Genomic DNA, 72,089 nt, shown 5'->3' with positions numbered 1-72,089 from the left:
GTGCGCTTTTTCTTCCATAGTCTATGGAATTTATTATATTTAGAAAGATGTTTAGTATGTAAAATAAATTTCAGAGAAAAGGTTCTCGCCTTTTCCTTGTACCTGGCCTGTGACCCTGGATTTCCGCTGCTGCTGGTGGGGGATGGTCAGAGCGCCTGTTGTGCAACCAAAAGCTGCTGGGAACAGAGGGCCTGATGCTGGGTTCCTGGGTCCCTGGATCAAGCCAGGCAGGGGCGCACTTTCCCTGTGCTCCGCAGAGATCTCTCTGCCCCCTGGCTAGTCAGAACCTGTTCTCACCAGGCCTGTTGCTCTGTGACAACTCCTAAGATCTTAATGCACCATGTCAAACCTTTAAAAAACAACCAAGCACTGAAAAAATGTATTCGCATTCTTTTATGCAAAAATGCTTAAAATTTTTATATTTATTTTTGGTTTTTAGAATAAAGTTGTTTAATTAAATAATAAATAAATAAATAAAATAAAAAAAGAAAATATATCTCATGCAGTATCATACTGGAATAAATAATAATAATAATAATAATAATAATAATAATAATAATAGATTTAAAGAAATAAATGTTTGGAGTAATTATACATTTCACATCTATACTTGTTAGTTATTTGCGATTTTATTGTAGTCCTTCATTTTTGGCATTAGCTACAGAATTTAAAAGAACACTGGTTTCAATATGTACCCAATCAAAACTATTACACTTACCATTTTCTCTGATGTCCTTTTAATATTCTGTGACATCACATCAATGTCAAGATATTTCCTGGAAGTCTTTTCCATGTGTTTGAAGCTGTAGTAGGAAGTAGGAAGTACTGCTAGGGTCAGAAGAACAAAGTTCACTTGGTTTACTTTGGCAATATAAGTGTATTAGCCTTCAACTGTAATAAAAATGTGACAAATAATTGACAAGAAAAAAGGATATACTGTTTTGCTTCCTATGTCCTTTCAATTAATAAAATGTAAAAAAATTAATAAATTTTTTTCCTGTTTTGTATGCAATTGCTGCTTTTAAAAAATTTATGTCATCACAAGCTTCTATTTTAACATAATAAACATCAGATTTTCATTAAAGTTTATTAGAAAAGTCAAGTTCAGTGATACATTGAGAACTCAATTTGGGCATATGATCCCAACTAAATCAAGAAGCTATTTGCAATTGATACCTGCAGGAAAAGAGGAAATTTGTTTTCTTCAAGGGCATACCACTGTGCATATCACCATGATCCTGAGGGGGCTCCTCAGAGAGTAGTTAGCCAACACAAAACAGACTCCATGATTTTTGCTCTTTAGTTTTTGGTTTATTTCAGCATTTTTAATTTATTTTTATTTCCTTTTAGTTTGTCTTTTTGAGCATTTTGTGTTTGTGTTTTGCTTTGTGTGAGAAAATATTGCATAAAGTTGGGTTGGTAAGAAGATTTAGAAGCTGTAGGAGAAGTTGGGGGTTGTTATAATATATTCAAATTATATTCTGAGAAAAAAAAAATGGTCGAGAAGTAAAAATTATAAAACTCTGATGCTTATCCAATATTCACATTTTTGTCATGCTTACGGGTTATAAGTGTAAATATTATTAGAGAACAATCACATTATTTAATAATGTAGAAATAGAATTTGAATACTTCACAAATGGAAGGTCTTAACAAAAAAAAAAAAAAAGAAAAAAAAGAAAAACAAACAAACAAAAAAAACAGACAGACAAGTTCAGGCCAATCCTTAACACAAGGAATAACTCACAGCACTTCTTCAGCAATCAGGAGAGAAACATGACACCAACTCTCATCTGCCTATTAAAATTTTAACCAAAGCAGCAAGACAAAATAAGAAAAGAGAAAGAGGTTTAAAAGAAAGTCTTTTCTCTCTCTTTTTTAATTAGAAACTTTGTATTTACATTTGAGATGTTATCTTATACCCTGCCCCTCCCCCATGCTACCTTCCCCTCCAGTTGCCTTCACAAAGGTGCACTTCCTTCTGATCCTCCTCTCCACCCCATTGTCTTGACATTCCCCTACCTGGAAAAATGTGCCCTCTCTGGAACCAAAGCCTCTTTTCACATTGATGCCAGACACTGCTATCTTCAACTACATATACAAGTGAATCAGTAAGTCCCTCAAAGTGTGCCCAAAGGTTGGTGTTTTTTACTTTATGGGAGTTTTGAATGCTTTGGTTGGTTGATAATGTTGTTGTCGCCCCATGAGGCCACAACTCATTTCAGCTCCTTAGGTTCGTTCTTTAGCAATCTCACTGGGATCTCCGAGTTCAGATTGATGGTTAGCTGCAAGCATGCTCAGCTAAATTAAATTATATGATTTTAGCATAGTCTCTGAAGGGGCACCTCTCTCTCTTGTTAATGCCAGTGAAAGAAAAAAATTCAAATATCATGTTTGCTAGTCTTCTCCTACATGAAAAAGACTCTAAATACCTTGTCAGTAGATTCTCAAATGTGATAAGAAAATTGCAGTAGCAATGCAAAACAGCTTAAAATAAAAATCTAGTTTTCCATAAGCAAAATCACCATCACCTAGAGCATCAGCAGTACCAGACATCCATAATGGTCTCAGAACATGAACACTTATTAATAAAATAATTCAATGAGAGAAAAGAATTCACAGTGAAAATCATAAAAATATACTGACAAAAGAAATTAAAGAAAACCACGGAGGATTAAACAGACCTTTACCATGGGTGAACAGAATTAGCATCAGGGGAATGGTCATCTTAACAAGAGCTCTCTGCAGATAATTGTAATTAAAATTCCAATGACATTTTTTTCTAGGAATTAGAATACAAATTTTAAAACTTATATCAAATCATAAAATATCTTGAATAGCTAAGGATATCCGAGGAAATGTTACTATTCTGGAGAAAGAGTAAGAAAAAAGAGGGGCAAGAGGAGGACAAACAGAAGGAGAAGGAGGAAGAAAAAGACAAAGAAGAAGCTGAAGAAGAAAAAAGAGGAGGAGGCAGAAGAGAAAGAAGACAAAGATGAGGAATATAACGACATTGGCAGATCTGTGGAGGAGAATGGAGAATAGAAGAGTATCATTCTATTATTCTCCTGGGCATATAGCCAAAAGATGCTCCAACATATGACAAAGAAAGCATGCTCCACTATGTTCATAGAACCTTATTGATAATAGCCAGAATCTGGAAACCCATATGTCCCTTGACAAAGGAACAGGTACAGAAAATGTGGTACATTTTCAGAATGGAGTAATACTCAGCTATTAAAAATAGTGACTTCGTGAAATTCTTAGGCAAATGGATTGAACTAGAAATTATTATCCTGAATGAGGTAACCCAGACATAAAAGAACACACATGCTATATACTCAATTATAGGTGGATATTAGGAAAAAATTTCAGAATATCCACAATACAATTTATAGACCATATGAAGGTCACACAAACACACAAAAAGTAAAGTGTGTGTACCTCAGTCATACTTGTAAGGAGAATAAAATACACACTAGAGTTAGAGAGTGTTAGGAACATAAGAGAAAGAGAGGACAGGGAGAGAAATAAAGGGGGGTCAGGATAAGGTGTGGGAAGGAACAGGGAAGTGGTCAAGAAATTGAAGAGAGGTTTGCAGCCTGAAACATCCAACAAAGGGGAGAGAGAACCCATAGAGACCATATCAAGAGGTTATGCATGGTCTCCAGTTGAGTGATGGGACACACATTATTCTCAAAATCTTTAAACTAGAATTGTTCTTGTCTAATGAAAATACAGGGACTAAGACTAGAGCACAGACTGAAGGAAAGGCCATCCAGAGACTGCCCCACCTGGGGATCTATCCCATATGCAGTCAACAAACCCAGTCACTATTGCTGATGCTAAAAAGTACTTGCTGACAGAAGCCTGATATAGCTGTCTCCCAGGAGAGGCTCTGCCGGAGCCTAACAAGTACAGATGCAGATTCTTGGAGCCAACCATAGGACTGATCATGGAGAACCCAATGGTGGAGTTAGGGGGAAAAACTGAATGAGTTGAAGGGGTTTTGCACACCCATATGAAGAACAACAATATCAAAGAAATAGATGCCTCAGAGATCCCAGGGTCTAATCCAACAGCCAAAGAATACACATGAAACATCTACATGGCTCCAGCTGCATTTGTAGCATAGGATGGCCTTTTCTATCATCAATAGGAGGGGAGACCCTTCATCCTGTAGTAGGCTTGAGGCCCCAGTATAGGGGAATGCTAGGTCAGTGAGACAGGAGTGGGTGTTTGGGTGGGTGTTGGAGCACCCTCATAAGAACAGGCAGGAGGGTGGGATACCAGATATGTGGAAAAGAAAAAGAAACTGGAAAGTTGCATTATATATGAAATGTACATAAATAAAATATTGGAAATTTTAAAAAAAATGTCAAGGATTTGTGCTGGTAGAAGTGATGTTTATTTCTCTGAAAATGTGCATAATTTATGTGTTTTTCACTAGAATAAAACACTTTCAGAAGTTTCCTCTGTGTGGTGATTATAATGTGACATGTCTCAAAACTCTACAACAGTGATTCCACCTGCCAAGTGTGGGGCATTCCATTATACACTGAGAAATAGTAAATGAGTGGAAACCCATTAAATCCAAGTCCAAGTTAATAGTATTGTCATCTGTAAGGAACGCCCGTGATTCAGAAACTCTGATCTGCACTGATCCATTCAGAAGGCCTCTACGCCCAAAGATAAATATTACCTAAGTTACACTTCTGAAAGTCCTAGACAGAATCACTACAGGCTCTCATTTCTGAATCATGTTTTGGGGCCATATTTGTGGATCTTTTGAAAATATCCCAAAAATCCTCATGGTTTCTTACCAAGACATAAATTTACAAGCCTATCCTGAGTGTTATATCCCTGAATTGGTTTATCAAAATGTGGATGAAGTTTTTTTTTTTTTTTTTTTTTGTAGAAGCTTTCTCTTTAGTGATCACATTTAGAGATAGAAGCATCCCCTACTTTCACTGCATCATTAGCTAATTACATCTGAGACCACTCCATGAGTCTTTAGTCTCAACACTTCCCTGTGCCTGACTATGGCAGCAGCATCTGAGTTCTTGCTAGGCATGCTCAGTCTCACCCATCTATGAGCAGCATTGGGGCAAACTCAAGGGGTTATGTGATACAACCCTCTCTGTGTTTTATTCTTGTTTCTAATTGCAACTTGGTCGTAATTAATATTCTCAAGAAACACACATTATTAGTCAAAACTAAGAGCCCTTTATATAGTCTGTAATCAGTCTGGCATTGTTAATTACTTTTTTGTTTCCTTACCGCTTTATTTGAAAAAAAGAGGGATACATTTACAGATTTTTAAAGGGATATTGGTATAACATTATGTGAATAATTTTGTCAGTACCTAATTATTTTAGAGTTTTGATAGCATGCATAGAAATCCTACTAGTTACCTTAACGATGAAGTACATGTAGGACAGAAGGTAACATGGAAACAGATTTCTAGCTGGGTATAAATTAAGCATAGTGATCTGTGAATAACAAAAATTGCCACAAAGCTAATATCTTAGCTCTTGGATTATTAATGATTTGAAGTCCAGATGTATCACTCTCTGAGAGGGTGCTATACAATTTTTTTCCCTAAGAAGGACTGAGGCTTTCTTTTATTTTTTATTTTTTGGCCGTTGTTCTTCTTGAGCTTCATATAGTCTGTGAGTTGCTTCTGGGGCATTCAGAGCTTTCTGGCCTTAGTATCCAACTATCACTGACCTCATATTATGTCTGTACTTTTGTGACTGGGTTACCTCACTCAGGATTATATTCTCTAGATGCATCCATTTTCTTAGGAATTTTATAGTCATTGTTTCTGATACCTGAGTAGTACTCCATTGTGTAGATATACCACAATTTTGGTATCCATTAATCTACTGAAGGACAACTGGCTATTATAAATACAGCTGCTATGAAAATTGTGGTACATGTGTCTTTGTTGTATGTTGGAGGATTTCTGGGGTATATGCTCAGAAGTGGAATAACTGGGTCTTCAGGTAGTATAATGTCCAATTTTCTGAGAAACTGCCAGACTGATTTCCAGAGTGGTTGTACCAGTGTACAACCCCAGCAACAGTGCAAAAGTGTTTCACTTTCTCTGCATCCTCTCCAGCATCTCTTGTCATCTGAAATTTTGATCTTAAACATTCTGACTGGTGTGAGGTGGGATCTCAGGGTTGTTTTGATTTGCATTTCCCTGATGACTAAGGATGTCCAGCACTTCCAGCCATTTGATATTTCTCAATTGAGAACTTTTTATTTAGCTGTGTACCCCATTTTTAAAATAGGATTCTTTGATTCTCTGGTGCCTAACTTTTGAGTTCTTTGTATACCTTGGAAATTAGGCTTCTATCAGATGTTGCTTTGATAAAAATCTTTTCCCAATATGTGGGCTGCTGTTTTGTTTTCTTGACAGTGTTCTTAGCCTTAAAAAAAATTGCAATCTCACTAAGTCCCATTTGTCAATCTTTTATCTGAGAGCATAGGCTATTGCTGTCCTATTCAGGAAATTTTCCCCATGCCAATGTCTTCTAAGGTTTTCCCTACTTTCTCTTCTAATAGTTTCAGTGCACCTGGTTTAATGTGGAGATCTTTGATCCACTTGCATTTGAGCTTTTTACAAGGAGATAAGATAGGGTCTATTTTCATTCTTCTGCATGCTGAGGGCCAGGTGAAATAACACCATTTGTTAAAGAGGCTTTCTTTTTCCCATTGAATGTTTACAGTTCCTTTTTCAACATCAAGTGACCATTTATGTGAGGGTTGATTTCTGGATCTTCTATTCTAGTCCATTGATTCACGTGCCTGTATCTGTACCAGTACCGTACAATTTTAAACACAATTGCCTTGTAATATAGTTTGAGGTCAGGGATGGGGATTCCTGCAGATGTTTTCTTGTTTTGGGGGATGGATTTCGATATTCTTGATTTTTTTGTTATTCCAGGTGAAATTGCACATTGTTCTTACCAACTCTACAAAGAATTGGGATGGGATTTTGATGGATTGCATTGAATCTGTAGATTGCTTTTGGTAAGATGGCTATTTTTACAATTTTGAACTTTCCAATTCATGAGCATGGAAATCTTTCCATTTTCTGAGATCTTCCTCAATTTTCTTTCTCAGAGTTTTGAAGTTATTTTCATATAGGTACTTCACTTGCTTTGTTGGATTCACATCAAGGTATTTCATATTGTTTGTGACTATTGTGAAGGGTATCTTTCCCCTACTTTCTTTCTCTGCATGTTTGTCCTTTGAATAGAGGAAGGCTACAGATTTGTTTGAGTTGATTTTATATCCAGCTACTTTGCTGAACTTGTTTATCAGATGTAGAAGTTCTCTGGTGGAATTTTTGGGGTCACTTTCACACACTATCATGTTATCTGAAAATAGTATAATTTTACTTCTTTTTTTTCAATTTTTATCCCTTTGATTTTCTTTTGCTGTCTAATAACTTTGTCCAGGGTTCCCAGTACTATGTTGAAGAGGTAGGGGGAGAGTGGGCAGCATTGTCTAGTTCCTGATTTTAGTGGGATTGCTTCAAGTTTCTCACTGTTAGGTTTGATGTTGGCTATTGGTTTGCTGTATATTTCCTTTATTATGTTTATGTATGGGCTTTGGATTCCTTTCTTTCCAAGACTTTTAGCATGAAGGGATGTTGAATTTTGTCAAATGCTTTGTCAGCATCTAGTGAGATGACCATGTTTTTTTTGGTTTTTTGGTTTTTTTTTTTTTTTTTTTTTTTGTTATTTTTTTTAGGATTTTTAGGACTCCCTAAAGTTATTTTAGGGAAACTGTGGAGGTTAACACAGTTTGAATATCATTAGGGCACTGGCAGTCTTCTGATCTTCAAGAACAATTATTCAGAAAAGCAATATCTTGTGTCATAGCCCATTGCTCTTCAAAGTGTCTTAAAAAGGAATCTGATCATATTTAAAACAATTGAAATTTATATTTACTTAAAGAGTTAAGAAATTTCATGCTATAGGAACCGCCCAAATCTAGTACAAACCTGAAGTGAAATCCCGATAAATAGTTTATTTCTCTTTATTAGAAGTGAATTAAGACAAGCTCAAACTCAAGGGCATGACATGGCATGGTTTACACAAATAAATGGAACCCAAAAAGCATTCTCATTGCAGATCTTCTACTATACTTACTGAGACAGAAAAAAATAATACCACTCAGATGTTGATTCTCAGGTCTTTGGGCATTATATATAAAAATATCCCCCTCGTTTGTGTCAAAAGGAAGCTAAGAAAAAAGAAACAGTGCATGTGTTTTCTTCTTTGAAAAATGCTGCCTGACCTATTCATGCAATTGGGACACAGTTTCTAACATGCAATTTTATCTTCATTTGGATTCAAGTCATGTGTTACTGTTCTTTTCTTAATGATTGACTAACATCGAACAGAAAAGTATATCAACTTGACATACAACGTTTTCAATGCTGGCTTATGATTCCTAAAGCGAACAAATTTTACCCTATTCATCAATTTAATGGTTTGCTTTCTTCAGTTGTAAAGGTTAAAGAGTCAGTGGAAGATAAAATCTCATTACTAGCATGTAAAATTTTACTAAATTTTACTAAATTTTTGCAAACTTATGCATAACTTCTGTGTTCTTCATGTGAGTTACTAAAGTTTTGAAACCCAGTCCCTAGGTCAGGATAGGAAAATTTAAATTACAGGAGGATCCTTGGAGCTTTGCATAACTAACCTACTCCGCAGTTGTTCAAAGGTTTTAAAATGATATGATTATTTTTAAGAATTTCAAAAACTATAATTTGAATCTATGTTTCCCTATTCCTCAGGTTATTACAGATCCACCAACCTTTTAACATATTTAATATTGTGTGAATCTTTTTTCCTTAAACTTATCAAGATGATAGTGTGTTTTCTATTAGCTCTTTGGAGGAACCAGTCACTTTCAGATTACATGACAGTACTCCTGAAGCATGTGACACAAGCAAACATTTACTAATCCAAAAATGTAAGTTCCAAATTTCAATATGGCACCCCAATAACTATTATTTTAGTTACTAATGGGGATATGTATGAAGGGTTACTGGTAAGAACATAAGTGACTCAAATACAGCTACATCACTAAAAGCTCATCCTAGCATTGGTGAGAGCAAATGAGAGCTTCAAATTTGGATGCATGGCATAACCTTCAGTTCAGGGATCTGGGTTTAATTTACAGGTGACTCAGTTTGAAGTTTCTTGGAACCCACTCAGATGTCTGCTACCCTTTTAATATTGAGTAGTAAAAATTGATAGAATTATATACCGCAAATTAACGCTATGTGTATAGTAGTTTTGATATAAAATAAAAAGCATTTTAGATGATTAAACCTCTTAACGGATATTTAAATTTGTTGGAATCACTGTACTAAATGTAGTAATTAAAATAATATAAAATATAACTATAAAAATATATAAATAACACTGACTTTATAATGGGTGAAGACAGTTTGTTCTGAAGCACTTATTTTTAATGCAGTTCTTGTTTGTTGACATATGATTGATACCTGGTAAAGTGAATTGTTTCCAATGCATGATAATTTACATTTTGAAAAATTCAGGGAGACTTTTAGTTTTCATTTGTAGATGAAGTGTTGCTGTGTACAACTCTTGGCTTATATAGAGACTCTATCTCAAGGATCTTTTCTTGGACAAGTGGAAACTATGATGATTCAAGGTAAGAAAAAAAAGTTATCAGGAGGACTTTGTGGAGGTGAGTTTAATTCTTGGTGGAAATACAAGTCCTGAGGCTTTCCCTAAAGCCCATGGAGTCACACTATTAGTACCCATTCCACTTAGCTCCACCCCTTGTCCTGTTCCTATTTGTTTCTCTTCATACTTGAGCTCATTTTGCTACCTGGATGGAGGCAAACCATAGTGAACAACCTTCCTCTACACTGAAGGTATGTGTGTTTCTCCAATATCAGTTAATTCCTTGAATGTGCCACACCAGTTTGTTATCAACATGCTGTCTACATGGATGACTTTTACCATGAAAATAATGGATAATTCTGACTCATCAAATTGTTTACCTCTTTACTTAATATTCCATCAGGGACTGAATACACTATTTTAAAAGATTCAAAAACAACTTCATGTTGTTTGCTGTCATCCACACTTTATTTGGCAACCATTACTAGATTTATTTTATTAAATCCTGTATTACTCTTTCAAAATTGAATCAGTGTATCAAACTGCCCATTGTTCATCTTTCCCAGCTTGTATGCCATCCTTCATCAGCTTTGGTGACTGTATGTTCCATGGAGGAAGTTGATTGGAATTGGATACATTCTGATGGCGTTTCTTGCTAATGGAAGAAGTTGTACCAGTCAAAGAAAAGGCCAGGAATAAGGAGGTGTGTTACATTGTGGATTATCTAATGATCATTCATGACTATACAGAGCACAAAAAGAGTTTTCTATCTTAAATGTAATAATAGGGAAGACCTATTTCATCAGGTGACAAGTAAAGTATATCAAAAGCATGACCTGACAAAGATGTAAAATATTAAGCATTAACTCTTTGTACAATAAATGCTCACCTATATGGATACATTATGGAGAAATATTTGGATATTAATATATATGAACTTTTATGGAAGCATTCTAAGTGCATATTTATGCATGTAAGATGATAAGACAATATGACATGTACCACTTAATATTGCAAGAGTAAAGATCCTTTTGATACTGTCAAAAACATGTGGATGTAAGAGATAACGATATCATATGAGAAGGTCTCTGAAATTGCCAGTACTAATCAAGCCATATATCTAAGAAAGTTTCATATCTGTCAACATTTGATTTTTATTTTTGTGAGACTTTCTAAAAGACTGAGCTTCTAACATTTCCTTTATCATTGTCCAGAAAACATTACAGGAGCTGAATGTGAATGAACCTTTCTGGTCAAGCACTTGTGAACTGTGTTAGGAGACACATTGTCAAGGAAGGAGATTCAGAAGCTGCCACTGTCGAACCTGTATGTTTACTCCTCTGATAGTGTGTAGTCGGAGAGTTAAGAAGAAAAAAAAGCATATTATGAGATTAAACTCAGAAACAGTAAAAATTATCTACATAGCATTTTCAGAATTATATTTCAAATAGATATGTGAGCAAATCTTTATAGCCAGTATATAAAATGCAGCATCTTTTGAAGACAATATTTCTTATCTCTCACAGCATACTTATAATCATTTTCTTCATTGAATTAATAATTGGATTTATAGGAAATGGGTTTATGGCCCTGGTTCATTCTATGTACTGGCTTAAGAGAAAGAAAATGTCATTGGTTAATCAAATTCTCACTGCTTTGGCAATATCCAGAATATTACATCTCTGTTTATTTTTTTTAACTTCAGTCTTCTCCTTTTCAAATCCAAATTTAATTAAGATGTCAAAGATAATGCAAGGCATTATTAATGTCTGGATTATATCTAACCATTTCAACATCTGGCTTGCTACATGCCTCAGTGTCCTTTATTTTCTCAAGATAGCCACTTTTTCTAACTCTATCTTTCTTTACCTAAAGTGGAGAGTTGAAAAAGTTGTTACAGGTACCCTGGTGGTGTCACTGGTCCTCCTAATTTCAAATACTTTAGTAATTAACTTGTATATTAACATATGCATTAAAGAACACCACAGAAACACATCGTGCAGCTTCAGTTCCTATTACTATGCAAACTGTCATACACATTCGTTAATACTCCACATGATTTTTCTGTCCATCCCCTTTGTTTTGTCCCTGTTAGCTTTTTTCCTGCTCATCTTCTCTTTGTGGACACATCAGAAGAAGATGCAACAGCATGTTCTAGGAAGCAGAGATGCCAGAACCAAGGCCCACTTCAAAGCCTTGAAAATTATCATTGCTTTTCTGCTACTATATTCTATTTTTATTCTGTCTGTCATAGTTCAAATTTGGAGACAGGAAATACTGAAGAAAAACATTTTCATTTTACTCTGTAAGGTTGCAAATACAGCTTTTCCTTCTTTCCATTCATATATTCTGATTCTAGGAGACATGAAGCTGAGACGGGCCTGTCTCTCTGTAATGTGGTGGCAGAAACTCCGGTCAAATTATGTAGAAAGTTTAGATACCTAAAATATTATAGATTGTGTTGTATATCCTAGAAAAATATCCATTTTAAATATTCTTTCATTTTGACTGCACAAATTTGGTTTTGTTTGCAATTATAACTGACTAAATCTAATAGTTATTAGGTGGTTATTTACAAGGTTATTTTTCAATATTGTAACCCTTCTAAAATATAATTATATCAAATTTTACAACATTTTTACCAACCATTAATCACTGATATTTTGATTTTTACACACTATATTATATGTGTTTTTATGTATAACAAACTCTGAAAGAGCAAATAAATGTAACCCTATAAAACACATGAATAAACTTTAAAAATATATAGTTTAATATAGAATTATAGTCCACCAGAAATAAAGGTATGTCATGTCATTTAATTCAGGGCTTAATTTGCAAATATTCTTACCAATTCTTTGGAGCTATTAGTCTACTTTGTTGGAGTTCTGTATATTTCTTAGTGGTTTCATAATCAACCCTTCTAAAATACCTTTATGATTATTAAGATAATATAATTTACATTTCTATATGCAACACCTTTAAATCATTTTTGTAACAAACAAGGTTTTATTAAATTATAATATTTTGTATGCTATTCACATGCAATGTGGTTTTCAGACAGTAGGAGAGAGGAGGAAGGGAGGAAGGAAGAAGGGAGGAACAAAGGCAAGACTGGGGAAGGAGCAAGTAGGAGAGAGAGGAAGACCATGACAACTGCAGCATCACATGGACTGGCATGATTTGCAAGTTAGAAAAATATAATGGACATATATATGTTTGATAGTTTTTGTGGAAATCAAAAGTTTGTGCCATTTCTGGTTTAGAGAGCTGTAGTTTTTTCTATCATACTTACAGTTTTTTTTAATTACTTGACTATAAATTTATTAATTTACCCATAAGGTGTTCATAAAGTGTAACATAAATTCATTTGTAAAATACAGGCTGTTATTCTATATAAAATAACCAAACTCCTCTTAAAACAGTACTTACAGATACTAGTGAACATAGGGTTAAAAAATAAATACCTTTAAATCTTTAGAACATAGCATAATCTATTTGTTTTTATGCAAAATTATAAGAAATACAAATTTTGATATTTTTAAAATATTAATATGAAATATGATTAGCCATATTTGGAGCTGTTGACAGATCAAATTCTTAAATATTCATGTGAAGACTTAATTAGTTTTACTGGGTTACTAATGGGAATTTGTATAAAGAGTGACTGATAGGAAAAGATGAAGCAAAGCTACGTCACAAAACAACCCTACATGAGTCATAAAAGCTGCAGAATTGGCAACATTGCATAACCTGCAGGGCCAGCAGCTCAACATGTTCAATGGTTTCCTATCCATGTGATACAGTAATCTGAAGCCTGTTTCTATTGGTACCACTTGTCAGAGACTCTTTCAATATCATATATATATATATATATATATATATATATATATATACATTTAATTATTATTACCAGCATATTCATAATGACAGGTAGAAATAAATATAATTGTCGATCCTCAAACGTTTTTGTGAGTATTTGTGCTTTGTGTAATTAGTGCATCAAGTTTTCATAAATTAAAATTAAAGTAGTATACAATTAATTATATATCCAAAAGTTTAACACTGGATTTGGAATAGGTAAGAGAACTTTGTCTTGAGGCACTTACTTTTAAATAAATTTCTGGCATATTTACAGATAATTGACAAACCATAAAGTGTATCATTTTTAATGCACTCTATTCTGGATTTTTAAAAATTCAAGCTCAGTTTTATTTAGATTTGCATTAGCCTGATCTCTAGGGATATTGAACATTTATCCAGGTGCTGAGAAGCTCTCAAAAAAATGTTCAACATCCTTAGTGATTAGAGAAATGTCAATCAAAACAATCCTGAGTTTCCCCATCACACCAGTCAGAATGGCTAAGATCAAAAACTCAGATGACAGCAGATGCTGTCAAAAAGTGGAGAATGAGGAACACTTTTTCACTGTTCTTGGGGTTGTAAGCTAGTACAACCATTCTGGAAATTAGTCTGGCAATTCATCAGAAAATTGGGTATGTTGCTACCTGAGGACCCAGATATACCAATCCTGGACATATACCCTCAAAATTTTCTAACATGTAACAAGAACATGAGTTCCACCATGCTCATAGCAGCCTTATTTATAAAACCCAGAAGCTGAAAAGAAGCCAGATGTCATTCAAAAAAGGAATTGATACAGAAATTGTGGTACATTTAGAGAAGGGTGTAATACTTGGCTATTAAAAACGACCCCATAAAATTCCTAGAAAAAATGGATGGAACTTGAAGCTATCATCCTGATTGAGGTAACCCAGTCACAAAAAAAAAAAAAAAAAAAAAAAAAAAAAAAAAAAAAAAAAAAAAAAAACAACAACAAAAAAAAACTCTTGGTATGTACTCATTGATAAACAGATACTAGTTCAAAAAGCTCAAAATTCCCAAGAAACAATTCACAGAAATTATGAAGCTCAAAGAGAAGAAATGTCATAACGTGGATGGCTCATTTCTTCTTATAAAGTAGAAAGAAGCACTCGTGAGGGAAAAAAAAAGGAACAAAGAGAAGATCAGAGATTTGAGAAAATAGCATTCAGAGACTGCCTACCTGGGCATTTATCCCATATGCAGCCACTCAATCCACACACTATTACTGATGCTAAGTAGCTTTTACTAGCAGGAACCTGATATGGATATCTCCTCAGAGGTTCTACCAGAGCCTATGGATACAGAGGAGGATGCTTGCAGATGACCATATGACTGAACACTGGGACCCCAATGTAGGGGCTAGAGAAAGGACTAAAGGAGTTGAAAGGGTCTGCAACCCTATGGGATAAAGAATATTGTCAACTAACCAAACACACCACAACTTCCAGGGACTAAAACACAAACAAATGAGTTCACATGGAGAGACCTATTTGTCCAAGTACATATGCAACAGTGAATAGCATTCTTTGGCATCAATGGAAGGAGAAGCATTTGGCCTAGAGAAAGCTCTTTTTTCCAGTGTGGGGGAATGCCAAGGCCCTGACCTGGATTAGGGTAGATGGGAGAGGGAGCTCCTTCATGGAGGCAATGGGAGTGGGAGGAGGATAGGCTTTGGAGAAAGGGGATAATATCTGAAATGTAAATATGGAGGATATCAAATAAAAAAAAAAGAAAAAGAAAAAAATAGTTTTCTCTATTCTGGGATTATGTTATTTTATGGGTATTTGAAAATTGCTATTTCTAACTCTATAAAAAATTGAGTTGAAAATTTAATGGGGATTGCATTGATTCTGTAGATTGTTTTTGGAAAGCTGATTTAAAAAAAAAAATCCTGCCAACCCCTGAGATTTTTTCTCACAACAGTCTGAGTGGCTAAGATGAAAAAAAAAAAAAAAAAAAAAAAAACCTCAGGTGACAGCAGACTCTTGCAAAAATGTGTAGAATGAGGAATACTCACTCATTGTTTGTGGGATTGCAAAGCTGGTACAACTAGACATCAATCTGGCAGTTCCTCAGAATGTTAAGACACAGTACTACCCTAGAACACAGCTATATCACTCCTAGGCATATACACAAAAGATGCTTCAACAGATAGCAAAGACACATGCTCATAGCATCTATGTTCATCACATCCTTATTTATAGTATCCAGAATCTGAAAGTGTACAGATGTCTGCCATACATGAATGGATACAGAAAATGTGGTTAATTTACACAATAGAGTACTACTCAGCTATGAAAAAACAATGGCTTCTACAGAATATCATCCTGAGTGAAGTAACTCAGTCACAAAAGTACAAACATGATATGCAGTCACTGATAATTGGATACTAGCCACAGAAAACTCTGAATATTTAAGAAACAACTCGCAGACCATATGAAGCTCAAACTAAAAAAAAAAAAAAGAAGAAGAAAATAGAAAGAAAGAGAAGAAAGTAAAGAAAGCCCAAAAGGTGGAAGCCTCAGTCCTTCTTAGAAAAAAAAAGTGTATAGCACCCTCTCAGAGAGTAGTACACTTAGACCTTAAATCATTAATAATTCAAGAGCTAAGAATGTAGCCTTGTGACAATTCTTGGTGTTTAAAAATCATTATGTTTAATCTTTGCACACCAAGAAAACTTTGACAATTTCCTTGTTACGTTTTGTTTTGCATGTACTTTATGCGCATTATAACTAGTAAGATATCAATGCATATTATCAAACCTTTAAAAAATTAAGTAATGACAAAATATATTCATATGATTTTTTGCAAAAATGCTTTTAAAAATCTGGACATTTATCTCTGTTTTTAAAAATAAATTTGGTTAAAAAAACAACGACTTCTAAAAAATATTACACAAATGTATGGAATTAGAAAATACTATCCTGAGTTAGGTAACCCAGTCACTAAAGAGCACACAAGGTATATATACTCACAGATAAGTGGATAGTAGCCTAATAGCTCAGAACACCCAAGATACAATTCACAGAACACATGAAGTTCAAGAAGAAAGTCCAAATGTAGAAGTTTCAGTCATTTTAGAGAGGAAACAATATATTCACGAAAGGAAATAAAGATAAAAGCATGGAGCAGAGCCTGAAGTAAAAGCCATCCAGAAACTACCCCACCTGGGGATCCATCCTCTATATAGCCACAAAATCCAGACACTATTGAAGATGTCAAGATGTTCGTGCTGACAGGAGCCTCATATAGCTGTTTTTTGAGAGGCCCTGCTAGAGAATGACAAATACAGAGTTGGATGCTCACAACCAACCATTGGACTAAGAAAAGTGTTCACAATAAAGAAATTTAAATAAAGGTCTGAAGAAAAGTAAGGGGTTTGCAACCCATAGGAAGAACAACACAATTAACAAATCAGAACCCCCAGTGCTCCCAGGTACTAAACTGTGAACTAAAGAGTCCTTATAGAGTGACCCATGGCTTTAGCCACATGTGTAAAGAGGAATGTGGTGACGGGACTCAATGGAAGGAGAAGCTCTTGGTCTTTCCAAGGCTCCATGCCACAGTGAAAGGGAATGTCAGGGTGGGAAAGCAAAAAAGGGTAGGGCGGTATCTGAACACCCTCATATAAATAGAGGCACAGGGGACAAAATAGAAGGTATGAGGGAAAACTGGGAAAGGTCATAATATTAGAAATGTAAATTAAAAATTCCAATAAAAATAAAAAAAACAACAACAAAGTGCTCAGGGTTTCCTAATTTTTCAGTGAAATAAAAGGCTTAGTAAAAGAATAAGAAACAAAAAAAAAACTCTCTTTATTTTCTGTCATTCAATGATTTTGATTTTATTTTTCACAAAGGTGTTTCTTACGACATTCCCTGACTGTTCAGAAACTCACTTTGTAGACAAACTTGTTTTCAAACTCAGAGATGTGGCTGTTCCTGGCTCCCAGGTGCTAGGATGAAAGGCTTGCATAATCACTAATAGGCCTGCCCATCATTTTATGTTCAGGCACCTTTTGTACACAGTGTTAATTACATAGACATAGTTCCTTGCAATTATACCATTCCAAAACAATTAACTTCCTTCCATAACTTAAACATGCCTCATTTTATAGGGTATAAGTTTTACTGAATATTTCTACACTTGAATATACAAATCATCTGGGAGTGTGAGAATTCAATGACCATAAAACCATGAAAGAGAATTTGCCTTCCTTTTCATTCTGGACAATATGACTTTAGGTTCCACTCCAATGTCTGTTAGTAAAGACTGCAGTTTGACACCAAATCCACAAGTAGAGACATAAATGATTTTTGATCTTTTTTGGAGTAACTATGCATTTCACATCTATAATTGTGAGTTATTTGTTATTTGATTGTAGTCCTCCTTTTCTTTTTTTTATTTTTATTTTCAATTGAAAGATTTTATTTAAAAAAAAACAAAGATAAGTGTACAGATTTTAAAAGCATTTTGCATAGAAGTATATGAATACCATTTTGTCAATATTTGATTTTTTAAAGGTTTGATAGCATGCATAAAAATCTTACTAGTTACAATGAGCATAAAATACATCTAAAAGAAGATGTAACCTGGAAATAGTCAAAGTTTTCTTGGTGTGTAAAGATTAAGCATAATTATTTTTCTTTTTTTTTTTTTTGGCCTTGTTTTTCTTGAATTTCATATAGTCTGTGAGTTGTTTCTGGGGTGTTCAGAGCTTTCTGGGGTTAGTATCCAATTAACACTGACTGAATATTATGTCTGCTCTTTTGTGACTGGGTTACCTCACTTAGGATGATATTCTCTAGATCCATCCATTTTCTTAAGAATTTCATAAAGTCATTGTTTCTGATAGCTGAGTAGTAATCCAGTGTGTAAATATACCACAATTTTCTGTATCTATTCATCTACTGAAAGACATCTGGGTTCTTTCCAGCTTCTGGCTATTATAAATAGAGCTGCTATGAAGATTGTAGTGCATGTGTTTTTGTTGTATGTTGGAGCTTCTCTGGGGTATATGCCCAGAAGTGGAATAACTGGGTCTTCAGGTAGTACTATGTCCAATTTTCTGAGGAATCACCAGACTGATTTCCAGAGTGGCTGTACCTGTTTACAACCCCACCAACAGTGGAGAAGTGTTCCTTTTTCTCTGCATCCTTACCAGCATCTGCTGTCATCTGAATTATTGATCTTAGCCATTCAAAAAGAAGATGTGGGAGAAATTGAGAAGAGGAAGAATATATTCAAACTATAATCAAAAAAAAACTTGAGTAAAAATTTTGAAATTTGTGATGCTTATTCAACCTTCATTTTTGTCATGTTTACAGGGTGTAAGTGTAAATATTATCAGAGAAAAAATCACATCATTTGGTAATATAGAAAAAGTAACTAAACACTTAAAAGTCCTTCACAGTAACAAAAGGCAGACAATATCTTAATGCATCAGAAAACTCACTGCATTTATTCAGCAATCAGGAGAGAAACAGGACACCAATTCACATTTGCTTATTAGTTAAAATTTTACCCTAGGACCAGAAAAAGAAACAGAAAAAAATGTATAAAAGGAAAAGTCAAGTATTATATTTGCAGGTGTTCTCCTACATGAAGACTCTAAAAGCCTTCTCAGTAGATAGTAAAATATGATAGGTAAGTAGGCCACAGCAGCAATGCAAAGCAGCTAAAAAGGAAAATCTCATTTTCTATACTGAAACTCACCCTCACCTATAGTATCACCAAAAGAAAACATTCACATTGGTCTCAAAACTAAACTTTTATGAATAAAATTATTCAATACAAGAAAAGAGTTCTACAATAAAAATCATCGAAAATATACTGAAAATAATATAATGAAAACCACAGAGGATCAAAAACACCTTTACCATTTGTAAACACATTTAGTATTAAAGAAATAGACTTCATTCCAAGAGATATGTACAGATTGTTGTAATGAAAATTCCAATAATATTTTTATAAGAACTAGAAAAAAAAATTTTAAACTTATATCAAACCATAAAATACTTTGAATAGCTAAGAAAATCCTGCAAAAATTAACATTACTGGTTGAAGAGTGAGAAAAGGACTGGGACAAGATGAGGAGAAACAGAAGGAAAAGGAAGAAAAAATAAGAGAGAAGAATAGCCTGGAAAAGAATAGAAGAGATGAAGGTTAAAGAAGAATACAAAAAATTAGTAATACATACATATATATATATATATATACATATATATATATATGTGTGTGTGTGTGTGTGTGTGTGTGTGTGTGTGTATGGAGGAGACTGGGGGCTAGAAAGGTATCAGTATATTATACTCCTGGGCATATCCCCCAAAAAATTTACAACATTAATCAAGGACACACAGTCCACTATTTCATAGCAGCCTTATTTATAATAGTAAGAAGCTTGAAACAGTTCCCTCCTATGCTCATGGATTGGAAAGATCAACATTTTAAAAATGGCCATCCTACCAAAAGCAATCTACAGATTCAATGCAATACCCATCAAAATTCCAACCCAGTTCTTCATTGAGTTGGAAAGATCAATGTGGAATTTCATATGGAATAACAAAAGATCTAGAATAGCGAAATCTATCCTCAACAACAAGAAAACATCTGGGGGATTCACTATCCCTGACCTCAAACTATATTACAAGGCAATTTTGCTGAAAACTGCATGGTACTGGTACAGAAATAGGCATGTGGATCAATGGAGTATAATAGAAGATCCAGAAATGAGCCCTCATGTATATGGTCACCTGATTTTTAACAAAGGAGCCGTAAACATTTAATGGAAAAAGGAGAGCCTATTCAACAAATGGTGCTGGTCAAATGGCACTCAGCATGCAAAAGATTGAAAATAGACACTTTCTTATTTCCTGTACAAAGCTCAAGTATAAGTGGATCAAAGATCTCCACATTAAACCAGATACACTGAAACTATTAGATGAGAAAGTAGGGAAAACTTTATAACACATAAGCACAGGAGAAAAATTTCTGAACAAAACCCCAATGGCTCAAGTTCTAAGGTCAAAGATTAACAAATGGAACTTAATGAGATTGCAAAGTTTCTGTAAGGCTAAGGACATTGTCAAGAAAACAAAATGGCAGCCAACAGAATGGGAAAAGATCTTTACCAACTCCACATCAGATAGAGGCCTAATATCCAAGGTATACATAGAACTCAAAAAGCTAGACACTAGAGAATCAAACAACCCTATTAAAAAATGGGGTACAGAGCTCAAGAAAACATTCTCAATTGAGGAATATCGAATGGCTGAGAAACACCTGAGAAAGTGCTCAACATCATTAGCCATCAGGAAAATGCAAATCAAAACAACCCTGAGATTCCACCTCACACCAGTCAGATTGGCCAAGATTCAAAACTCACATGACAACAGATGCTAGCGAGGTTGCGGAGAAAGAGGAACACTTCTCCACTGTTGGTGGGGTTGTAAACTGATACAACCACTCTGGAAGTCAGTCTGGCGATACCTCAGAAAATTGGACATAGTACTACCTGAAGACCCAGCTATTCCACTTCTGGGCATATACCCCAGAGACACTTTAATATACAACAAAGATTCATGCACAAAAATGTTCATAGCAACTCTATTTATAATAGCCAGAAGCTGGAAAGAACCCAGATGTCCTTCAGTAGATGAATGGATACAAAAATGGTGGTACATTTACACAATGGAATATTACTCAGCTACTAGAAACAATGACTTAACGAAATTCTTAAGAAAATGGTTGCATTAACTAGTGAGATAACCCAGTCACAAAAGAACAGACATAATATGCAGTCACTGATAGTGGGATGCTAACCCCAGAGGCCTGCACTGCCCCAGAAACAACTCACAGGCAGTGTGAAATTCAAGAAAAAAACAAAACAAAACAAAACAAAAAAGTCATGCTCAGTCTTTACACACCAAGAACACATTGACAAATTCCGGGTTACACCCTGTATTACACACACTTTTTGCTCATTGTAAAAAAAAAAAAAAAAAAAAAAAAAAAAAAAAAAAAAAAAAAAAAAAGAGGCTTGAAACAATCCAGATGTCTTTCAACATAGAAATGTGTTCAGAGAACATGGTATATTCACAAAATGGAGAACAACTCAGCTACTAAAAAAAATTACTTCATGAAATTCTTAGGCATATGGATTGAACTAAAAGATATTTTCCTAATTGTGGTAACTCAGATACAAACAAACACACATGATGTGTACTTACTGAAAAGTGGGTATTAGAAAAAAAGTTCAGAATACCCACAATAAATTTACAGACCATATGAAGGTCAAAAAAATTACTAATGTGTGTGTATGTCAATACTACATGGGAGGAGTAACAAAATTATCAAAGGAGAAGAGAATAGAAGAACCATGGGAAAAATAGTAAAGGGAGAGGGATGACAGAAGGGCAGAATTATGTGTGGGAAGAGACAGGGAGATGTTCAGAGGTTCAGAAAATTGAAGAGGTTCATAGCAATGGGGGAAAGGAAACTGAGGGTAGCATACAGGATGTCCCAGATACCAAAAAAAAAAAAAAAAAAAAAAAAAGCAAGAGGCTCCAGGGAGACAATGTAGCTGAAATATACCAAAAAGGGGAGAGAGAAAGCAGAGACCATTTCAAGATTTTAGACATCTCCCCAAGATTGTGTGGTGATACCCACCCTCTTCAAAACCTTTAACCTAGAATTTTTTCTATCGAATGGAAATACAGGGACCAAGAGTGGGGAATAGACTGAAGAAAAGTTAATCCATATACTGCCCCACCTGGGGATTCTTCTCATATGCAGCCACCAAAACAAGTCACTATATCTAATGCTCCAGTGTGCTTTCTGACAGTAGTCAGATAGAGCTGTCTCCTGAGAGGGTCTACTAGAGCCTTACCAGTACAGATGCAGATACTTGCAGTCAACCATAGAATAGATAATGGGGAACCCAATGCTAGACTTAAGGGAAGAACTAAAGGAGGTGGCGGTGTTGGAAAATATGCATAGTTTATATGTTTTCTCTATGTCCTGGTTATAATATAACATGTTCGGAAACCTTGACTCCAGCTGCCAAGCGTGGGACATTCCATTATACATGTTGTCAATTCAGAATCATGTTTTGCCGTGATATTCATGGATCTTTTGAAAATATCCTAAAAGTATTCTTAAAATGATCATAATCTTCATTAATTTTTACCAAGACAAATTTCCAAACCCATTCTGAGTTCTATGAGCTGGTTTATAAAAATGTAGATGAAGAAATTTTTTTATTTTTTTCCATGGAAGTTTTCTTTTTAGTTATCTTCTTTTTGTACTCCTTTTGTCTTACTTTACTGTATTCCCTAGAGTCCAAAGCATCATTAGCTAATTACATCTGAGGCCACTCAATGAGTCTTAATCTCCCCACATCCCTGTGCCTGACCATGGAATCAGCATCTGAGATCTTGCTAACCATGTTGAGTCTCACCCATCTATGAGCAGTATTGGGGCAAACTCAAGGGGTTCTGTGATACAATCCTCTCCATGTTTTAATATTGTTACAAACCCTTTCAGCTCCTTCAGTCCTTTCTCTAGCTCTTTCTTGGGAGTCCCTGTGTTCATTTTGATGTTTAGCTGCAAGCATCGTCATCTGTACCTATATGACTCTGGGAGAGCCTCTGAAGAGATATCCAAGTCTGGTTTATGCCAGTAAACACTACTTGGCATCAGCAATAGTGCTTGGGTTTGTGGGCTGCATATGGGGGGCATGTTCTCCAGCTGAGACAGTCTCTGTAAATCTTTTCTTCAATCCCTACTCCTCTATTTGACCTTGTATTTTCTCCCCTGTTTTTTTCTTTCTTCTAAGAAGAACTGAGGCATGCACATTCTGCTCTTTCTTCTTTTTGTGCTTCATAAGTTTTGTGGATGGTTTCCTGGGTATTCAGAGCTTTTTAGGAGGGGTAGGAGAGGAGAATAGTATCCTCATATAAATCAGTGAATACTGTGAGTGTTCTTTTGTGACTGGGATACCTCACTCGGGATAATATCTTCAAGTTCCATCCATTTTCTTAGGAATTTCATGAATTTGTTATTTTTTAATAGCTGAGTAGTACTCTATTGTGTATATGTACCTCAATTTCTGCATCCAAAACAGCTGTGTTCTCTTCAGCATATGGCTATTGTAAATAAAGCTCCTATGAACATTGTTGAGCATATGTACTTGTAAGATATTGGAGCTACTTTTGGGCATATGCCCAGGAGTTTTCTAGCTATGTCCTAAGGTAGTACTATATCCAATTTTCTGAGGAACCACCAGACTAATTTCCAGAGTGGTTGTACCAGTTTAGAATCTCAACAATAGTGGAGGACTTTTAATCTTTCTCCACATTCTCGCCAGCATCTTCTCTCACCTGAGTTTTTGATCTTAGACATTCTGACTGGTGTGAGGTGGAATCTAAGGGTTGTTTTGATTTTCATTTCTCTAATTTCTAGGGGTGTTGAGCATTTCTTTAGGTGCTTCTCAGCCATTCTATATTCCTCCTTTGAGAAGTCTCTGTGTAGTTCTGTTCCCATTTTTTAAAATAGGATTCTTTGAGTCTATAAATTCTAACTTGTTGTGTTCCTTGTATATATTGAATAGTAGCCCTCTATCATATGTAGGATTTGTAAAGGTATTTTCCCAATCTGTTGTTTTCTGTTTGGCCCTCTTGACTTTGTTCTTTGCCTTGCAGAAGCATTGCTATTTCATGAGGTCCAATTTCTTGATTCTTTATCTTAGAGCATGAGCCATTAGTGTTATGTTCAGGAAATGTTCTCCTGTGTCTATGTGTTCTAAGGTTTTCCCTGATTTCTCTTCTGAGTTTCAGTGTACCTGTTTTAATGTGAATACCTTGATCCACTTGCACTTCACTTTGTACAGGAGATAAGAAAGGGTCTGTTTTCATTTTTCTGCATGCTGTATGCCAGTTGGACCAACAAAATTTGTTGAAGAGGCTGTCCTTGTTTACTTCTCCTTTGTAAAATCAAGTGACCATACATGTTAGGGATCATTTCTGGATCTTCTACTCTATTACATTAATCCATGTGCCTATCTCTGTACCAGTACCATGCAGTTTTTAACATTATTGCTTTGTAATATAGCTTGAGGTCAGGGATAGTGATTCCCACAGATGTTTTCTTGTTGTTGAGGATGAATTTCGCTATTCTAGGTCTTTTGTTATTCTAGATAAAATTGCACATTGCTCTTTCCATCTCTATGAAGAATTGGGTTAGAATTTTGATGAGGATTGCATTGAATTTGAAGATTGCTTTTGGTAAGATGGCCATTTTTAACATGTTGATCCTTCCAATCCATGAGTATGGGAGATCTTTCCATTTTCTGAGATCATCCTCGATTTCTTTCTTAAGAGATTTGACGTTCTTATCATACAGGTCCTTCATTTGCTTAGTTAGAGTCACACCAAGGTATTTCATATTGTTTGTGACTATTGTTAAAGATATCTTTTCCCTAATTTCTCTCTCTTCATGTTTGTCGTTTCAGTATAGGAAGGCTACTGATTTATTTGAGTTAATTTTATATCCAGCCACTTTGCTAAATTTGTTTATCAGCTGTAGGAGTTCTCTGGTGGAATTTTTGGGATCACTTACATACACTCTCATGCCATCCCTTTGAGTTTCTTTTGCTGTCTAATTGCTCTGTCCAGTACTTCCAGTACTATGTTTAATAGGAAGGGAAAGAGTGGGCAGACTTGTCTAGTTTCTGATTTTAGTGGGATTGATTCAATTTTCTCACCATTAAGTTTGATTTTGGCTATTGGTTTGCTGTATATTGCTTTGATTATGTTTCAGTATAGGCCATGAATTCCTGTTCTTTCCAGGACTTTTAACATGAAGGGGTGTTGAATTTTGTCAAATGCTTTCTCAGCATCTAGGGAGATGACCATGTGTTTTTTTAAATTTTTTTATTTTATTTATTTATTTATTTTAGTTTGCTTCTATGGTGGATTACACTGATGGATTTCCATATATTAAACCATCCCTTCATCCCAGTGATGAAGTTTACTTGATCATGGTGAATGACCATGTTGATGTGTACGTGGATTCAGTTTACAAGGATTTTTGTTGAGTAGTTTTGCATCTATGTTCATAACTGAGGTTAGTCTGAAGTTCTATTTCCTTGTAGGGTCTTTGTGTGGTTTAGGAATGAGGGTTATTTTGGCCTCAAAAAATGAGTTAGGTAGTATTCCATCTGATTCTATTTTGTGGAATAGTTTGGAGAGTATTGGTATTAGTTCATCAATATATGTCTGATAAAATTCTGCATTGAACACATCTGGACGGGGCTTATTTTTTTTGGTGGGGGGGAATGTGATGACTGCTTCTATTTCTGTAGGTGTTGTGGGGTTATTTAGATGATTTACCTGGTCTTTGTTTAACTGTAGTATCTGGTACCTGTCTAGGAATTCAACCATTTCCTCCAGATTTTTCAGCTTTGTTGAGTATTATCTTTGTAATAGTATCTGATGATTTCTTAAATTTCTTCAGTTTCAGTTGATATGTCTCCAATTTCTTTCTGATTCTGTTAATTCGGATACTCTCCCTTTGCCCTCTAGTCAGTATGGCTAAGGGTTTTTCAATCTTGTTAGTTTTCTCAAAGAATCAGCTCTTGGTTTTGTTGAATTTTTGAATGGTTCTTTTCTATGTTGTCTATTTATGCTCTGAGTTTTATTATTTCTTGCTGTCTTCTCTTCTTTGTTGTATCTACTTCCTTTTGTCCTAGATCTTTCAACTGTGCTGTCAGGTTGCTAGTGTATGCTCTCTCCAGTTTCTTTTTGGAGGCACTCAGATCTATGAATAGTCCTCTCAGTGCTGCTTTTATTGCATCCCATAGGTTTGGGTATGTTGTGTTTTCATTTTCATTAAATTCTAGAAAATCCTTAATTTCTTTTTTTATTTTTTTCCATGCTATCATTTAATAGAGCATTGTTTACCTTCCATGTGTATATAAGCTTTTTGTTGTCTTTGTTGTTATTAAAGACAAGATTTAGATCAAGATGATCTGATAAAATGCATGGGAGTATTTCAATCTTCTTTTTTCTATTAAGGCTTGTTCTGTAACCGATTATATGGTCATTTTTGGAGAAGGTGCAATGAGGTTGTCAGAAGAAATTGTGTTTTTTTGTTATAGGATGAAACATTCTGTAGATGTCTATTAATTCCAATTGGTTCATAACCTCTGCTAGTTTCACTGTGTCCTTGTTCAGTTTCTGTTTCCATGATCTGTACATTTGTGAGAGTGTGGTGGTGAGGTCTCCCACTATTATTGTGTGGGGTTCAATGTTATTTTTGAGCTTTAGTAGGGTTTCTTTTATGAATATGGGTGCTCTTGTATTTGAAGCATATATGTTAAGGATTGAGAGTTCTTCTGACAAATTTCCCCTTTCATGAGTAAAAAGTGTCCTTCCTTATCTTTTTGATAGTATTGGTTGAAAATCTACTTTATTCGATAGCAAATGGCCACTGCAGCTTGCTTCATTGGGCCATTTGCTTGGAAGAATTTTTCCCAAATTTTTACTCTGAGATAGTGTCTGTCTTTGTCTCTAAGATGAGTTTCCTGCATGCAGCAACGTGCTGGATTCTGTTTATATATCCAGTCTGAAATGCTATGTCTTTTTATTGGGGAATTGAGTCCATTTATGTTAACAGATATTAAGGAATAGTGGTTGCTCTTTCCTGCTATTTATTGCTTTTACAGTTAGAATCATGCCTGTGTGTCTTTCTTCTTTTGGTTTTCTTGCTTAGGCATTTCCTTGTTTTTACTAGGATGTATTTTCCCTCCTTGTATTGGGTTTTCAAACACAATTTTAAAATATTTTGCAAAGAAAATGCTGTTGGAGAACATTTTTAAATGGGTAATATAATTATAATATAACTATCTTCTCAAAATACAATATAGACATGAAATACTTGCTTTGAAGAGGGGGTTTACATTCTTTATTGGCCAAGTTTTCTTTTTAACTTTTAGTATTTCTAACGTAAATTTTTAATTATTCTTGTTATGGTTTGCTACTACTAGTTTTATACTATTCCCTCATGAAACATAAAAATATATGTATGTTTGATCAAGTAAAAAAAATCTTCACTAGCATGCAATAATGCATGGCTGCATTCCAACATTTTAAATGCAAAGAGTACTATAAGTATCACTAAGTGAACTATACCTCCTGTTTCAGTTAAGGCTATACAGAGAGAAAGATGAAAGATGAGAGGAAGAGATGGGGTTGAGGGTAGGGAGAGTTGGAGGGATAGAGGGGGAAAGGGCAGAAAAGAGAAAAGCATGCATTCAGAGCTGTAGAAATATTGACAAAACACAGACAGAATGAATGAGGCATAAATATCCCCACCTCTTCAGTTTTATTTAATATCATTTTAAAAGAATTCCCTCTAATTTTACATTATAGAATATTAACACCATTTGTTCTTTTTTTTTAATTTCTGTTTATGAATCCTTATTTTTCTTAACTATGTTCTGTCTATAAAACTAATGCCTACTCCTTGAGTATCAGAATACATATTTAATTGTGCAGAATGAAGAGACATTCAAAACTAGTTTTGCAATTAAAATCAATTTAATGATTTAAATGTGTTGCAGTATTGTATCTGCATCACGGAACTGAAATGCGCCAAAATCTAAGGTTAGGTTTACAACTTGGCTTCATATCAAATCTATTTCCAGAACTCTGACTCACAGTTATTGAGTATAATATATAATATAGAGAAATATGGCTCGTCAAAGAGCCTTCCCTTTCCCAACACTTGCAGCTTTCAGAAGAGAAATACATAAGTCACAGAAAAATAACAACTATGTTTCTGGATATTAGTAAAAAACCACTATGGTTTAACTGATTTCCGATATAGATATGATGCCTAAAATAAGCAGGACCAGTTTTGTTACTTGAGAGGGCTTTTTCTTGTTTTGTTTTTCTTATTTGTATGCTTTTTTTCTAGACAGGTCATTTCTCTATAACCTCTGCTTTTCTAGATCTCACTATGTAGACCAGGCTGGCCTTTGACCCCAGAGACCTCCTTGCCACTACCTCCAGAGTGCTTGTGTCAAGGTTTGTGCCAGCACTAGTACATAGTTCTCCAGTTTTTACTTTTAACTAGAGGATAAGAATAAACTGCATGGAACTAAATAACAAGACTGTATCGTGTAATATCAGGCAGCAGGAATCTCAGATTTTAGAGATCTACATGGGGTTAGCTTAACCTCCTGTCATAAGGTTATGAGAATTACTTTCTCTTATGTCAGCTGTCCAAAATTTGTCCTGACATCTACAAGGTAACATTGTCATTAACATGCACAGAAAAAAGTACATACTCACGAGCCCTCTTTCCAGCATAGGCCAACTCATGGCAAGGGATTAATTTACCTATAGTCTTTTCTTTCCAAGCATGTTTCTGATATTAACCAATATAAAGATTTACAGAGACTGTCACAGCATGACCAAATTACTTACAGGGAGTGTCTATAATAAAAATGATTGCTTTTGTTTCTATTTTTTGTATTTTTAGTAGATGTTGAAACATAAACTCATGTCTCTCTTTTGATGTACTTATTAGCTATTACCAAATCCTCCAATAAGTTAGATTTAAGCACCAAGATTGTGATACAGCTTAACTAAATACATATACCCCATTTATTTTTAAAAGCTTCAAACTCCTTGCAGTTATTTTGTGGAAAATGTGGAGGTTAATCCACTTCTAAGTTTATTTGAGCATTGACAATTGTTAGATCTTCACGGGATTTTAGCAGGAGAACCCAAGTCTTAGCCCATAGCCCATACTGTTTCAAAGGGTTTGATTAGAAATCTCATGACATTTAGAAAAACTAAAATTTACATAAACTTAAAGGGTTATACCTTTCCGACCACAGGACTCACCCAATCTAGCACAGCTACCATAGTTCTCTTCTCCTTAGTAGAAATGAATTAAGACATGTGCACACTCAAGTATATGGCATGGTTTACACAAATAAATGAAAACCAAAAGGCACTCTCATATAGATCCTCTACTACACCTATTCAGAGAGAAAAATACTACTTAGATGTTGATTTTGAGATCTTTCAAAATTAAATATAAAAATTTCCTCCTGCCCATTTGTGAAACAGATGCTAAGAACAAAGTAACAGAATACATGCAGTTTCTTGTTTAAGAGATGCAGCCTGTCATGCTCAGGCAATTGGGATTCATTGTATAACATGATATTCTATCATCATTTGGTTTCTAGTCACATGTTAATGTTCTTTTCCTTGATTATTGACTAACATGGAACAGGAAAGTACAGCAATGTGACATACAACTTTTTCAATGCTGGCTTGTTATTCCTAAGAGAACAAATTTGCCCCTGTTCATGAATATAAAGCTTTGCTTTTTCAGCTGTGAAGGTTAAAGTTTCAATAAAAGATGAAATATCGTTCCTAGCATGTAAAAGAAGCATGCTGTCTGCTGCAGTTTTGACAACTCATGCAAAATCCCTGTGTTCTTCTCGTGCGCTAGTGAAATTTTGAAACCCAGGACCTAGATCACATTACCAAATTTTAAATTGCAGAAGGATCATTGGAGCTTTGCCTAACTACTCTATTGTTACTGTTGTTCCATGGTTTAAAAATATTTTATTACGTTTTGAAATTTTCATATATTCTGAATCCACATATCCCTATCTCTCCAAACCATCCCAGATCCAACCCTTCTTAAAAATATCTCACATTGTTAATATTTTTTCTAAAATTTATCATGTCCATCATGTGTTATCTAAAAACACTTAGGAGTAACCATCCACTTTAAGATTGGATTTAAGTTCTATTATGCCACACTACTCCTGGAGAGGATGACAGGAACAAACATCAATTAACCCAAAAGTGTAACTGGTGACAGTTTAAAGTTCCAAATTTCAAGCAGCACCACAATGAGTTTTAATGTGGTTACTAATGGGGATATGCATGAAGGGTTACTGATCAGAACATAACTGACTCAAATACAGATACATCACTAAAAGCTCACCCTGGTACTTGTGACAGCAAATGAGAGCTAAAAATTTGGAGAACATTGCAAAACCATCAGTACAGGCATCTTGCAAGTTGAAGGGTTTACTTTCCAGGTATCTCCGTTGTTAGAAGCCTTTTGTAAACCACACAGATGTCTGATACCATTTTATATTAATGAGTATATTTTGATAGAAATATATACCTCAAGTTAACACTATGTGCATACCAATTTTTCATTAAATAAAAAGGTATTGTTTACGAATAATTCTTCTTGTGAATATATAAATTTCTTTTAATCACTGTATTAAATGTAATAGTTAAAAATATAAAATATAGCGATATAACAATTATATTAGTAACAATGGCTTTGTGATGAGTGAGGTATGATTGGTCTTCCATTTAAAGAAAGTTCTGGTTTGTTGACGGGTGATTGATACCTGGTAAAGTGTATTGTTCCCAATGCATGGTAGTTTAAGTTTTGAAATATTCAGTCAGATATTTAATTTTCTTTTGTAGATGGAGTGTTAGAATAATGCTGTGTGCGACTCTCAACTTATATAAAAAGGCTCCGTCTTCAGGATCTATTGTTGGTCAAGTAGAAGCTATTATAATTTCAAATCAGAATGAAAATTATCAGGAGGAGTCCATGCAGGTGACTGTAATTGTTTTGGAAATCCAAGTCCCAAATTCCAGAAAGCCCATGGAGTCTCACTTTTAGTACCCATCCCACTTAGCTCCACCCCTTGTCCTGTTTCCATTTGTTTCTCTTCTTACTTGAGCTCATTTTGCTACCTGAAAGGAGGGAAGCCACAGGGAACATCCTTCCTCTACACTGAAGGTATGTGTGTTTTTCCATTGTCAGAAGTTTCCTTGTTATGTGCCACTCTCTATCTACATGGATGGATCTTACCATGCAAATGATGGATAATTGTGAGTCTTCAAATTGTTTAACTCTTCACTTAGTATTCCATCAGGGACTGAATATACTAATATCAAAGTTTCTAAACCACTTTATTTTGTTCGCCGCCATCTATACTATATTTGGTAACCATTAGTAATTTATTTTACTAAATCCTGTATTACATTTTGTACACTGAATAAGTGTATCAAATTGCCAATTTTTCATCTTTCCCATAATATATGACATTCTTTGTCTGGTTTGGTGACCATGAGTTCCCTGGAGGTAGTTGAATTGTTTGGACACAGTCTGATGATGTTTCTTACTAATGGAAGAAGCTGTCAAAAAAAGGCAAGAAATAAGTAATTTTCTTACTTTATGGATTAGCTAATCTTCATTCATGACTGGACAGAGCACAAGAAGAGTTTTCGATCTTAAATTCATGGATAGAGAAGACTTATTATAGTAGGAAACATTTAAAACGTATCAAAAATATGACCTGACAAACATGTACAATACTAAGCATGATATGTCTGTACAATAAATACTGACCATTGTGGATACATCACAAAATATTTGAATATCAATAAGTATGTATTTATAAGTGAGCATTGTGTATGCATATTTATGCAAGTAAGATAATAAGGCGATAGTATTTATACCACTTAATTTGGGAAGATTAGTGATTCCTATGATATTGTCATACAGATCAGAATATAAGAGTTCAGGACCTCACATAGCAAAGTCTCTGAAACTGTCTCTACTTATATCCTTATATCTAATAAAGTTCCATATATGTTAATATTTTGTTGCATTTTATATGAGACTTTCTAAAAAGGTCTTTCAGAAAACACAGTCATACCAAAATGCATAGATTTAAGCCAAAATAAGTAAGTGATGAAATTAATATCTATTCATTTTCACACAAGCATGTGCATTTCTAACCTTTCCTTTTTTATCTTTATGAAAGTATTATAGGAGCTGTATGTGAGCAAAGCAGTTCTGGTCAGGCATCCTGGAACTGTGTGAGGAGACACATTAACATGGAAAGACATTCAGACTCTGTCACTGTTTAACCTGTATGTTTGCTCCTCTGTTTATTTGTGTGGAAAAGATAAAAAAACATATTATATGAATCAACTCAGAAACAGTCAAAAGTCATCTAAACCGCATATTTAAAATTATATTTCAATGTATAATTTTAAGCAAAAAATGTTTAAAATCTGTAAATTTATATTTGTTTTGTAAAATAAAGTTGTTTAAAAAATTATATTACAAATAGATATGTGAGCTAACCTTTATAACTAAAATATAAAATGGAACATCTTTTGAAGACAATATTTGTTATTTCTCACAGCACACTTCTGATCATATTATTCATTGAATTATTAATTGGATTTATAGGAAATGGGTTTATGGCCCTGATTCATTCTATGGACTGGATTAAGAGAAAGAAAATGTCATTAGTTAATCAAATCCTCACTGCTTTGGCAATCTCCAGAATTTTTCATCTCTGTATACTTTTTGTAACTTTAGTCATCTCCTTCTCATATTCAGATTTAAATAAAAATTCAAGGATGCTACAAGTCATTAATAATGTTTGGATTATATCCAACCATTTCAACATCTGGCTTGCTACCTGCCTCAGTGTCCTTTATTTTCTCAAGATAGCCAATTTTTCTAATTTTCTTTTTCTTTACCTAAAGTGGAGAGTTGAAAAAGTAGTTTCAGTTACACTGCTGGTGTCACTGGTCTCCCTCATTTTAAGTACTTCAGTAATTAACATGGAAATTAACTATTGCATAAATCAATATCACAGAAACACATCGTGCAGCTTCAGTTCCCATTATCAAGCAAACTGTCATAGACATTTGTTAAGCCTCCACATGAATTTTCTGTCCATCCCCTTTGTTTTGTCCCTGTCAGCTTTTTTCCTGCTCATCTTCTCCCTGTGGACACATCAGAAGAAGATGCAACAGTGTGTTCAAGGATGCAGAGATGCAAGAACAACGGCCCACCTCAAAGCCTTGCTAATCATCATTGCTTTTCTCCTACTATACTCTATTTTTATTCTGTCATAGTTCAAATTTGGAAACTGGAAAAACTGGAGAAAAAGCTTTATATTTTATTTTGTGAGGTTGCAAATACAGCTTTTCCTTCTTTCCATACATTTATTTTGATTCTAGGAGACCTGAAGCTTAAACGAGCCTGTCTGTCTGTATTGTGGTGGCAGAAATTCAGGCCAAATATGTGGAAACTTTAGATCTTTAAAATACTATGGATTGTGTTGTATATTCTAGAAAAATGTACAGTTTTAACATTTTTTTCACTTGAATGCATGGATTTGATGTTTGTTTGCAATTATCACTGACTAAATCTATTACTAATTAGCTGTTTTTTACAAGGTTATCTCTTAATATTGTAACCCTTCTAAAATATGAATACATAAAAATTTAACAATTTTCTAATTAAACATTAATGACTGATACTATAGCTTATGCACTATATTATATTTGTTTTAATATCTATAAAACCTGTGAAAATTAAGTAAATGTAAATATATAATATAAAATATATGAATAATAATTTAGAAAAGAAATGTAAAGTATAATATATAATTATAAGCCACTAGAAATAAAGGTATTTTTTTAAATTCAGAGTTCAATTTGCAATTATTTTTATCAATTCTATGTAGTCATGAGGCTACTTTGTTGAAGTTAGGTTTATTTTTTATTGGTTCCATCCTCAAGCATTCTAAAATACTTTCATGATTATTAAGATAATGTAATTTACATTTCTAGATGCAATGTATATAAATTCTCAGAACATAGTATAATCTATTTCATTTTAATGCAAAATTATAAGAAATATAATCTCATGTTAGTTTTGAAATTTTAATTGGAAATATTATTTTGTGGTTTGTTTACTTTCATGGATTCAAAATATCATATGTAATACTATATTGATGACTCACACACCATCAATAGCAGATACTTTCCTTTGTATTATTTATTGTACTTTAAAATGCAAAATTTTTAAAAAATTAAATGGATTCATGAAATAATGTCAAATCATTAGTTGTACAATGTCTTATATAAGGAGTACATCTTTTTGAAATGATCATTGCTTTATGCAGTTAAATCTTCAGTATGTCTCTGAATTTTAGTAGAGATGAAGTGTTATTTACTTGATCATAATTTTATCACTAAATTTTTCTGCATAAGATTCATATTTTCTGTATTCCCTCAAAATATGTTCTCACTCATTTAAAAACCTTTATATTTAATATTTATTCATTATAGCATTTGAACATATTCTAACGAAAATAAGATTCTCTAAAATAAGAAAAACCATCAATATCTCTTTGATGAAGTTCTGAGAGAGGTTACATTTTGGTATTTGGCAGGTTTTCTTTTCTAAGGTTTTATATAAATATTGTAAAATGTTACTTATGTCTTCTTGTCCAGGTTTATACTATAGAATAGAATACAAACATATCAATATAATTGTGCTAGGTCTAGTAAACCAAATAAGAAATTTGAAATGTCTCCCAGGGCTGTCAGGTGTCAAAGCACCTGCCTGTATGCCAACACTTGAAAAGCAGAGATAATAACAAAAACTACAATTCTAGGCTAGAACAGTGAGACAGTGACTCTCATTTCACTAAAGGCTACTTATAAATTTCCAAAATAAACTTAAACTGTGATTAATATATAACAATGATTATTTCTGTGTGATATGATCTTCAATTAATTTATGTATATTCTTTTAAGACTTCAGGTTAATGCTAAACAGTAAAAGAAACTTTTTACAATATCTAGAACAAATGAAATGTTAAAGTACAATTGGTGAGAGTAGTTTGTTGAGCTATAAGATACTATATGGTTCTTATTTTCATATGTTATGAAGTTACTATTTCCTGAAATCTGCAAACTTATTGGCCTATGGGACATACCAAAGATTCCAGAAATAGTGTCCCTGTTCTTTAATAAGTTGTCTGCTTGGCTTTCTAAAATGCTAAAAGCTCTGCACATACTGTCACTTGTAGAATTCTTATATGAAGTGATATCTTCATTTTATCCAGAAGTTATAGGCAATAGTTTAGGTGGAGATTGATTAATTAGAGCCAATTAGAATTTGCTCTACGTACAATCTACTCTAAAATAAATACAACACATATTCTTACACATATTTTGCTTTCCTTCTCATCTCTTTAATCTTTATGTATTATAAACTGGTGGTAATATTCTGTATGCTCATCTATGGAATGAAAATTAAAGGGATAATCATTATAAAATTTAGAAAGAATTGTAATTGTCAAAGAATAATGTTTTTACAGGAAGACATAACTATGAAAGTGAACAAAATTCTGAACTTTCTAATTTGATACCTTCACAAAGTACAAATCAGTAGGTGCGGTGTAAGTCGCCCACCATAAAAACACTTATTTCACCATTAGTAAGTCATTAGTAACATTTACAGAAAGATGTCCTGTGATGTATTGTAGAGGAGATTTCATCCCAGATAAAATTCCGAGGCAGTTCATTCTTCTTGCCTTATTGCTTCTGTCTCCAGTGGATAAGAGCAATCCAGCGTGTTCCCTTTCTCCACTGCCAGCACAAACTTGACTCCAAATCCCGGTAGATTATCAAGCAGGGTTATATATAAAATTCCCAATCTACAAACCATCTACACAAGAATCTTATATCCAATGGAGAAAGATGCAAACTGCCCTTTTATATGAGATTAAAAAGACCAAAAGAATACCTCAGAAACAATAATAATAACCTTATGAAGCCAGAGATACTACAATAGAAACATACACTTCTGCCTCCATCACTTCATTACCCCTCTTCCTTTTCCAATCTCTGCCTAAGACCTCCTCTTCTATTTTCCTAGCCTTTCCCCACCTACCTCTCCACTGTTCAATCATCTATCACGTTAACATAAATCTACACTTGGGCATTGTAAAGAACCTTATCTCCACTGGGTTTAACCAGAGTAGCAAGTTACATAACTCATTTTTCTCCAAAGGTTCTGAACAGAAAATTGTTTATATTTAGAGAAACTGAAATTTAGATAAATTTGATGAGTTGAAACCTTTCTGCCTGCAGGAAGCCAACAGAACAAGGACTGCCAGGAGGAAATAACCTATAAAATAGTCCTATTCTTTTCATTAGAAGTGAGTTAAGACAAGTTCACATTAAAGGCATGGCCTGTTTTATACAAATAAATGGAAAACAAGTGGCAATATCATTTCATATTTTCTACTACAATTACAGAGAAAGTAAAACTACCATGTAGATATTGACTTTCAGGACTTACTTATTATATATTTGTAAAAAGGAAGCAAAGGAAAAAATAACCAAATTGCATTCAGTTTCTTGTTTGAAAGATGCCGCCTGTCATAGTGATGCAATTGGGATTCACTGTCTAACATGAAAGTCTGTCATTTGGTTATAGTCATGAGGTAAATTATTTTTCCTTAATTAACTAACCTCAAACATAAAAAGACAGCATTGTGACAAATGACATACAATGATTCCAATGCTGGTACATTATTCCTATAAGCAAACAAAATTACCCCATTCATGAATTGAATATTGCTGCTTTATTCATCTTCCAAGGTTAAGGTTACACTTGAAGCTAATAATGTCTTGTATTAAAGTGCAGATAAAACATATAATCTTGCATTGTACTGAGGCAGCTTTTTACCAATCCATGCATGAATTTAGGTTTCTCATGTCAGCTAGTAAAATTTGAAAACTAGTACATAGAAGACAATAGAAATATTAAAATTATCAGGAGGATCTCAGATTTGACTGAGTAACTGATATCACTCAGGTACCATATTTTAAAACTATATTATTTGTATTTGAAAATGGCATAAAATATATTTTGATACATTTTACCCTTCTTCCCTGAGTCATCCCAATTTCACCCATTTTTATACCTATATTACATGTTGTCCTCATTTTTCCTTAAACCTTATAACTCCAAGTTGAATTGGTTTCTTTCAAGTATATTCAGTTGTCTGAAGCCTGCTTCTATTAGCTCAGCTTGTCAAAGACTCTTTTAATATTATAAGATATTGATTAAAATATATTCATCAAATGATTATTACTGGCATACTTTGATTTTCATGGAGAAATAAATAAAATTTTAGTGATTAAACCTGTTTTGTGAATATTTGAGTTTTGTGTAATCATTACATCAAGTGGTCATGAATAAAAATTAAAATAATATATAGTTAAATATAAATCAAACAGATTAACACTAGCATTGGAATAGCTGATAACACTTTGCCTTGAGGCACTTTTCTAAATTCTTTTTCTCTCTCTTACAATTTTATTTTTAAAAAAGAGGAATACATATACAGATTTTCAAAGACATTTTTGCATAACACTAAATAAATATTTTTGTCTGTATTTAATTCCTTTAAAGGTTTGATAACATGCATTGAAATCCCACTAATTACCATAAGCATAAAATATATGTAGGACAGAATGTAACATGGAAACAGATTTTTGGTGAGTATAGATTAAGCATAGTGATCTGTGAATACCAAAATTTATTGCAAGGCTATATTCTTAGATTATTAGTGATTTAAGGTCCAGGTGTACCACATTTTGAGAGGGTGCTATACATTTTTTTTATCCTAAAGGAATGAGGCTTTCTTTTTTTTATTTTTTGTTTTTATGGCCTTTGTTTTTCTTGAGCTTCATATGGCCTGTGAGTTTTTTCTGGTGTATTCAGAGCTTTCTGGGGATAGTATCCAATTATCACTAACTGCATATTATGTCTGTTCTTTTGTGACTGGGTTATCTCACTAAGTATGATAATCTCTAGATGTATCCAGTTTTCTTAAAAATTTCCTAAAGTCATTGTTTCTAATAGCTAAGTAGTATTCCATTGTGTAAATATACCACAATTTTGTATCTATTCATTTACTGAAGGACACCTGGGTTCTTTTCAGCTTCTGGCTATTATAAATAGGGCTGCTATGAACATTGTGGTGCATGGGCCCTTATTGTATGTTGGAACATCTCTGGGGTATATGCCCAGAGTGGAATACCTATGTTTTCAGCTAGTACTATGTCCAAATTTCTGAGAAACTGCCAAACTGATTTCTAGAGTGGTTGTACCAGTTTACAACCCCACCCACAGTAGAGGAGTGTTCCTCTTTCTCCACACCCTCCACAGCATCTTCTCTCATCTGAGTTTTTGATCTTAGCCATTCTGACTTGGTGTGAGGTGGGATCTCAGGTTGTTGTGATCTGCATTTCTTTAATCACTAAGAATGCTTTTCAGCCATTTGATATTCCTCAATCAAGATTTTTTTAGCTTTGTACCCTGTTTTTTAATAGGATTATTTGATTCTCTGGTGTCAAACTTCTTGAGTTCTTTGTATACATTGGATATTAGAGCTCTATCAGATATGGGGTGGATAAAGATCTTTTCCCATCTGTTGGTTGCCATTTTGTTTCTTGAAAGTGTTCTTAGCCTTACAGAAACTTTGCAATCTCATTAAGTCCCATTTCTCAAAATTTCCCCTGTGCCTATGTGTTCTAAGGTTTTCTCTACTCTCTATTCTAATAGTTTGAGTGTACCTGGTTTAATCTATGATCCACTTGCATTTGAGCTTTGTGCAAGGAGATAAGAAAGGGTCTATTTTCATTCTTTTGCATGCTGAGTGCCAGTGTGTCCAACACCATTTTTTTGAAGAGGCTATCCTTTTTCCATTGAATGTTTACAGCTCCCTTGTCAAAAATCAAGTGACCATATGTGTGACGGTTCATTTCTGGATCTTCTATTCTGTTTCATTGATCAACCTGCCTATCTCTGTACCAGTACCATGTGTTTTTTTAACATAATTGCCTTGTAATATAGCTTGAGGTCAGAGATGGTGATTCCTGCAGATGTTTTCTTGTTGCTGAGGATGGATTTCAATATTCTAGGTCTTTTTTTTTTATTACAGATGAAATTGCACATTACTCTTTCCAACTCTATGAAGAATTGGTTTGGAATTTTGATGGGGATTTCATTGAATCTGTAGAATACTTTTGGTAAAATGGCCATTTTTAAAATGTTGGTCCTTCTAATCCATGAGCAAGGGAGATCTTCCCATCTTCTGAGATCTTCCTCACTTTTGTTCTTCAGAGATTTGAAGTTCTTGTCATACAGGTCTTTCACTTGCTTAGTGAGAGCCACACTAAAGTATTCCATATTGTTTGTGACTATTGTGAAGGGTATCTTTTCCCTAATTTCTTTCTCTGCATGTTTGTGTGCTTTGAATAGTGGAAGGCTACTGATTATCTTGAGTTAATTTTATATCCAGCCCCATTTGAAAAAGTTGTTTATCAGTTGTAAAAATTCTCTGGTAGAAATTTTTGGGTTACTTAAATATACTATCATGTCATCTACAAATAATGATATTTGGTGTTTTACTTCATTGGAGTTTAGAAGGTTCATTTGGTTGAGAATATTATCTTCCCATGAGGTTGCAATCCCTTTCAACTTCTTAGGTCCTTTCTTTAGCAACATATTTGATATCCCCTGGTTCAAATGATGGTTAGCTGCAAGCATGCTCAGCTGTATCTATTTGACTCTACCATAGTTTCTGATGGGACATCTCTTACGTAGAAGATAAAGAACCATTTATGGTAGTTCCACCAGGCTTCTTGAATCTGAAAAAAAGTTAATCATAGTTTTAAAGATTGCATAGGATTAAAAATATTTTAAAAAATTCTATAGACAGATTTTTTTAAAAAAAATGTACGTGTTAACAAATACAATTACTGTCTAATTTAGTTGTCTGAGAGAGAATTCTTTCTAAAATTTCTCCAGAAATAATTTACACAAAGTCTAGTTGTGAAAGCAATAGAAAGCAAAAAGTTCTGCAAAACCTACTACTAGCCAGACTGTGTCTCATAAATTGGTTGAAGGCATTCAAGTTTTCTGTTCTTTCAGACAGCGCCTTGCCTTCCCCTGTACCATAGCCAAAATATAGGCCTGTTTGATTCTGTTGTTTCTCCATAGCACTATTTATGAATGGATTAAAGGATAGAACGTTCCAATAACCTGGAAAATAAGATGGACTGGTCCATCCAAAGACATTGTACAGTTGTAACCTAATATGAATACAAAACAGAATAAACATGAAAAATAACAACAGAAAGAATATCACAGCTTGCAAAGCCTTAATGTGCGCTGAATCACTTGGGTCATGGGATTCTTTTCCATAAAGCCTCATTTTCTTAAGGTGGTTACATAGGGAATAGATTAATAGAAGAAAATAGATCATGGAAATGGTGAAGGAAAGGACATTGTCTAAACTGACAGTAATCATATTCATAAGGTTCATGAAATAAGTCAGTGTGGTCTTCCCAGTCTAGTTGCCATGGTGTCCATTTACTCGGGTTGCCTCACATATTGTTAACATCATAAAATTAGGAAACAAATCAACACACTCATCAAAAGAACAAATAAAAGAACAATCATGATGTTTTTCCTTCAGGGAAGGTAAAATAATATTAAAGAAATTGCCTATCTTCAACAAGTAAAGTTTGTCAAGTATATTAGCAAGCTATGAACTAAAATGTTTTGTTGTTTCCCAGCCAACAGAAATATTAATCTTATTTGTACAGACAAAGCTAGATTAAACACAGCTGAGTACCAGTTCATTAATATTATCCAAAGCAAACCAGTCCTAAAGAAGGCCAGAGAAGTGAGAATTGATCAGCTAAGGAAAGTTTCCTTCTCTTGATGCAGTCACTGCTGTTCACCAGAACAATGAAGACATTGGTAAAGGCTCCAAGGACAGTTTTTGCCAGCTTTACGATGGAGGTAATGCTTACCAGGAAATGCTTCATGTCTGAACAAAGAGTTTTGAAAACAAGAAAAATAAAATGGAGCCCTTGTGTCACTTGTGATTTCATGAACACACTGATTTATGTGGTCAGTCTTCAATTATTGTCAGTGAAGAAATTGTTTTGTGGGAATCCCATTTTGTAGCGGGGAAGCAACCCAGGGTACTGGTGGGTGAATTTGATACAGGTTTTATATAAACTACAATTCTTATAAAACTGTTCAAATAGATTTTTTTTTATTTGCACAGCCTTCAATTAGCTACAGTATTACAGAGTTGAGATTAGAGTGAAGGTGCATTTTCATTTGCCAGCATGCATATAACCAAAAATATAATTTTAAGGTTAAAAATAATTTTTCCTCCTTAAACTCCCCCATAATTTGTATTTATCCCTTTAACTGATTTGCTATTAATATCAGCACACACAACATGCAATGACTTGTAAATCAAATGATATATTTCATTTTATGTAGAGAGAATTTTTATCAATGTGGTTTCATTGCTACATTCCAGAATTATGTATAACAACTATCTGAAAATATCTTAAGAAAATTATCAAGGTCTTTGCACAGGACAAAATGAATGCAAATAGTTCATAATGTCTGATGATGGATGCAAACACTTATGCATATTTATTTTCTTTCTAAGCTGAGTGGAACTTATGAGTATAGTGTTTTTGTGAACCCTCACATATACCCATTTCTCTTATGCATCTTATAGATAGAATAATCATTGTCCTGTAATATCCTAGTTATCTCCTAAATTAAAGAGTAGCTTAACAGATATTATGTCATTTAGAGAGCCATTTATTTTTGTTCAACCATTTGGTCCATTATAAAACATTTTTTTTTCAAATATATACTATATATTCATAGTTAGACATTTTTGTAGTTATAATTATGGATATAATTCCCAGACTCTATGGAAGCATGAGGCTCTGAAGAGCTAGTGGTGAAGATTCTAATAGAAATACCCAACAAAAGTGACATGACACAACCTATAAAAAACTTCATGTGGATAGGCACTACCCTCCACTTGAAGGATGGGGCCACCAATGTATATCAAAATTTTAACTCAGAAACATTCCTGTCCGAATTAAAAATAGGGACAAAAATATGGAACAGAGAATAAAGGACAGGCTATCCAGATACCACACCATGTAGGGATCCATCTCATCTGCAGACAAAATAACCCCACACTATTGGTGATTCCACAAAGCATTTCATAATAGGAGGTTGTATGATTGTTCCCTGAGGTTCTACCAGCACCTAAGAAATACAGATGCAGATACTTACAACCTACTATCTCACTGAGTCTGGGAACCCCAAATGAAGAACCAGGTGAAGGACAGGGTGGATTGAAAAAAAATCTCAAAGTATTTTGTATGAAAAATGCTGTTGAAGAACATTTTTATATAGGTAATAAAATTATAATAATATTCATCTCCCTGACATACAATGTGAAAATGAAATATTTGCTTTGAAGAATGGATTGACATTCTTTATGGGCCAACTTTTCTTTTATAAGGCTTAGTATTATTACCCTAAATCATTAAAACTTTTTACCTGGTTTACTACTGCTGTATTTATACTACTTTCTCACAAAACATAAAAATATGATAGTGTTTGATGAAGTAAACAAAATAAGAATTTTTTAATATCTTCACTAGCTGTCACATGTCATAATGCATGCCTATATCCCAACATTTAACATGCAGAGGTTACTATAAGTCTTTTTAACAGAACAGTACCTCCCATGTCACTTAAGACACTCAGCCAGTAGGACAGATGATGAGAGAGAGAGAGAGAGAGAGAGAGAGAGAGAGAGAGAGAGAGAGAGAGAGAGAGAGAGAGAGAGAGAGAGGAGAAAGGAGAGAGGAGAGAGGAGAGAGGAGAGAGAGAGAAATAGGCATTCAGAGATATGGACATATTGATATAGACACAGTCAGAATTAATGAGTCAGAAATACCCTGGACTCTCGTATTTTAACAAATACCATTTTAAAAGTAAAAAAGTCCCATAGATTAACATTATTTGATATGATCACCATTTGTTCTGTTGTTTTTCAGTTCTGTTTATGAACATTGTTTTCCTTTATTATATTCTGTCTATAAAACTAATAGCTACTCCTAGAGCATCAGAATACATATTTAATTTTACAGAATGTTGAGACATTCAAAACTACATTTAAATGTGTTCAATTCTTCAATTGAATGATTTAAATGTGTTGCAGTATTGCATCTGCATCAGAGAACTGAAATGAGGTAGAATCTAAGGTCAGGTAGACAAGTTGGATTCTTGTCAAATCTGTTTCTAGAACTGTGACTATCAATTTTGGAGTATAATATAGAATATTGTGAAATGGGGTTGATTCAAAGATCCTTTCCTTTTTCTACTCTTGCAGCTCTCGGGGAAGAAAAACATAAATGACAGAAATAAAATGACTGTGTTTCTGGCTATTATTGAAAAGCCACTATGATTTTATTTATTTCTAGTGTTTATTTGATGCCTAAAATAAGCAGGAATAGGTTTTTGTAATATGGATTTTTTCCAGTATTGCATTGTTTTGTTTTATTGTTGTTGTTTGGTTGGTTTGCTTTGTTTCTCTAAACAGGGTTTTTTCTATAGACTCGGCTTTCCTAGATTTCACTCCGTAGACAAGGCTGGCCTTTGACCCCAGAGGCCTCCTTGCTATTACCTCCTGAGTGCTTGTGTCAAGGCTTGTGCCAGCACTAGTACATGGTTCTCCAGTTTTTACTTTTAACTAGAGGATAAGGATAAACTGCATGGAAATAAATAACAAGACTGTATCGTGTAATATCAAGCAGCAGAAATCTCATATTTTAGAGATCTACACGGGGTTAGTTCAGCCTCCAGTCCTGAGGTTAGTTTAGCCTTCTGTCTTGAGGGTATGAGAATTACTGAGGTAACTTTGTCTTAAATCAAATGTCCAAATTTTGTCCAGACTTCATCAAGGCAATATTGTCATGGATACATACAAAAGTTATATATAAATGGGGTGCCCTGTGTTATGTGTAGTCCAACTTATGACAAGGGATTAGTCTTCCTATATTCTTTTCTTACATTACATATTTCTGACATCAATCAACAGTAGGGAGACTTATAGAAACTGTCACAGCCATAACCAAATTACATACATGGAGTTTCTATACTAAAATGAATGTTTTTTTTTCTATTTTTGTGTTTACTAATAGAAACTGAATGATAATTGCAGATCATGATATCTCTATTTGGATGAATTTATTACCTATTATCAAAACAAATGACTCCTCAAACATGGTTGCTTTAATAAACAAGAGTAAGGTACAGCTTATCTAAATACAACTGCCTACATTTATTTTTAAAAGCTTTAGAACACCCTGGAGTTATATTAGGGAAAATGTACTGGATAACACAGTTTGAAGGTCACTTGGGCATTGGCAGTCTTTTTATCTTCAAGGGCTATTATTCATAAAAGCAATGTCTTTTGCCATAGACCATTGCTCTTCAAAGGGTCTGAATAGAAACCTGTTCATATTTGAAAAACCTGAAATTTATATGAACTTAATTAGTTAAGACATTTCAGGCTTGAGGAAACCCTCAAATCTAGTACAACTTGAAGTGAAATCTCTGTCAGCTTGTTCTCTTCTCTTTATTAGAAGTGAAATAAGACAAACTCACACTCAAGGGCATGGAGTGGTTTACACAAATGGAAACCAAGAAGCTAAGAACAAAAAAACATAGTGCATGTCTTTTCTTGTTTGTAAGATGCTGCCTGTCATGTTCACAGACTTGGGACACAGTTTCTAACATTAAATTTTATCTTCATTTGGATTCCAGTAATGGGTTAAAGTTTTTTTTTCCTTAATAATTGACTAACATCGAACAGAAAAGTACAGCAATGTGACATACATCTTTTTCAATGCTGCCTTATTATTCCTAAAATAAAAACAAATTTACCCTTATTCATGAATTGAATGGTTTGAGTTCTTCAGCTGTTAGAGGTTAAAGTGTCAGTGGAAGATGAAATCTCATTACTGGCATGAAGATGAGGCATGCTGTCTACTACAGTTTTGCAAACTCGTGCATAAATTCTGTGTTTTTCATATCAGCTATTAAAATTTTGAAACCCAGTCCCGAGGTCACAAAAGAAAAATTTAAATTTGCAGGAGAATCATTGGAGGTTTGCATAGTAAACCTATTTTCACTTTTGTTCAATGCTTTTAAAATGTTTTTTTTTTAATTTCAAATACTTTTTTTCTTACAACTTTATTTAAAGAAGAGAGATTCATGTACAGATTTTTAAAAGCATTTTGACATAAAATTATATGAATATAGTTTTGTCAGTACTTGATTCTTTTAGAGGTTCGATAGTATGCATTGAAATCGTACTAGTTACCATAAGCATAAAGGACATGTAGAACAGAACGTAAAATGGAAACAGTCAAAGTTTTCTGGTGTGTATAGATTAAACATAATGATTTTGAATACCAAAAATACCACAAGGCTATATTATTTATGTCTCCCTATCTCTCAAGTTATTACAGATCCACCATCTTTTTAACATATTTAACTTTGTGTTATCATTTTTCCTTAAACTTATCAAGACCATAGTGTGATTTACATAAACTCTGGGGAGTAATCAACCACATTCAGATTGCATTAAAGTTATTTTATGTGACATTAATAATGGAGTGGATAACAGGATCACACATCCACTAATCTAAAAATGTAACTGGTGACAGTTAACGTTTCAGATATCAAGGTGGCACTTCATGACTTTTATGTTGGTTACTAATGGTGGTATGTAGGAAGGGTTATTGATAACCCATAAGTGTCTCAAATATATCCTAGCACTGTTGAGAGCAAATGAGAGCTATAAATTTAGAAAGCAAGGCATAAGACTCATTTCAAGCATCTTACAAGTTGAAGGGTTTAATTTCTAGGTAACTCAGTCGTTCCAAGCTTCTTGGAACCCGCTCATATATCTGATACCCTTTTAATATTAAGTAGTAAATATTGATAGAATTATATACCACAAATTAACGCTATGTGCAAACTAACTTTTAACATGAAATAAAAATATTGTAGATGATTAAACCTCTTTATGAATATTTGAATTTGTTGTCATCTGTGTATTAAGTATAATAATTAAAAAGAATATAAAATATTACAATATAACAATTAAATGAGTAACAATGGCTTCGTAATGGGTAAGGACAGTATTCTCTGAAAAACTTACTTTTAAAGAAACCTTGGGTTTGTTTACAGATGATTGACAAATGGTAAAGTGTACCATTTTCAATGGTATATAATGTTTTGAAAAATTCAGGCTGACTTTTAATTTTCATTTGTAGATGAAGTGTTAGAATAATGCTGTGACACTCTCAGCTCATATAGATACTCTGTTCCCAGGATCTATTCTTGGTCAAGTGGAAACAAGGGTAATTACAAGTCAGAATGAAAAATATCAAGAGGATTTCATGGAGGTGACTGTAATTCTTGCTGGAAATCCAAGTTCTGAGGCTTTCCCTAAAGCCCATGTAGTCTCACTATTAGCACCCATTCCTCTTAGCTCCACCCCTTGTCATCTTTCTATTTGTTTCTTTTCAAAATTGAGCTCATTTTGCATGGAGAGAAGCCATAGGAAAAAATCTTTCCTCTACATTAAAGGTATGTGTGTTTCTCCATTCTCAGATATTTCCTAGACATGTGGCACACCAGTCTGTTATCAGCATGCTATCTACATGGATGATTTTTATCATGCAAATGATAGATAATTCTGAGTCTTAAATGTATTTTCCTCTTTAATTAATATTCTATTATTAATCAAATATTAATATATATATATAGAGAGAGACTGAATATATTATTATCAAATATTTTAAACCACTTCATGTTTTTTGCAGCCATCTACACTATATTTAGAAGCCATTATTAAATTTATTTTATTAAATTCTGTATTATGCCTTTGAAACTGCATCAGTATATCAATTTCCCCATTGTTCATCTTTCTCAGCATGTGTGACATCCTTCTTCTGCTTTGGTGACCACAGGTTTCATGAAGGCTATTGATTGGAATTGGATGCAGTCTGATGACATTTCTTGCTAATGGAATAAGTTGTAACAGTCAAAAAGGGCAGAGAATAAGGAAGTGTCTTGTTTAGTGGATATCTAATCCTCGTTCTTGACAGGACAGAGCACAAGAAGGATTTTCTATCTTAAATGCACGGATAGAGAAGACCTATTTCATAAGGTAACATGTAAATCATATCAAAAGCATGAACGGACTAACTAATATAATATTAAGCATGAACTGTCTGTATAATAAATGCTGACCTACATTCATACATCATAGAAAAATTTTTGAATATTAATAAATATGCACTTATATGTAAGCATTCTGCATGAATTTTTATGCATATAAGATAATAAGACAATATTATTTGCAACACTTAATAGTGGAAGATTAAAGATTCTTCTGTCCTTGTCAAACAGATCAGAAGTTAAGAGATATCGATTTCATATGACGAGGTCTCTGAAATTGTCCGTACATATAAAGCCTAATATCTAAGAAAGTTCTATGTCTTTCAAGATTTGATTTTTATTTACATGAGACTTTCTAAAAGTGTGAGTTTCTAACCTTTCTTTTATCATTGTCCAGAAAACATTACAGGAGCTGAATGTGAGCAAAACCTTCTGTTCAGGCACTGTGAACTATGTGAGGAGACCCATTTTCAAAGGAGATTGAGACTATGTTACTGTCGAACCTGTATGTTTACTCCTCTGTTACTTTGTTTGGGAGATTTAAGAAAAGAGCTTATTATGAGAATATACTCAAAATGCATCAAAATATCTATATAGCATTTTTAAAAATTATATTTCAAATGGATATGTGAGTGAATCATAATTAATATATGAAATGCAGCATCTTTTAAAGATAATATTTGTTATCTCTCACAGCACAGTTACAATCATTTTATTAATTGAATTAATAATTGGATTTATAGGAAATGGGTTCATGGCCCTGGTTCACTGTATGGACTGGCTTAAGAGAAGGAAAATGATATTACTTAATCAAATTCTCACTGCTTTGGCAATCTTCAGAATATTTCATCTCTGTCTAATTTTTTTTAATTTAGTCATTTCCTTTTCATATCCAGATTTAATTAAAACTTCTTCAAGGATAATGCCAGGTATTCTTAATGTTTGGATTATATCCAACCATTTCAACATCTGGCTTGCTACCTGCCTCAGTGTCCTTTATTTTCTCAAGATAGCCAATTTTTCTAACTCTATTTTTCTCTGCCTAAAGTGGAGAATGGAAAACATAGTTTCAGTTACCCTGCTGGTATCACTGGTCCTCCTGATTTTAAATATGTTACTTATTAACTTGGAAATTAACATATGCATACATGAATACCACAGGAATGCATCGTACAGCTTCAGTTCCCATTATCAAGCAAACTGTCAAAAGCATGTGTTAAGTCTCCACATGATTTTTCTGTCCATCCCCTTTGTTTTGTCCCTGTCAGCTTTTTTCCTGCTCATCTTCTCCCTGTGGACACATCAGAAGAAGATGCAACAGAATGTTCAAGGATGCAGAGATGCCAGAACCAAGGCACACTTCAAAGCCTTGCAAATAGTGATTGCTTTTCTCCTACTATACTCTATTTTTATTCTGTCTGTCATAGTTCAAATTTGGAGACAGGAAATCCAGCAGAAAAATCTTTTAACCTTACTTTGTACGGTTACAAATACAGCTTTTCCTTCTTTCCACTCATATATTCTGATTCTAGGAGACACGAAGCTAAGACGGGCCTGTCTCTTTGTAATGTGGTGGAAGAAATTCAGGCCAAAATAGGTAGAAACTTTAGATATCTAAAACACTATACATTGTGTTGTATATTCTAGAAAATATACATTTTTAAATAATTTCCATTTTGACTGCATGAATTAGATTTCTGTTTGTTATTATCACTGACTGAAGCTATTTCTAACTAGCTGGTGGTTTACAAGTTTATTTCTTAATATTGTAAACCACTAAAATGTGAAAATATCACAGTTTTACAATTTTTATTTAACTCATAATCACTGATAGTTTGAGTTATACACTACATTATATGTATTTTTAATCCAAATAAATTCATAAAATGCAAATAAATGTGACCATATAAAATATATGAATAAAATGTTAGAAAATTAATATGTAGTTTAATATATAATCATAGGCCACCGGAAATAAAGGTATTTCATTAATTTCAGGACTCAATTTGCAATTATATTTATTAGTTCTTTGGAGCTATTAGGCTACTTTGTTGGAGGTATGTATATTTGTTTTTGGTTTACTAATCAACCTTTTAAAAATACTTTCATGATTATTAAGATAATATAACTTACATTTCTATATGCATTATACATAAATTTTTAGAACATACTATCTATTTTATTTTAATGCAATGTTATAAGAAATATCATCTTATGATAGTTTTAACATATTAATATGAAATATGATTAACCATATTTATAACTGGTGACAGATCAAGTACCTAAATAGTAATGTGGAGACTTAATGAGTTGTATTGGGTTACTAATGGAAATATGTATAAAGAGTGACTGGTAGGAAAAGATGAGTCAAAGCTACATCACAAAATAATTAACCCTACATGAGTCATAAAAGCTACAGAATTGATAAGCATTGCATAACCTGCAGGAACTGCATGTCAACTGGTGAATTATTTTTTTCCAGGTGACTCAATTGTCTGAAGTCTGTTTCTATTGCCTCATCTTGTCAGAGACTCTTTTCATATCATAAAATATTGATTGAAATATATACATCTACTATTATTAACAGCATGCTTATGATGGCATGTAGAAATAAATAAAATTTTAGTGCGTCAAAATTTTTGTGAATATTTGAGTTTTGTGTAAACAGTGCTTCAAGTAGTAATAAATATAATTAAGATAGTATACAATTAATTATGTATTAAACAGATTAATACTGGATTTGGAATAGGTGAGAGCACTTTGTCTTGAGGTACATACTTCTGGCATATTTATAAATGATTGACAAACAGTAAAGTGTATCATTTCCAATGCATTGTATCCTGGATTTTTAAAAATTAAGCTATGGTATGTTTTGATTTGCATTTTCCTGATCACTATGGATGTTGACCATTGTTATATGCTTCTCAGATTCTATATAGCTTCTCAGATTCATCAGTAAGATTTGTATGTTGTGAGAGAAGTCGGAGAGAATAAGAATATATTCATTTTATATTCTCAGAAAGAAAATCTTGAAGAATAAAATATTTGAAACTCAGTGATGCTTATTAATCATTCACTAATTGTCATATTCACAGGGTATAAGTAAATATTACCAGAGAAAAATATCACATCATTTAATAATGTAGAGAAATGATTTGAACACTTCAATATTCTTCACAATAGAAATAGAAAACAAATATAGGTAAATTTTTAACACATGAAATGCCTCATTACATTTCTTTAGCAATCAGGAGAGAAACAGGACATCAACTCTCATATGCTCATTATTTAATTTTTTACCAAAAGCAATAGGACAAAATAAAGAAACTGAAGGAATTATAAAAGGAAAAGGCAGTATCAAGTTTTGCAATTGTGCTCCCACACAAAGAAGACTCTAAATGCCTTCTCAGTAGATTCTAAAATGTGACAAGCAAATTGGTCACACCAGCAGCATGAAAAGGAGTTTAAAAGGAAAATCTAGTTTTCCATAACTAAAATCTCTCTGACCTAGAGCAAAACAAACCATCCAGTTTTGTCTCAAAGTTAAAACATTTATGAATGAAATTATTCAATAAAGGAAAGTCTACAAAGAAAATTATAGAAAATATACTGAAAACAAAGAAAAGTAATGAAAACCACAGAGTATGACATTAATTACCAGTAAACAGATTTCACATCGGAGAAATAGATATCTTACTAAGAGATAACTACAGATTATTGTAATCAAAATCCCAAGAATATTTTTTTTTCAGGAATAGAAAAAGAATCATAAAACTGTTAACTAACCATATAATATCCTGAATAGCTAAGGAAATCCTGCACAAAATCATGATATTGGATAAACTGTGAGAAAAGAAGTAGAGCAAGATGAGAAGAAACAGAAGAAGGAAGAGGAAGAAGACAAAGAAGAGTCTAAATAAGAAGAGAAGAGGAAGAGGCAGAAGAAGAAGAAGTCAAAGATTAGGAAGATAAATATTTAGGAAGATCTGTGGAGGAGATTGGAGAATAGAAGGGTATCAGTTTATTACTCTCCTGGGCATATACCCAAAAGATGCATCAACATATAACAAGGACACATAATCTACTAAGTTCATAGCAGCCTTATTTATAATAATAAGACGCTAGAAACAATTTTATGACAGAGGACTGGCTACAGAAAACGTGGTACATTGGGAGAATGAAGAACTACTCAGCTTTTAAAAACAATGACTTAATGAACTTCTTAGGCTGAGGAATTGAGCTAGATAATATTATCCTAAGTGTAGTAACTCACACACAAAGGAACACAAATGCTATGTACCCACTTGATAAGTAGATATTAGAAAAAAAATTTTCAGAATACCCACAATACAATTACAGACCATATGAATGTAAAAATAAAAGACTAAATTGAGGGCACCTCAATCCTACCTGGAAGGGGGAATAAAATTATCAAAAGAGTTAGAGACAAAGGGGACATGGGAGAAAGAAAGGATAGAGACAGAAATGGCAGAGGGGCAGAGTCATATGTGGGGGTAGACAGGGAGATGTTCAGAGGGTCAGAAAATTGAGGAGATGTGTATAGCAATGGGAGAAAGGAACCTGGGATTAGACAACCAGAAGTCCCAGATACCAAAAAAGTAAAATGATCCTAGGATCTAATATAGATAGTAGCTGAAATATCCAACAAAGAGGAGAGAGAAAGCATAGAAAACATATCCATAGGATAGGCATGTTACTCACTTTAGGGATGGGGACACCTACCCTCTTTGAAATATTTAACCCAGAATTTCTTCTTTCTAATGGAAACACAGGAACAAAGACTGGAGCAGAGACTGAAGGAAATATCATCCATGAACTGCCCCAACTTGGGATTCATCCCATATGCAGCCACTAAACCCAGTCACTATTGCTGATGCTAAGATGTGCTTTCTGACAGTAGTCTGATAGAGCTGTCTCCTGAGAGGCTCTACTAGAGCTTTACCAGTACAGGTGCATATTCTTGAAGACAGCCATAGGGCTGATCATGGAGAAACCAAGGTGGAGTTATGGGAAGAACTGAAGGAGCTGAAGAGGTTTCAAAACGTGCATAATTCACGTGTTTTCCCCTAGAATTAAAAAAAAAAAAAAACTTTCACAGGTTTCCTCCCTGTCCTGGTTATAACATGACATGTCTCAAACCCTGAAACCCTGATTTCACCTGCCAAGTGTGAGACATTCCATTATATACTTAGAAAAAAATAGGAGTACAAATCCATTAATTCCAAGTCAGAGTTAATAGGATTGTCAGCGGTAAGGACCACTTGTGATCCAGAAACAGCTCACAGACACTGAGCTCCCAGAGACTAAACCAAAAACCAATGAGTATACATGGAGGGAACAAGGAGTCTGGAATCCTATCTAGCAGAGGATAGCCTCATTTAAGATCAATGGCATCAGAATGAGGCTTGGTGCCCCAGTGTAGGCACATACTAGACATATGATGGAGGAGTGGGTGAATGCGTGAAGGAGCATACTCACTGAGGCAATGGTGATTAGGAATGTGCCAAAAATCTGTTATCAACATGCTATCTAAATGGATGGATCTTACCATGCAAATGATGGATAATTCTTCCTCTTCAAATTGTTTAACGCTTCACTTACTATCCCATCAGTGACTGAATATACTATTATCCAAGACTCTAAACCATTTTTTTGTTGTTTGCTGCCATTTACACTATATTTGCCAACCACTCCTAAATTTATTTTATTATGTCCTGTATTGCTCATTAGACATTGAATGATTGTATCAAGTTGTCCATTGTTCATCTTTCTCAGCATGTATGATATCCTTCTTCTTTGGTGACTGTAAGTATCGTGGAGGCAGTTGATTGGAATAGAATACAATTTGATGGCATTCCTTGCTAATAGAAGAAGTTGTTGTACAAGTCAAATAAAAGGCCAGGAATAAGAAGATGTCTTGTATTGTGGATCAGCTAGTCCTCATTCTTGACTGGGCAGAACACAAGAACAGTTTCCATCTTAAATGTATAAATAGAGAATACCTACTTTATCAGGTTACATGTAAAGCATATCAAAATGTGACCTGACCAACATGGACAATGCTAAGCATTAACCATCTGTACAGTAAATGATGACCAATATCGATACAATATAGAAAATATTAGAATATTAATGAATATGCACTTATATGTAAGCATTCTGCATGCATATTTATACATGTAAGATAATAAGAAAATATTATTTGTACCACTTAATATTGGAAGATTAAAGAGCCTCCAGACATTGACAAATGCATAAGAATGTAAGAGATAACAATATCATATTACAAGGTCTCTGAAATTGTTCATATGTATAAAACCTTATATCTAAAAAAGCTCCATATCTGAGATATTTTTTATTTACATGAGACTTACTAAAACTCTTACTTTTTAATATTTTCTTTATAATTGTCCAGAAAACATTACAGAAACTGTATCAAAGCAAACTGTTATGGTCAGGCACTAGTGAACTGTGTGAGGAGACACATTTTCAAAGAAGTTTCAGAAGTTGATACTGGCAAACCTGTAGGTTTACCTCTCTGTTAGTCTATGAGAAAGAATTAAGAAAAAAGCATATTATGAGAATCAACTCAGAAATTGTCAAAGAGTTATTTATATGTCATTTTCAAAATTATATTTTAAATAGATATGTGAACAAATCTTTATAGCTAATATATAAAATGCAGCATCTTTTGAAGACAATATTTGTTATCTCTTACAGCATACTTATAAGCATTTTCTTTATTGAATTGATAATTGGATTTATAGGAAATGGGTTCATGGCCCTGGTGCTTTTTACTACTGGTTTAAGTAAAGGAAATGTCGTTAGTTAATCAAATTCTCACTGCTCTAGCAATCTCCAGAATTTTTCTTCTATGTTTATTTTTTTAACTTTAGTCACCTGCTTTACACATCCAGATTTATTTACAACATCAAGGATGATATAAGTCACTATTAATGTTTGGATTATATCTAATCATTGCAATGTCTGGCTTGCTACCTGCTTTAGTGTCCTTTATTTTCTCAAGATAGCCAATCTTTCTAACACTCTTTTTCTTTTTCTGAAGTGGAGATTTGAAAAAGCAGTTACCCTGCTGGTGTCACTGGTCCTCCTGATTGAAAATACTTCTGTAATTAACATGGATATTAACATATGCATTAAAGAATACCACAGAAACACATCATGCAGCTTCAGTTCCCATTACTATGCAAGTTGTAAAAGGCATTTGTTAAGCCTGCACATTATTTTCCTGCCCATCCCCTTTGTTTGGTCCCTGTTAGCTTTTGTCCTGCTAATATTCTCCCTGTGGACACATCAGAAGATTCAACAGCATGTTCAAGGGTGCAGAGATGCCAGAACTGAGGCCCACTTCCAAGCCTTGCAAATTGTGATTGCTTTTCTTCTACTATACTCTATTTTCATTCTGTCTGTCATAGTTTAAATTTGGATTCAGGAAATACTGAAATAAAATCTTTTCACTTTTTTATGTGAGGTTGAAAATACAGTTTTTCTTTCTTTCCACTCATATATTCTGATTCTAGGAGACATGAAGTTGAGACTGGCCTGTCTCTCTGTAATGTGGTGGCAGAAATTCAGGCTAATTATGGAGAAACTTTAGATCTCTAAAATATTATATATTGCACTGTATATTCTAGGAAAATATACATTTTAAATATTTTTTATTTTTACTGTATGAATTTGATTTTTTTCAATTATTATTGACAAAAGCTATTACTAATTAGCTAGTTATTCACAAGGTTATTTCTTAGTATTAAAAACCACTAAAATATGTATATATCAAAATTTTACAATTTTTCTATTAATCATTAATTACTGACATTTCGACTTATACACTATAGTTGCTTTTTATCCACAACAAACTCTGAAAAAGCAAATAAAGGTAACCATATAAAGTATATGAATAAAACTTTAGATAAGAAATATAGTTTAATATATAATTATAGGCAAAAAGAAATAAAGGTATTTCATTAAATCCAGGGCTCAATTTGCAATTATTATTACCAGTTCTTTGGAGCTATTAAGCTACTTTGTTGGAGTTAAATATATTTGTTATTAGTTTAATAATTAACCCTTCTAAAATATTTTAATGATTATGAAGATAATATAACTTACATTTCTGTAAGCAATGTATGTAAATTTTTAAAACATAAATTTAACTATTACATATAAATACACTGTAAGTGTCTTCAGACACAGCATCAGAGGGCATTAGATCTCATTACACATGGTTGGGAGGCAGCAAGTTGCTGCTGGGATTTGAGCCTAAGACCTGTGGAAGAGCAGTCACTGTTCTTAACCACTAAGCGATCCCTCCTACTTGAGAGGCATATTTATTCTAACAATTTTAGTTGTGTTTAATTGACAGTACTTCCTGACAACGAGTATATCTTCAAGAGAATCTTCTCCCTGTTGTTCTTACATGATTTTCATACATCTCTTCCTGTTCCTTTGTAACTCTATTACCATTGCTCACTGCTGTGTTTTCATGGAATCTATATTTAAGAGTCTGTCACATTAGTTAAAAATTGGTAAAGACTGTTTAGATAATATAAAAAGATAGCTATAGATATGTAAGCTTTAAGGGCACAATTAAAATATCCCATGTGTTAAACAGGGTTAGTATTTCAGGACAAAATAAAATAAATACTATAAAAGTTATTAATAAGAGAAAGTTTAGTAAAAGAGATGTCATTGATTTGGGGGGGATTTTTCAGTTTTACAAGGATCAAATGGTTTCACATATATCCACAATCAGACAGAACATGTCATTGTGGAAAGGCCATGTTTTGTTAACATATAATAGTTATCAAAGATTTCTACTCTTTGGATAAAATTTCCCAGTTGATTCTCTCTCTCTCTCTCTCTCTCTCTCTCTCTCTCTCTCTCTCTCTCTCTCTTAGATAATCTGTATTTACATTTGAGATATTATTCCTTTACCCTACCTGCCCTGCTCCTCTCCTCCCACCCCCTCCATTTGGCTTCATAACTGTGCACTCCCTCCTGATGCCCCTCTCTACCCCCATAGTCTTGGAATTCCCCTAAATTGGGAAAGCATGTCCTCTATGGAACAAAAGCCTTTTCTTACATTGATGCCAGACACTGCTATCTTCAACAACATATAGAACTAGATCAATAGGTCTCTCAAAGTGAGCATGAATGTCTGTGTTTTATTCTATGGGAGTTTAGGAAGCTTGGTTGGTTGATAATGTGATCTTGCCATGAGGTTGCAACTCTTTTCAGTTCCTTAGGTCCTTTCTTTAGCAAACTCATTGTGACTCCCGAGTTAAGGCCGATGGTTAGTTATAAACATGCTCAGCTGTATCTATGTAACTCTACCATAGTTGCTGAGTAGGCATCTGTCTGGTTTCTGGCAGTAAGTAATTTTGGGGATGAGATACAGTACTTGGATATGGTAACTGCAAATGTAGTGGATCCCAAGATGAGGTGGCTTCTAGGTAATCTTTTCATAAATCACTGTTCTTCTATTTAATCTTGCATTTCCTCCCGTGAGAGTTTTGTTCTCTTTTCTAAGAAACCATTACATACATTGCATTACATTTCTATGGGCAATGTATATAAAATTCTAGAACATAATATAATCTATTTCATTTTAATACAAAACTACAAAAATTACAAGTTTGATAGTTTTAAAATGTTAATATGAAATATGACTACCCATATTTGGAACTGGTAACAGATCAATCGGCTAAATTTTCATGAGGAGAATTAATGAGTTTTACTGGGTTACTAATGGAAATATGTATAAAGAGTGACAGATAGGAAAAGATGAATAAAACACAGCTACATCACAAAACAATTCATACCAGCTTAAGAAACAGTAAAGAAAAGACAAAAAGACAACCCTGGAGATGGAAAAGTGAAAAAAAAAGAAATCAGGAGTCACAGATACAAGCATCTGCAACAGACTATGAGAGATGGAAGAAAGAATCTAAATCTGAAACTGAGGAAATTCAAGAAATCATCAGATCTACTACAAAACCCTTTACTTCAAAAAAAAAAAAAAAAAAAAACTGGAAAATATGGAGGAAATGGATGAATTCCTAGACAGATATCAATGTTAAACCAGTCAAGGTAAACCATCTAAACAATCCCATAACAACTAAAAAAAAAAAAAAAAAAAAAAAATAGACATAGTCATCAAAAGCCTTCCAACCAAAAAAAGCCCAGGACTAGATTGGTTCAGTGCAGAATTTTATCAGACATTTATTGATTCCTAATACCAATACTCTTCAAACTATTCCAAAAAATACAGACTGATGGAACACTACTCAACTCATTCTTCGAAGCCAGAATAATACTCATTCCTAAACCAAACGAAGACAAAACAAGGAAAGACAACTTCACACCAATCTCCCATATGAACATTGATGCAAAAATACTCAACAAAATCTTTGCAAAACGAATCCAAGAACACATCAAAATGATCATTCACCATGATCAAGTAGACTTCATCCCTAGGATGCAGGGATGGATTAATATACAAAAATCTATCAACATAATCAACCATATAAACAAATTCAAAACAACATGGTTATCTCACTAGATGCTGTGAAAGCATTTGATATACTTCAACACCCCTGCATGTTAAAAGTCTTAGAAAAAAACAAGAATGCAAGGCCCATACCTAATCATAATAAAAACAATAGATCCAGGGACACAGACCTGGTGAGTAGCCTGAGAGCCCAGTGGTCTCTGCTGAGCATATGGAAAGTACGCTCCCCCACCCCCAACTGGTTCAGGGAGGCAGGTGCCCCACCAGGAACAACAGAGATCCAGGGACACAGGTCAGGTGAGACAGTACTCAGATGAGCCTGGGGAGCAGAGAGTTCTGTGCTGAGCACTCCAAATGTGCGTTCTCCCCTGATTGGTTCAGGAGAGCAGGAACCCTGCCTTAAGTTGTCTGTTTCCACACGGTGTCCCATGTGTGCAGAACAGGTGCTCAGGGCATCTACCTCCAGGAACAGCAGAGATCCAGGGACACAGGCCAGGTACAAGGGAGAGGCAGAACCAATGACTGACAACAGGACCACATATAATCACAGACAACAAGACGTCAAGAGGAAAGCGAAAGAACATACCCAAGGAAACCCAAGTACAATGTATGCTAAGTTTGAGAACATAGTATAATCTATTTTATTTTAATGCATAATTATAAGAAATACAAATTTATGATAGTTTTATTTACTCATTTATTTATTTTGGGTATAGAATAGAGTTTAATCAGGGCATCTGTAAGGGAGTTAAGAGAGTAGTAGGGGCAGAGAGAGAGAAGAGGAGGAGTATAGAAGTAGACGCTAGCCATTAGCACTTGGGGGGGGAGTGGGTAGAGGAGGGGCAAACTGGTAACAGCCAGAGAACATGAGCAACAAGGCAAGAGAAGAGAGTAAGAGAGTGATGAGGAGGATAGTTTTAAAATATTAATTTGAAATGTGATTTTTTTATTTATTTTCTATCATGGATCATTGATGATCCTCACACTATCAATATATGTACCTATACTTACTATATTTTGCACTTAAATTTAAAAACCTATAAAACTAAATGAATTCATGAAATAATGTCAAGTAGTTAGTTGCACAATATGATAAAGAGAGTAGATCTTAATGCACACTATCAAACCTTAATAAAAAGCCAAGCAATGACAAAAATGTATTCATATACTTTTATGCAAAAATGCTTAAAATTTGTACATTTATCTTTGTTTTTTTAAAATAAAGTTCTTCAATAAAAAAAGACAAAAAAAAAAGAGTAGATCTTGTTGAAATGACCATAGTTTTAGGCAGACAAATCTTCAGCATAATATGATTCTGAATTTTCCTAGAGACAAGAAATTATTTGTTCAGCCATTATTATATTATCAAAAGTTTCTGAGCCAAATTATAATATACTTTTCCATACTCCCACAAGATATTTACTCACTAATAAAAAGTGTTTATATTTAATATCTTTTCATTGTAGCATTTGGATATATTTTAGTGAGAAACAGAAGGTCTGAAATAAAGAAATTTAACATTTCTTAAAAGCAGTCTTGTGGGAGGTTACAATATTCTCCTTGGCACATTTTCTTTTTTCAGGATTTATATGAATATTCAAAAATTTAGGGCTTCTTGTCCAGGTTCACTACTGTGGAGTATCATTATTCCTCCACAAAATATACAAATATAATTGCATTTTGTGAAGTAATCAAAATAAGAATTTTGAAATATCTCCTAAAGCTGTGATGTTTGATAGTACATGCCTGTATCCCAGCACTTGAAAGGCAGAAATAATGAAAAACTACACTTAAAGGCTATGACAGTGGGACAGTGACTTTAATTTCACTGAAGACTAATTAGAAATTTCTAACATTACTTAAACAGTGATTAATATATAACAGTGACTTTTGGGGGGTTATCTTTAATTAAATTATGTATCCTTATTTAAGGCTTTAGATTAACGCTAAATAATAAATGACACTTTTGATAAATGAAACAATATCAAGGTAAAATAAAATGTTAAAATTTAATTGATAAGATTAGTTTATTGAGCTATAAGACGCTATATGGTTACTACTTTCATATATTATGAGGTGACTATTTCCTGACATTTGCAAACTTACTGGCCTGAGAGACATATCAAAGAGTCCAGAATTAGAGTCCCATTCTCTGAAAAATTGTCTTCTTTGCTTTCTAAAATGTTAAAAGTTCTACAAATACTGTCATGTGTAGAGATCTCTTATGTAGAGAACATTTTCATTTTATCCAGAAATTATAGGCAACAACTCTGGTGGAGATTGTTCTATTATAGCCAATTAGAATATTCTACAAATTAAATAGAAAACATATTTTACATATATTTTGTTTTCCTTGCTACCTTATTAATTTTATGTATTGTAGACTGGTGTTAATATTTTATACTTTCATCAATGAAATAAAAATGATAGAGGTATAAATATTATGAAATTTAGAAGAATTTGTAATTGTCAAAGAATAATGTATTTAGATATCTTGAGAAAGTGAATAAAATTTTGAACATCCAAACTTGATACTTTCACAAATCACACACACACACACACATAATTATGAAGAGTGTAAATCACCTATAATGATTTTTTTTTCTTTTTTGGGGGGAGGGGAGTTTGGTTGTTTTTTCTTTTTTCTTTTTCTTTTTTTTTTTTTCTTCCTTTTTTATTTTTTTTGGCAATTAGTATGTGATTAGAGACAACATTTACAGAAGGATGTCCTGTGATATATTCTAGGGAAGATTTTCAGCCTGGATAAAATACTAATGTTGAACCAAAGAACAGATTTCACCCATGTTCAGCTTACTTAACCAGTTTATGTGGCTTCCTTATGGGAGGTTAGATATGGGGTATTAACTTACACAGACTTGGGTGTCTCAGTGTAGCTGCATCTATAAGGAATCTATTTCAGCAACAGTCAGCACTAAAGAAAGATTCATGACTTGCACACAGCTTAGAAGGAAAATTTTCTTCTCTTCCCAGTGGTAGTTATTGCTTAAATAAACTTGGATAAAAGACCTGTGCCTTGTGGCCTCTAGGAGCCTCCCACAGATTGTACATCTCCTTGTCATATGCGATTTTCTTCTCTCTCGCTCAGTGCCATACCATCAACTGAAAGAAGACATCAAGATAACAAGTCTGCCAATTTGCCACAGGCTTAGACCCAGCTTTTCTTACAATAGTCTCAACAGACTAAATAAAAGGAGTTATTCATGTTGTAATTCCACATCATGCCAGCTAGAGTTGTTAAAATGTGCGTGAGAGCAGATACAAGAGATAGGATAGAGGAGAGAGATTGAGTGAGATCGAGAGAAAGACAGAGACAGGGACAGAGACAGAGAGACAGAGAGAGACATAGTGAGAGAATCAGAAATCTACCAAATTTTCTACATTTAGAAAATTTTTTAATCAAAAAATTACTTAATCCTTTTTTTACTTTTTCAATATTTATAAACTCAAAATCTCTCTGAGACTACTTTGCGAAAAAAGTGGGAGCTAACCAACTGTGAAGTTACCTTGGGCACTGAGAGCTCCATTGGGTTTGGCCAGAGAAGCTGTGCTTGTCACATAGCTCAATCCTCTTCGAAGGGTCTGAGTAGAAAATGATTATATTTAGAGAATCTGAAATTTAGATGAATTTGGTGATTTGAGACCTTTCTGCCTACAGGAAGCCAACAGAACAAGCACTGCCAGGAGTGAAATTCCTATAAAATAGTTTCATTCTGTCTATTAGAATTGAATTATGACAATTTCATACTTAAAGGCAGGTGGGGCGTACACAAATGAATGGAAAACAAGAGTGCTTGGGAGGGAGTGTATCTTCCTCAAGACAAGTGGAGGGGGTGGGGATGGGATCAGTTTAGGGTAAGGAGATAACATTTCAAATGTAAATACTAAGAGTATATAACAACAACAACAAAAGAGGCAATCTCATTTTATATTTTCTACTATACTTAGTTAGAAAAACTACCACTCAGATGTTAATATTAGGGATTTTTTTGGGGGGGTTTTAGATATATAAAAATATACCCCTGGTTTTTGTAAATGAGAAGCTAAGGAACAATAAGTCTGAATGCATTCAGTTTGCCTGTCATGCTAATGCAATTGGGATTCACTGTCTAACATAAAATTCTGCCCTTTGGTTACTAGTCCTGTGCTAAAATTTTTTTCCTTAATATTTGAATAACCTCAAACAAAAAAGGACAGCACAGTGACGTACAATGATTTCAGTGCTGGCTTAATATCCCTGTAAGAGAACATATTTGCTCCTGTTCATTAATTTAAGATTTTATACTCTTCAACTTTCCAGATTAATGTTTCACTTGAAGGTACTTACATGCAAAAGAAGCGTATTATCTTGCACCTTACTGTTGCATTTTTTTGCAAATATATGCATAAATTTGGATTTCTCATGTGAGCTAATAAAATGTGAATACTGTTACCTAGATCACAATAGAAAAAAATTAAAATTTTCAGGAAAATCATGATCATCTGAGATTTGCCTAAGTAACCAGATATCGCTGAGGTAACATGATTTAAAACTACATTTTTAGTTTTTGAAAATTTCACATGTTGTATTTCGATACGTTTTGCCCATCTCCCCTGACTCATCCCTGATTAACACATATTCATACCTATCTAACCTGCTGTCATCTTTCCCTGAAACCTTATAATCCCATAGTAGGTTGTACACAAACCCTTGAGAGTAACCAAACATTTTCAGATTGAATATAAGCACTCTGATGTGAAAATACTCCTGTGGGGAAATGAACAAACATCTATGAACCCATATTTGGAAATGGTAAGAGATCAAAGAAGGAGAACAACCAGGTGTGGATGTTTCATTCTTTTTAGTGGGGGAACACAATTCTCAAGGGAGCAAATATGGAGACAAATTTGGAGCAGAACCTGAAGAAAAGTCTATTCAGTGACTGCCTTACCTGGTTATCCATCCCATATACAGCCACCAAACCCTTGACACAATTGTACATCCCAAGATGTCAGTGTGGCAGGAGCCTGATATAGCTGTCTCCTGAGAGGCTCTACCAGAGTCTGACAAATATAGAGTCGAATGCTCGCAGCCAAGCATTGGATTAGGCAAGCAGTCCCCAATGGGTAGTTAGAGAAAAGACTGAAGGAGGTGATGGGGTTTGCAACCCATGTGAAGAAGAACATTATCAAACAAACAGACTTCCCAGAGCTTCCAGGGAATAAACCATCACTGTAAGAGTACACCTGTAAGAACCTATGTCTCCAGGCACATATGTAGCAAAGCATGGCATTGTCAGAGGCCACTGAGAAGAGAGGCCCCTTGGTCCTGGGAAGGCTTAATGTCCCACTGTAGGGGAATGCCAGACAAGGGAGTCCTCAGTGTAATTCTTGTTGGAAATCCAAGTCCTGACACTTTCCTGCAAGCTCATGAAGTCTCACTATCACTATCCATTCCACTCAGCTCCACCCCTTGTACTGTATCTATTTGTTTTCTCTTCATACTTGAGCTCATTTTGCTACTTGAAAGGAAGCAAGCCACAACGAACAGCCCCCCTAACACACACCCTGAAGGTATGTGGGTTTTTCTATTCTTAGATGCTTTCTCTGATTTGTCACATACCAGCCTTTTATGCCCTTTTCATTGAACTTACCACCAAATGATTAATAATTCTGAGTCTTCAAATTGTTTAATTTCTTCCTCCAGTATCACTCCAAAGACTCAAGTACTATTAGTCTTAGCCTGAATCACTGCATGTTATTTTTTGTCATCTACGATACATATAGCAATTATCTCTTAATTTGTCATAATTATGTTTTATGTTACTCTTTAGATACTGAGTTATGACTGTATCAAAGCATTTTCCATCCTGTTTTCCAACATGTGTGACATCTTTTATCTGCTTTGGTGATGTTCAGTTGTGTTTACAATGCAGATACTAGAGGAATTTTTTCAGGGAGAAGTAGCTACAGTTTGATGGTGTTTGCTGCTAGTGAAAGAATCTGTTGTACCAGTCAAAGAGGAGCCAGGAATAAAGAGGTGTCTTACATTGTAGATGAGCTTATCTTCTTTGTTGACTGGTCCCAGCACAAAGAAAATTTCCCCTCTCACATTCATGGATAAAATAATCATAATACATCAGATAACATGGAAAGATCATCTAAACATTACCTGACCAACTTATATAATACTATGCATGATCTATATGCATAAAATATTGACCAATATTGACACATTATAGAAAAATGTTGAACCTATTTGAAAATCAAAGAATATGGGTAAGAATTGTACAATTGTATATATGCATAGAAGATAATTTGGAAATATTATGTTTATTGCTTTATATTTGAAGATTAGAAATCCTTATAACAATCTTCCTTAGATATGAATATGAGAGATAAGGACACCATATGGCAAGGCCTCTGATATTTACTGTACAGATAAAAGGTTATAGCTAATAGAATCCCATATATAATTAGATTTTTGATGTTGTATGTATACATGAGAATTTCTAAAAGTGTCTTCCACAGAAAAGAAAAAGTCATATGAAAATACATATGTTGAAGCAAATATACCTAGGTGATAAAACATATGTGTTTTCTTCTGCAAAAAAGCGTATGAATTTCTAATCTTTTTTTTTTTTTTTTATCATTGTCTAGAAAATACTGCGGGAGATGTTTGTGAGCAAATCTGGTTTGACTCTCCTGAGCTGGATGACAAGAAGCATTTTTTTTTTTTTTGGAAAGAACTTCAGAATCTGTCACAGTAATATCTCCACTCCTCTATCAGGGTGTGTGGGAGTTAAGTATAAACATGAGAATCAACTCAGAAATCATCACAATCTCCAAAACCGCATGTTAAAAATAGCATTTCAAGTAATATGTTTGTAAACATTGAGAGCTAATATATAAAATGGAGCATCTTTTAAAGAGAATTTTTGATATCTCCAAGAGCACACTTCCAATTATATTATTCACTGAATTAATAATTGGTATTATAGGAAATGGGTTCATTGCCGTGGTGCACTGCATGGACTGGATTAAGAGGAAAAAAATGTCATTAGCTACTCAAATCCTCACCATTTTGGCAACCTCCAGAATTTGTATGCTTTGCTTTATGCTAGTTAGGTTGTTAATTACTTTAGTGTGTCCAGGGTTAGGGTTTACTGGAAGGATGATACAAGTGAACAATAATCTCTGGATTATATCCAACCATTTCAGCACCTGGTTTGCTACCTGTCTCAGTGTCCTCTACTTTCTCAAGATAGCCAATTTTTCTAACTCTATTTTTCTTATTCTAAAGTGGAGAGTTGAAAAGGTACTTTTAGTTATATTGTTGCTGTCTCTGGTCCTTTTGTTTTTAAACATTTTACGAGTTAACTTGGAAATTGACAGGTGTATAACTGAGTATTATCAAATAAACATATCATACAGCTTCTTTTATTATTACCAGGCAGACTGTCAAAGGCACGTGTTAAGCCTGCACATTATCTTCCTGTCTGTCCCCTTTGTTTTGTCCCTGTCAACTTTTCTTCTTCTCATCTTCTCCCTTTGGACACATCACAAGAAGATTCAGCGGAATATTCAAGGATGCAGAGATGTCAGCACCATGGCCCACTTCAAAGCCTTGCAAACCGTGATTGCCTTTCTCTTGCTATACTCTATCTTTATTCTGTCTCAGTTAATACAACTTTGGAAATATGAATTAAGGAAGAAACGTTTCTTCCTTTTATTTTGTCATATTATATATATAGTTTTTCCTTCACTCCATTCATATGTACTGATTCTAGGAAACGTGAAGCTGAGACGAGCCTCTCTCACTGTGCTGTGGTGGTTGAAATTCAGGCCAAATTATGTGGAAACTTTAGATCTCTAAAATGTTACAGATACATTGTGGACAAAGATTAACTAAGAAAAATTTCTTTGTATTGTCATTTCAAATTTTTAAATATTCATTGACTTTGTATGAACTCGATTTGTTTGGATTAAAGTTACTATTGATTAACAAGATATATACAAGATTATTTCTTAATACATGTATCAAAAATGATTCAACTAAAATTAATATAAGTTTTGTCTCAACCACCAAAAAATGGAAATTTTGACTTATGACTATATCATATGTTTTAAAATCTATAACAGACTGTGATAAAAGTTTATGATATAAACCACATAATAATATAATATAATATAATATGTGTGCACAGTACTTAATATAAAAATATATGGAATAATATAGAATTACAAACACTTAAAATACAGATATTATATTAAATACAGAGCTCAATTTAGAATATTCTTGCCAATTCTTCAGAGCCATGAAAATACTGAGTTTGAGTTATTGCATATTTGTTATTAGTTCCATTATCAACCATTCTAAAATACTTTTATAATTACTAAGACAATCTACATTACATTTCTAGGTGCAAATTATATTATTTTAGGGAATGTAATATAATCTATTTTAATGTATAATTATAAGAAATACAAGATTATTATAGTTTTCAAATACTAATTTGAAATTTTTAGTGTTGATATTTTTAATATTACAGAACCTTACAAACATGTGAAATATGTTATTGATGACTCCCATATAATCAGTACCTGTCAGGAGCCATAACAAAATAAGCTAATGTCCAGCAGGTTATTTCCCTGAGACAGCTGCTTTGGATTTTTATATTATCTGTGACAGATTCACCATTTTAAGCAAGGCTTTAAGGGAATGCACTCTAGGAAAGATTCTGACTATTAATATGCTTTCCCTGTTATTATTAAACATATATAACAATCAAATCATTATACTACACCCCTTGGGAGAAAATCTCTTCAGATCCATGAAGATATACTGTCTCATAGAGATGCCATACAGACAAATAAATGGCTTCTTAAGTCTTAATGATGATTCTATAAGAATTTCTAAAATTATTTCAGTGTTTATTAAGGTCTTTTATAGTGGTACTGCTATTAGGTCCTTTTCTGATACTCAAAACTGCAATGAGAACTTTTCCACTTTCCCAAGTGTCACCAGTTAATTTCTCTTAGATGGTAACCAGAACCTCTCCTCCTCAGAGTATATTCCAAGACATTATACACAATTAACCAAAGGTCATAAAAAGAAAACCACAGACTTGTTATAGGTAATAAATAACAGTGAAAAATATTTACTGGTTTATCTATAAAAAATTCAGTAATAACTTAGCTATGATTTTAAACCTTCAGTGAACCTGTGGAGCTGAGACAGATGTTTAGCCAGATAATTATTCCTAACAGATATATATGTAAACATTATCTCTAGTAAACTTCTATTTATGATGTGGTTCTCTGTGTGAAATTGGGATAAACTTTTTAACATGTGATCATTTATTCTGAAAGATGTTTAAATTTTGAGGACAAAGAGAAAAGTCAGAACTGATCAGAGAAAAATTAAGCTAAGAGAGGAACTGAGTTGAGAAGTCTTTAGACAGATGTGAACTCAAGAAGAACTTAGAAGTATAGGACTAGCAGTGGGAGAAAAGGCATTGAGAGGAAGACTGTTATTGCAACATCAGGACAGGAGGAGGGAGCAAGATTAGAAGGAGAATGCAGCCTTGGGGAAATTTTTCATATTTAAAAATTACTGTGTTTAAACTTTACACACCATGGAAACTTTGACTATTTCCATGTTACATTTTGTTTTATATGTACTTTATGCTCATTGTAAGTATTAGGTTTTCACTGCATACTATCAAACCTTTAAAAACAAGTACTGACAAAAAAAGGGAGAATGCAGAGTGGAGTAACTTAAGTGCCTCTAGGTAACATAAAATATTAAAAGAACAATGTTAGAATGCAGAGGGAAAGAGCAAAAGAAAAGCTATAGAGAGCAGAAAGAGCAGACAGGCTTCTTACCATGAGAAATAACAGGTCCCTTATTAATAACAACTCAGACTTAGTCTTATTAAAAGGAGTGAAGCTTTTTTCTTACAAACTTGGGTTCAATTCATTTAGCATTAAAAAGGTAGACACTTTTTTCTTTGTCTATAAATAAAGATTAGAGCTCATTTTTAATCCAGAATGAGTGAGTTCTTTCTGCACAGGTGCTTGGTCTTTTGCTCCATATGCAAGTATGGATGTAATTATGAGAATATAGGTGTGCATTTACGTGTGTGTGTGTGTGTGTGTGTGTGTGTGTGTGTGTGTAAGAATGTAATTGTCAGTATGCATGTAAACCTGGGCCCAACTGTTTCAAATGTTGAGTGAAAATGTATAAATTCTCTTTCATGAATCTGCATATGAACTTATGTTGAATTTATAGATATTTGCCTATGTAAAAGTTTTTCCTTCTACAAATAATGTTCTCTTCTCCTGCTTCAATAGAAGCCTATTGTTCCAAACTTCCCCTAGCCCAACAATCCAGAGGCATATGGACAAAAGGGAAAGGGCTATAGCAATTAATTCTTTACTTTTTCTCCTGATGTTTTAACATGAGGTGCTAAGTTACAGAAACTGCAGTTTCTGGCCTCAGAGGAACACAGAAGGCAGGTCAGCTACAGTAGCATAGGAACTTAGATAGTAGACTTTTTATTATACAGCAGCCCTAAATATCTTGTAAAACAAAGTCTTACCCCCCCATCTCTTAAGACCAAGATTTACCCTTTGCCAATGCCCTTCCTTCTCTGCTGCCTCAAGGAGCAACAAGATAAAAGCACACCCTCCCCCAAGGGCTGGTCCATGGCAAATAGCAAAGCTTCAAATGTATACTTGTTCCTACTGTTTATTGCACTGTAGACTTTAAAAACCTATAAAATTAAATAAATTCATGAAGTTCTTTCAAATAATTAGTTGTAGAATATGATACATTTGCAGTGGATTTAGGAGAGATTTTCATTTTTTGTTTTTTGCTTTTTTTTTCAGTTAAATCTTCATTACAATATGTTGGTGATTTTGGTAGAGATGAAGCATTCTTTGTTTAGACACATTTTTATCCTTAATTTTTTAAAAAAATATTTGGGCTGAATTTATGATATACTTACTCATACTCCCACAACATATGAACTCATTCATTGAAATATGTACAGTTACTATTCATTCATTGTACTGTTTGAAAATGATTTAATGAGAAAAAGAAGCTCTGAATAAAAGAAACTGATCATCTCTCACAAGCAGTTACAACATATAAACCTCTTATATTTTCTGGTTGTAGGAATTAAATGCATGTCCTTATGTAAGGTATAAAACCTCTTCAATGCTGAGGTTCATTCAAGAGTAACCACAAGTCTCTCTGGCTTCAATTCATTTGCATTCTCATACATGATTACTGCTAGTTTTCACATTATTGCTCCAGGATACAGCAGGACATCAGGAGTCAGTGGAAGATGACAGTAACATTCTTTAATAGAGGGAACATCCCACACAAATTCAAAAAAAAAATACAAGAAGAAATCCTCAGTAAGAGTTGGTAGCATATAAGCATCACATAGACTGTTTTTTGCTGTTGTTTATTTTGCTTAAAGCAAATATTCCTACCTATAAAATGCAAAACCATTTCAATGTAAGATGAAAAAGATAATCTCAGTGTGTATGTGATATACTTGTCAATGACATTTAGTGGAGGATATGTCTTTTAATTCTTATTTAATATCTACAGTGAAGTGAAAATGAAAAAGCCTTATCTGTACTTGTGATAAATGTATGATTTACACAGGAGATATATGGGAATCTTGTAAACAAGGTTGTACGCATTTCAATTTTCAAGCTATAATTCCTAGAGGTAGACACATCTGTGTTATATTTTCTTCAAGGCCATGTCATTAGTGGATAGAGAAGTGTTTGAGTGAAGACTTGATAATAGTGGAGAGTTGGAATGTTGTAAATTCAGAGCCAAAGGATCGTGATCTGTCTTTAATTCTCTTAGTAGCCATTCAATATTGTTATTTTGTTTCTGATCTTATATTTTATGATTATCATATAAAATTTTGAACTTGTTAATATAAGTACTAGCTAAGTATGTGTGGATATGTGTTTATTATTATTTATATAATGTTCTTGCACTTTTAATAATGGTATTATTATATTAGTATTAGTATAATATTATGTTGTATTAGCCACTTTCTTACTGCTGTAAGAAGACATCCCAGCCATGTGATACAGATGAAGGAGTTATGACAGCTAGCAAAGGGGGATGAAACTGAGACATTACAACTTCTGCAAACACAAGGCAGAGAGAGTAAATAGAACTATGATGAGGCTGTGCACTCTCAAAACTGTCCTCTGTCATATACATCTTCAGTGAGACTATATCTCATCCCTCAAAAGTTCCACAAACCTGGGCAATGGTATTACATAATCCTATATGGGATACTTCAAATTCAACCCACCACATTATACTCTTTGATATCCATAGACTTATTTATGGCCATATCATAATAAAGAATGGATGGACTTCAATACCCCCAAACCCTATCATCTTTTACATCTTTTGCTGTTGTTTAAAAATACTTTTTGTGATTCAAGGTAGATGTAGTCTCTTAATTGTGCCTTTTATAAAATAAGAAATCAAATTGCATACTTACAACAGACAATGTTAACAGACAATAGTAACCCTTTCAATCCAAAAAAAAAAAAAAAAATGTAAAAGAAAAGAAAGTAATCCAGGCTTGGTGGAGAAAAGTAGGAAGAAAGCAAGAATGAAATACAAAATCTTATAGCAGCATGCCAATTGCATGGAACTTCAGTTTCCCTTTATGTCCAGCAACATATGTCTTTCTCTTGGGATGATTTCCATTACTTGTGCACAATTCTCCATGAAAGACACAAAAAATAGCAAGTGTGTTAATCAAAGAGAAGTCAAGCAATATTTTCAAATACAATATGTTATTATACAGTCAAGACAACTTAGAACATAGCATTTGAAATTCTGTAATGACAAAATCATTTCTTACTAATAAAAAGGTGAAAGGCCATGAGAATATATCTTCTGTATTAATACAGAGCTAGAAATGTTTGGAAATTACAAGCACTTATTGATTTTGCAAACGACCTGCTTTGTGTTTCTTTCTTTTTTTTTTCTTATAAAGGGTTGAGTCTTCTTTTTTTTTTAACAACTTTATTTTACAAAACAAAGATAAATGTATAGATTTTAAGCATTGTTTGCATAAAATTATACAATACATTTTTATCAGTACTTTTTTTCAGATTTTAAAATAATTTTTATATAAAACTGTATGAATATATTTTTTACTCAGTACTTGATATTTTAAAGGTTTGAAAGTATGCATTGAAAACTTAATAGTTACAATGAGCATAAAGTACATGTAAAACAAAATGTAACATGAAAATAATCAAAGTTTTCTTGTTGTATAGAGATTTTTTTGTTTTGTTTGTTTTCTTCATTTCTTGGACTTCATACAGTCTGTGAGTTGTTTCTGGGGCAGTGTGAGCCTCTGGGGTTAGCATCCCACTAGCAGTGACTGCATATTATGTCTGTTCTTTTGTGACTGGTTTAACTCACTCAGAATGATATTCTCTAAATGCAACCAATTTCTTAAGAATTTAGTTAAGTCATTGTTTCTGATAGCTGAGTAGTACTCCATTGTGTAAATGTACCACAATTTTTGTATCCATTCATCTACTGAAGGACATCTGGGTTCTTTCCAGCTTCTGCCTACTATAAATAGAGCTGCTATGAACATTGTGGTCCATGGGTCTTTGCTGTATGATGGAGCTTTTCTGGGGTATATGCGCAGAGGTGGAATAACTGGGTCTTCAGGAAGTATTATGTTCAATTTTTTGAGGACTCGCCAGACTGATTTGCAGATTAGTTGTACCAGTTTACAACCCCACCAACAGTGGAGAAGTGTTCCTATTTCTCCACATCCTTGCCAGCATCTACTGTCATCTGAATTTTTGATCTTGGCCAATCTGACTGGTGTAACATAGAATCT

The 72,089-nt window shown here is 33.7% G+C and overlaps 4 protein-coding genes and 1 pseudogene across 5 annotated transcripts; 4 read left to right on the top strand and 1 right to left on the bottom strand.

Annotated features, from left to right (window-relative positions):
• Positions 1-11,168: 11,168 nt before the first annotated feature.
• Positions 11,169-12,128, top strand: LOC308418378 (taste receptor type 2 member 117-like; the record flags this gene model as incomplete). Its single annotated transcript, XM_080913735.1, has 1 exon — positions 11,169-12,128. The coding sequence occupies one exon, from the start codon at positions 11,169-11,171 to the stop codon at positions 12,126-12,128; it is 960 nt and encodes a 319-aa protein (XP_080769861.1).
• A 20,669-nt stretch (positions 12,129-32,797) lies between these two features.
• LOC308418622 (taste receptor type 2 member 117-like) lies at positions 32,798-33,562 on the top strand (the record flags this gene model as incomplete). Its single annotated transcript, XM_080914023.1, has 1 exon — positions 32,798-33,562. The coding sequence occupies one exon, from the start codon at positions 32,798-32,800 to the stop codon at positions 33,560-33,562; it is 765 nt and encodes a 254-aa protein (XP_080770149.1).
• A 6,868-nt stretch (positions 33,563-40,430) lies between these two features.
• On the bottom strand, positions 40,431-41,353 carry LOC308418377 (taste receptor type 2 member 136-like; annotated as a pseudogene). Its single transcript has 2 exons — positions 41,267-41,353; positions 40,431-40,992 (listed from the first exon to the last, which is right to left on the bottom strand). The product of its transcript is annotated as a taste receptor type 2 member 136-like (transcript).
• Positions 41,354-48,270: 6,917 nt separating this feature from the next.
• Positions 48,271-49,212, top strand: LOC308418376 (taste receptor type 2 member 117-like; the record flags this gene model as incomplete). The annotated part of the gene is made up of 1 exon (XM_080913734.1): positions 48,271-49,212. The coding sequence occupies one exon, from the start codon at positions 48,271-48,273 to the stop codon at positions 49,210-49,212; it is 942 nt and encodes a 313-aa protein (XP_080769860.1).
• Positions 49,213-65,080: 15,868 nt separating this feature from the next.
• LOC308418375 (taste receptor type 2 member 109-like) lies at positions 65,081-66,043 on the top strand (the record flags this gene model as incomplete). The annotated part of the gene is made up of 1 exon (XM_080913733.1): positions 65,081-66,043. The coding sequence occupies one exon, from the start codon at positions 65,081-65,083 to the stop codon at positions 66,041-66,043; it is 963 nt and encodes a 320-aa protein (XP_080769859.1).
• Positions 66,044-72,089: the final 6,046 nt, after the last annotated feature.

This window comes from Micromys minutus (assembly GCF_963924665.1).
Source record: "Micromys minutus genome assembly, chromosome: 3".
NCBI classification, from domain to species: Eukaryota; Metazoa; Chordata; class Mammalia; order Rodentia; family Muridae; genus Micromys; species Micromys minutus.
This window is presented reverse-complemented; position numbering and strand designations above follow the sequence as displayed.